Source organism: Carassius gibelio, chromosome A20 (assembly GCF_023724105.1).
Source record: "Carassius gibelio isolate Cgi1373 ecotype wild population from Czech Republic chromosome A20, carGib1.2-hapl.c, whole genome shotgun sequence".
Taxonomy (NCBI): domain Eukaryota; kingdom Metazoa; phylum Chordata; class Actinopteri; order Cypriniformes; family Cyprinidae; genus Carassius; species Carassius gibelio.
Window position 1 is genome coordinate 14,405,250 of NC_068390.1, and position 60,279 is coordinate 14,465,528.

General features: G+C 36.4%; 1 protein-coding gene across 3 annotated transcripts; it reads right to left on the reverse strand.

Moving 5' to 3' along the window:
* Window positions 1–15,001: 15,001 nt before the first annotated feature.
* Window positions 15,002–42,597, reverse strand: LOC127938097 (mast/stem cell growth factor receptor kita-like). Of its 3 annotated transcripts, none has more exons than XM_052534508.1 (21): window positions 42,453–42,597; window positions 38,321–38,578; window positions 37,333–37,617; window positions 35,807–35,946; window positions 34,379–34,547; window positions 34,062–34,248; window positions 33,524–33,639; window positions 32,912–33,026; window positions 31,256–31,440; window positions 26,106–26,212; window positions 25,438–25,564; window positions 24,878–24,982; window positions 24,429–24,539; window positions 24,203–24,341; window positions 24,048–24,130; window positions 23,132–23,262; window positions 19,927–20,049; window positions 18,631–18,742; window positions 18,448–18,547; window positions 18,199–18,304; window positions 15,002–17,996 (listed from the first exon to the last, which is right to left on the reverse strand). In XM_052534508.1, exons 1-21 carry the CDS (start codon window positions 42,505–42,507, stop codon window positions 17,823–17,825), a joined length of 2,928 nt encoding a protein of 975 aa, XP_052390468.1. In that variant the 5' UTR covers window positions 42,508–42,597; the 3' UTR covers window positions 15,002–17,822. The 3 variants fall into 3 exon arrangements, with proteins under 3 accessions (XP_052390468.1, XP_052390467.1, XP_052390466.1); XM_052534507.1 differs by having other exon boundaries at window positions 37,333–37,620; window positions 42,453–42,589; XM_052534506.1 differs by having other exon boundaries at window positions 37,333–37,632; window positions 42,453–42,589.
* Between the last annotated feature and the right edge of the window lie 17,682 nt (window positions 42,598–60,279).

Consider the following 60,279-nt stretch of genomic DNA (forward strand, 5'->3'; position numbering starts at 1 on the left):
TCATTCCTTTGAAAATACACTACACCATCATCCAAACCAAACAAAACCAAACCAGTCGACCTCCTTAATATTTGTGATCCTGATCCGTCAAGTAATCCGATTATCAAATTTTTCCATTTATAATGTATATTCACCAGCACATGCTTTGGAGCAATAAATCCATGCATCCCAGTTCTGAAAAAGGAGGAAATCAAATTAAGTTTTGCCCCCACCTAGTGGTGCATTTGGTGAGTAACATTTGATGATGTTGGCTGACGACAGGAAAAGTTTTAAAAATCTAAAATAATTATCTACTTAAATATCTGCTTAAAACTTTAATATGAAATATGGTCTACAAATAAATCATGTTCCTTTATTTTTAGGGAATTTTTTACATTTCTGCCTAGCAACATCTCAGCAAGGGTCTGGACAAGCCCTACTAGAGTTCGTTGATGAGCTGCAGATATAGTCTATAATTTTGAGCACTAAAAAGTTTATGAATATACGTCTGAAGATGAAGCGGACGACAATAAGTGACTGAAACACTGAGTAGTGAACGCGAGGAAAAGAAACACATTACATGAGCAAACCACCCACACAGAGGTATATAGACGAAACAACAACCCTAGCACGTTTTTGTATAATTTAAAAAGATTATAATCTTTATATGGGCCACAGCACAGGGCCAGTCATAATAACATCCCTGCTGAAAAACAAACAAACAGCTGGTCATCAGCATTGTCATAACTGCTCAGCAGGCTGGTTTTAGAGGGGTTTTGACCACTTCTTTAGCTGGTCCGGCTGGGAGAATGGCTTAAACCAGCTAAGACCAGCAAATCAGCTTTAGGCTGGTTTTATTTTTATTTATTTTTTTGCCAGCAGGGAATTCTCCCTAATGTTGTGAATCTAGGTGACAGGCCTGTGATGGTCTGTTTTGTTGTGACACATGGTATGCAGGCGCACGAGTTTGCATCTAGATCATCATGACAGTCTGTAGTACAACTGATTGTGCTTAAGATAAACTGAGCAGTGGGTTGAAAGGCACAATATGTAAAGCTTTTTTCAAAACAATAAAAAAGGCGAAGCTAGATGACTTTATGAAGAAGAGTGGAACGATGGGAGATGTCATTTTCACCATCCAGAGACGTCCGAATCTCTTACTTACATCATACCTACATTACTTACATCATACTATCTGCTCTTTGTTGTTTATGATGAGAGAAAACACTCAGTGAGCGCTGACTGAACAAATCTCCAGTGTTTCAGCGATGACTATGATCCAATGATCTAAACGCCTCTGATTGGATGCTGTGTTCATAAACTCAACAGACTTGTGTGTGATTGGTTATAACCTGCAACACTGTAAAAACAAAGATTCATGGTGCAACACCGAGCAGATGTAAATTTAATGCTACAGTCAACACTTTTCATTTTATTCACTTCTGCAGTAATATATTTAGTTTAACTGCAGCAGCATTTTTGTCCATGTGTGTTGCCGTAGTTAGTGCAGATATTATGTAATTGATAGGCAACAATGAACTGAGACAAGCCATTATTTAAAATGGGAATTTTGGCGACCATTGACTTTCATTGTAGAACAAGACACATTTCTCAAAATATCTTCTTTTATGTTCAACAGAACAAAGACAGTCTTACAGATTGGAAATGTCATGAGGGTGAGTAAATGATAACATAATTATTATTTTCAAACTATCCTTCAGGGCATACATGAAATATAAATGCTAAGATGGAGCTATAGCTGCCAAAATTTCTTTAGCCTTTAGGGGGAGTATGTATCTCACTTTCCAGCTTTCCAGCAGACTTCTTTGACATGACAGCCTATTAGGACTTTTAATAAATTGCTTTGCTATAAAGCTAGTCTGGCTGCTAAATTCCTAAAATATGAGAGCTACATTAGCACAGAAGACACTCCAACACCTTCAGGCAAATTTTGTAAGACGCTATCGAACATGTGAAAGAGTATGAGAATTATCCTTTAATGTTTTATAATCAGATTTGCTCTGGGATTGTTTTTAATGTCAATAACAGAACATTTTCTTATGCATTAAAATAAATCATGATTTTCCCCATGGCAATATTCTTTTTATCCTCTTTTGGTGACTGACAGCTGCCCTGAGGATCATCTGTAAAATGATCTGGGAAATATGTTGACATTAACCGAACAGTCAAACACAATTGAAAGCTTTAACCTTTTCAGTATGCCATGTCCAACAGTTGAAACTCTGAAAGGCTTGCAGATGATTATCTTAGTGAATTATTAGAGGCCTTCCTCCTTTGGCGGTATTAACATAAAAGCATGCAAATTAAGTTCAATTTTAAAGTAACTTTTGAACATCAAGGACTCAGATCTCTTTAAAATAGTTCTGAATGCTTCACTTAAGCCTTGAGGCAGCATTCACAGCTGAGTTGTGTTATGGTTTTTCATTTTGATGGTCTGTGTGAGTGCAATCCAGTGTAAAAAGGTAATGTTTTGAAGAGTTTGTGATGGTATCTCACTGTCGGCATCTTTATTGTCAAAACAATATTGTATTTTTAAAATGAGTTTAATGTATGCTCACATCAGATGAAGACTCCAGTTAATATAGTAGCTGTTATTTTTTTAATAGCACACCATTTTAAGATCACATAACCAGCCAAATGCTTTTCACTTTATCTATTAGTCTCCCTTTTACAGGGCTGGACTGGGACAAAAAATCAGCCCTGCCATTTTTTGATCCAGGCAGCCCACCACCACTTTGATATATATATATATATATATATATATATATATATATATATATATATATATATATATATATATATATATATATATATATATATATATATATATATTTATATATATATATATATATATATATATATATATATATATATATACACACTAAACCAGTCAACATTTTTTTGAACAGTAAGATTTTGAATGTTTATTTTTTTAAATAATTCTCTTCTGCTCACCAAGCATGCATTTATTTGATCCAAAATACAGCAAAAGCTGTAATATTGTGCAATATTTTTACCATATAAAATGTCTGTTTTCTATTTGAATATATTTTAAAATGTAATTTATTCCTGCGATTTTCATAGCTGAATTTTTTGCATTAGTCCATTCACATGATCCTTCAGAAATCATTCAAATATTCTGATTTGTTGCTCAAAAAACAAAACAAAAAAAACAAACAAAAAAAAAAAACAGCTGAGTAGTTTTTTTTCAGGTTTTTCAAGCATTTGTCTGATAATATATACAGTATATAAGAACACATTATAAATTAGTATAATAATAATATACATATTAACATTATAAACATTTACATTTTTCAATATCAATATCTGGCAATACTACATCAGATTGTTAAGTAATCAAAAAAGCCCATGGGCAGGTTATTGCCATAGAATGGTTACAGGATACAACATTCGCTAAGGGAAACACTAAAACTATCACGGTATTATCTGAGCATTTAACACTAGTAGCCTACACACAGATCGGTAGAACTTACAGAATAAAAATGAAATACGCAAAAACTAGCCAAAGTCTATGCTAAGTCATTAAGTATAGTGACATTTTTCACAAATAATGCTATAAACATTCATTACAGCATTATACAAAGTAATTGTAGGAATATATTGTTGCAATAAACAACTGATAAAATTCTCCAACCTTAAATGTGCATTGTGTCATTTTTAGCGGCATCTAGCGACTGGGTTGCGAATTGCAACCAACAGCTCAGTTCCCCGCTCACCCCTCCCTTTAGAGAAGCTACGGTGGCTGACACAGGTAAAGATGTCGTCTGTAAAGAACGCAATTATGCTCCACAAAACAACAGAAATCCCCAGGTTATAGTAAGTGCAGTGAATTGGACAGGATGTGTCCTTTCTCTTTGCATTGGGAGTGTGTTGCCACAGCTGTTTCGGGGAGGTCTGTAGGGAGTGAAAAGACTGGTCTGTGATAACTCACTTACAATCTCAAATCTTACGTATGATGTCATAGATCTGAATAAGGGTTTGGAGAGTTGCTGGTTTTCAGGATGTTTGTCTTTTGTTTATTGATATAAAGTCAGTCTGACATAGATAATAGATCCTATACCTGTGTGTGTGTGTGCGTGTGTGTGTGTGTGTGTGTGTGCACAGTCAGTGTCTCTCCAGCTGTGCAGGAAGTGGTAGCTCTTAGGTTGTCAATTCCACGAGTTTGAGTTTCCCATGTCACATTCCACTTATCCACACAGCTGTGTTTGAGAAAAACAATCTTGAACGGAAAAGACAAGCAGACTAATGAAGAGACAATAGTCCACCCTCCACAGTACCGCTTATACACCCCCCCTGTTGGTCTGTTCGCAGGGGGGCCCCCTTAAGCACGGGGCCCAGTGCGACCGCACCACTTGCACCCCCCAAAGAATGGCCCTGTGCACACTCTTTTGACATTGTGTGTGGAAAGTTCATTAAAACCCCTTGTTGTATTAAGGCCCAAAATTTTAGTAGGCATTAGGTAGTAAACAGACATAAGAACTTATTTCTGATTTGTGTATTTCAGCTGTTTTTGTAGTAGTCAGGGCCTGGCATTGTAAGAACATTTTTAGTGTGCGAAAGGTGTTGGCAAGATAATCGCTGCCGAGTACAGTTTGTCATTAAGACTAATTACATATGTGGGTTAACTGTTAGCGAACAAAAAAGAGCTTATTGTTTGAGAAAGTCATTTTTTTGATGTGTGCAAGTTTGAGTACACAAACCAGCTCTATTTGAGCATAAATGGGCTGGATAACAGTACGATTTGTTTTGTTCTGCATTCACAATGCAGGATGTGACAGCTAGGAATTTGAATATGAAGTGAGTGTGAGACTATTATACTAATTTCTTTGGATTAGCTTTGTTATGGATGAGCGAGTCGATTGTTTATGACAAGAAAAAAGAGCTAACAGAGATTTCCAGAAAAATTAGACATCCATAGACTGTAACCCTGCAATTTTTGTGAAAAGAAATGTCTTTTTACTGGCTGAAGCACTGGTAATGTGTGCGTGCATCCAAAGCGAGCATGTTTTTCATCCGATGTTTATTTGTGTGCTCGTGTGTGATGGTTTCGGGTTGTTAGCTTGTGAATAGATTGTGGAGGAAGGAAAGTTGATTTCCTTGTCCTGTGTGGATCCAGAGAAACAGGATGTTTGTATGATGTCCTCAAGAATGCTCAGTGATATGATAAAAGGTGACACTCTTCTTCTGAGTGTGTCTGATGAGTCTACAATCTACTGTATGTAGCCAGGAAGCCCCCCAGGATGTTTTTTGTTCTGTGTGTATGTTCTTTATCTCGCTTGAAGAATGTAACTTATGGTATAAACATACGTCATGAAGGCTTACCGCATTGTGTGCATTTGCATGAAAGGACTACTGTTGGCCCACCAGAATAAATAAATACATTTTAAAATAGTCCAAATGACCATGCATAAGTGAAGGAAATGTAAAATAACTGAAGGAAATTTAATGTTTAACCAAAAAAATATACTGGCTTTTGTGCTATTATCCAACTATATTTTCTCTTTCCTTAATTTATGCAAATATTCCTTAAACTACTGGCAACAATGAGACCTTTAAAACTTGATTACATTTTATTTCTCAGGTTTAACAGGAGCAATCCAACAAGAAACAACCTTGGTATATTTATCTGATCAATTGCAGACAAGGTCATGTTCTGGAAAGCTGTTCAAGTACTTTATTGTCATTGTGAGCACAACAAAATTTCTCTTGTGAATCCTCTCATTTAAACAAAGATGTGATGCAAATAAGAGATTAATTGCGCAGTATAGAGAGATTCATTGATTATAACAGAATTTTCTCAGATCCTGATGAACTGAAAGGAGTGAATGTCCTCTCAAAATAGCAATGATTGACATAGTGATAATCATAACATTGGACTGGAGAAAATATGATGTCAAAATCTATCTATCTATGTATGTTGACTTGTTGCATGTAAATGACTGTACAGTGTCGTGTCAATTTAAAGAGGGTTTTAAGGTTTTTAAGAGGGTTGCTCTTAAAAAGTTTGAAAAACTCTGCTATAGGTCATTATTTTTTAAATTGGCTTGCTTATACTACTGACACAAAAATTACAGTACATGCCCATCCCTTTAAGGAGAAAAACAATATTGTTTTAATTGAAAAAGCCAAATTTAGGCTGAATATTTGAGGCAAAGATCTAAAATCTCAAAACTGAAATCAACTATAATGTAAAAAAATATATATACAAACCATGAAATCAGTGCCTGTTGACACAGCTTACACATATACAGATATTTTCCCTCCGTTTTTAATTAGTGAATGCAAATGCCAAAAAGATGCCCATGCTGAATAGATCTTTTGCAGCACAGGTTAAGTTTCCGGATAAAGTGGCAAATCACGCTCTTTAGATCTTCTTAACTTACCTTGTTCATTATTTAATGGTGCAGTAACACCTGTTTCCCATCAAGCGCTTTATTTAGTAGAGCCTACGTTTGCCATTACTGGATCTGTCAGGTCAAGAAGTACAGAGAAAAAAGGCAAAATTTAGCCTTCATCTTCTGTAGTCTGTAAAAAATATCTCCCCCTACCCCTAGAACCACCCCTGACTAAAGCTTGTCTAGAGAAACATATTTTCTTGTTGAGGTCATTACTCAACATTGTGTACTCAAAAGATGAGCCAAATTCATGGCTCATTTAACCTGTTCTAAATAGGATCTTAACATGGAAACTTGTGAATAAATTACCTTGAATGAGAGGGCTGGATGTGAAGAAGCATGGCAGCACTTGTGCACGCTTTTGATGTCTGAAAGCTTCCCAAGTGGCCTCTGGAGTTTTAGAGAGCATTCCTGACTGAATCCTGTTTTAATAAATTGACCTCTCCTTTATATCCACAACTTATTATTGGAAATACTGTGAAGGTGGATGCCCTCAACAGAAAACTAATAAAGAGAGAGATCCCACGGACTCAACTAAAAGAAAAGAAAATATTTTTAAAGTTCATCTGTGGGGCAAATCTTAAAAGACACAGAAACAATTTCTGATGTGTATAATTAACTACAGCACAGATTCATGGAGTCACTTTGCAAAGAAAATTGTATTTGAGTAAAAAAAAAGGTAAGTTTATGGGGTTACTTTATAATGAGAGTGGGGGGAAAACTGCAAGTGAAGCAGACTGAACACACTGTGGCAAACTTATTGTTCAGTTGAATCCATGTCAACATTGAAACAATTGCCATATTGGGGCCTAGAAAAATACACAAAGACAGGAAATATAAACAGTTTGAATTCAAAAACGTTTTCATTTGAAAAAGTATGGCAGAGTATAAAATAATTCTGTAGCTCAGCATGTTTTTCTTCTTTTGTTTGCAGACATACTATTTGTCTGGAGGAATTATTTATTTTTAAAGGGGTACATGTTATAAAGAATCATATTTCCTTCCTTTTGAGTTCTTGATATACTGTACATACTGAATTGTTTGAAATTTTGAATTTGATCCCCAGTCCAAAAGGATAATTTATTGGAACCAAAGTGCAAAACGACTCATTCAGAACTTCTGCAACTATCTGTCCCATAGATATTAGATATATTTCAGCCTGAATTGTTTCATGAATCACTCACAGTGTGACACACTTGTTGTATGGGGCAGTGAAAAGTAGGCTGTGCATTTTAGCCTATGTAAAATGAGCACTGAAGATTTTAATTCTAACCTAGTAAAGAGAGAGAAATGGTCAGAGTTTTAGCTTAAAACTTGTAGGTATCACAGTTTAATGACATTTTAAATGTTTGTATGTCAATTAAATAATAAGCATATTGAAACATATTTTATAAAAGTATACAATTTATTTACACTTTTGTTTTTATGTCATAGCTTAATAAGACTGTTGAGATAGATAGATTCAAACTTGTGCCTCTGTCAACACAGTCTGACTTTTATAATAACATTTTTGAAAAACTGTCTGAAAATATGTCTGAAATCTGAAGTGTAAATATGTTACAGACAAACAAAGAATGACAAACTCAATGGCAGTTATAACCAGGAAGTCAGGTCAAGTGGAATGAGACTCTGGTCTCTAGGAATGTACTTGCTTACTTGATTAAAATTTACAGAAACTTCTGTAATCTCTAGAATGTGCTTTAGCATTTTAATGCTTGACAGATCTGGTGAAACTTCTCCAGTAAATATTATACTGAACAAGATCAGCTTGTAGAAACTGAAAGGACAAAACAAAGCATAAACACCGTTTATAAACACTGTTTTTAGTGAGCTTATGCTCTGCATGCCCCATTGCAGTAATGCAGAACCACAGGTGCACTAACACTTACCCTGTCAGTTCCACCCTTTGCATTTGCAGAGATCTTATAATAGCTTGTCTTTGAGCTATGTGACATCTTGTGTAAACCTGCATGCAATTTACCTTAATTTTGTGTTAAACAGCAAGAATGTGGCACCTGTGTGGATTTAACAAGGTGTTTAAGACTGCGTTGATTTTGAGGACATTCCTTCAGCATGGTAATAATTTTTCACTGACATGGCACAGAAGCTGCACGTCTTCATGCATGAATACTGTCTTACATGCTTTGCTTTGTTGTCAAGCTTGATTAAGATGTGTAGTGACATAATGCTTTTAGTGCTCTGTACTGTTTTTGACCTGCATGATGGAGGACTTTGGACATGCCTTTATCCTGACTGACACCATCTGTGGACAGTATGGGCTCCCAGATGGGAGAAAATGTTTGTGTTCATCACCCTGTAAAAACACATGCTGATTGCACATCCAGATCATCGTTAGACATTTTTTTTTTACCATAGTTTTATTTTATATTCATGGATCACTTTCATAATCAGATTGAACATTTGAGCAAGAGAAATGTTGTGCAAGAATAATTTGTCATACATGATGTTTGTTTATGAATGATGCGCGGATAGATTGATTCCGGAGGGGAATTTTTGACATGATAATTCTGTGCCAAAGACCTGGAATGAGCCTAGAAGATGTTGTAAGTGAGGTGAGCGTGATTATCCTTTTATATGTAGTGTTGAAAGCCTCCTCCTTCCTTTTAGTAAATGTAGTTTTCAGTGTTGTTGACTGAGGCACAGAATATTTAACTAGTGGAGTCTTGTACAAGTGACGCAAGTGTCAGTGGCTGGTCAAACACAAGACAACAGAACAAAGGAAACGGACGAGGACAACAAAAATGTAACGTAATACAGTGTCCTCTATGACCCCTCACACCTCCCCCTGCATTTTTAATGAGCAGATAGCTGATAGTCCCACACCCCGGAATGTTCCGGGACCGAGTGCTTGACTGTTGCACTAGGATTCCAGTGCGCTGAGTTTCCAGCCTTTTGTTTTGAATGGTGAAATATTCATGCAGGAGAATAAAGGAGTGATTAGACGCTGTATGAGCTCATAAAGTGGGGCCTTGTGGCTAAGCCTTTTTTATGTATGTTTATTTAGTGTATCTGGCTTATCCCTACAGTACGTTGTTTGATTGATGCCATTTGATGGTGTTGTGTGTTGTACGCAGTTCTCTGAAACAGGATCATTTTGTAACCAGTGCATCATTACAACACTAACGTTCAGAATCTGCCTGAGCTCTTGTGTAAAGCTTTCTGTACTTTAATAATAATATAACAGTACAGATTAAAAAAAGAAGAAAAAAAAATAAATCCCAAGTACATGATAAATGTTATCATTCAGCCACTTCCATAACATGGGAAAAATACTATGGAACTCAGTGGCTACCAACAGCTGTTTGGTTAGCAACATTCTTCAAAATTCTACTTTTGTGTTCAACAGAAAAAATACATTTCATACAGGTTTGGAACAAAAAGAGGGTGAGTAAATCTTGACAAAATAAACATTTTTGAACTATCCCTAAGCGTTAGATGACAATAAAGGTAGTCAAAATTAGGGCTGTCAAATGATTAATAACATTCAAAATAAAAGTTTGTGTTTACATAATATATGTGTGTGTTTATTTATATTTATTTACATAAAAAGATACACAGTACACACAGACATATATCAAACATTTATTTTGTTTTATTTTAATGCAACTAATCATGGTTAATCATTTGATAGCCCTAGTCTAAATGTAAAATAATATGAATAAAAAAAATAATAATACTAAACTGTGCAGGTCCACATCAATCATAATACAACCAGAAGTGTTGATGACTCATCCTGCACTACACAGATTTTTGTCCAATCAAAAGATTGACATGGGATTGACAAGGTGAAGGTTTGAGGTTATTGACATCACACCTTCACTTCCTCTCCATCATTCTGTCTACCCTTTATTGGTGTGAATGCCATAACTGAGTAGCCATGTGTTCTTAGTTTAGTTTAGTCAGTTTGGTGAGGTTAATTTGCCCTGAGTTATTATTGCACTATTAGGGTTTCTGAGCAAATAGATTCTTAGAAGAGGAATAAGAGAACGTGTGTGCACGTCTGTCCTTACCTCTGTTATTACCACACCACTGTGGCGATGTTAGAGGAAGTTAACTGTATCAGAGATAAACCCAGCACACATTTCCCCACTCCATTTCATCTATCCCTCCATCCTTCTTCACCTCTCTGCGGTGGTTTCTCTGCGAAGTATATATATGTGTGTGTGTTATTGCTTAAGGCTGTTTGTGTGTGTGTATGTGTGTGGTTGTCACTGGCCGTGTGTGGGTTGTGGTGTTGTCCTGGACTGGCTTGATGGTGGCTCTTGTGGTAAATAAGCCCTTCAGTATATATACACACACACTTCCTCAGCAGCTGGGACAAAACAGGAAGTGGTGTTTACCCTGCCATGGCCTCCCTTGCTTGTGACACACACAACATAAATTAGATAAACTTATGCATTAGATAAAAGTATGCATTCTCTGTCAACTAGCTGACTATTAAAAACATGATTTGAATGTGTGTGTGTTTTATGATATATAATAATATTTATTAATTTAAGTAATGTTTATGAATAAAACTAAATAAAATTAGTTTCATACTCTCATACTCATTTAAACTGATACATTTTTATGTCACATTTATACTAAGTAGTAAGGGTGTCAAAACATTCCGGTGTTGACAATAATCATGATATTTAAATATATATATATATATATATATATATATATATATATATATATATATATATATATATATATATAATTTTAATACTACCTATATGATAATATCAAAAATAATTCAACGCCAATAACAAGTCAGCATTCCAAAATAATTGTTGGCAGTTTTGCATCTTAAGGAGCTGTTCGTACAAAGACGTTTTTGCATTTTACTGTGCTGCTTTTCCATTGTTTTTCTTTGTAAACATGCATTACATGATGTGCTTGACCTTTTCATTTAAATCTTTTAGCATCTTGCTTTTTATTGCCAGTGTGAATTATTTTGGTCATTATAATCATGTTGTGCTTGGGTTCTCAACTCTGGCCCTCGAGGTCCACTTTCCTGCAGAGTTAAGCTCCAGCCCTAATCAGACACATCTGAACAAGCGCATCAGTGTACTCAGGATCACTAGAAAGTTACAGACTGGTGAGTTTGATCGAGGTTGGAGCTAAATTTGAGAAGCCCTGATATAGTGACAATCTGACATGTGACAATCGAACCGATGAACAAACTTATTTTGTTGTTTGTGAGTGAGAGAGAGTGTAGAGAGAGAGATCTGTTCTGACTGGCTGTGTTTTTTGATTATGTCACGTCACACAACATTTTTACATGAGTGTAGACAGATTAATTGCTCACATTAGTACTGCACTATAAAGTTACATAAAATGCCCATCCCTTATACACATGACCTCTCACTTACTTTCACATGTAGGATCGCTAACAACAACCAATCTTCCTTGAGCTTCCTGTATATGTTCACAGCACAGTAATTTGCCTGGGGCAGTCCTTCATCATTTAACCGCTCAAACACTGCCTGAGGCATCTCCTCCCTGTTTATTCACCCTTAGACGTTCATGTGGGCTTCTCCAGTGCAGTTAAACTGCTGGCAACCCACCGCCCAAGGAAATAACAGTCTGTAAATCTTATTAAAGCATGAAGAAATATTTTGGATTACCTGAGTAGTCTGGAAACCAATGTCTCGAAAACCACATAAACATCAGTATGTGGAAAACCAAGCTGATTGTTTGAATGCCAGAAACCAACAACTTGATTACATCAATTGTCAAGGTTCTAGATTAACCCAAGATTTTGTTGTTCCCACAACCCATGTTTCCATCACGTCAAAGATTTTGGACTGAAAGTAGCAGCAATGATGTCAATATCTCACCATATCTCATAGCCTACCTGTATGACAGCATGTGCCTTCAACCCAAACAACAGAGAGAAGACTCTTTATCTACATAAAGTCACGGTCCTATCTGGAATCATAGAGGTCTGTCTGTCGCTGTCTTGTATGTTTCATTGTTGATTTACTCTAAACATTTCATAAGCACAGACCCAAGGAATGTGATAGATGACTATTCCCTACCTTTAGAGTTAAAATGACTAGTTGAGGATTAAAACTTGCTGTAAATACACAAATAAAAATACAAAACAATATTTATAATTAAAATAAGCCCTGTCTTGCAGTCTGAGCAATCAATGTTTAATTAGTTAATTTCCAATTCTCAAACAACAAAATCAGAATATGTGGATATACTGTAATATGTCCAAGTCCAAGACCTCTAAACAAACAAAAGTCCCCGAGGCAAAATTATATTTGGTTATATTTTTGACATGTGACCTCAAAATGACTACCCCTTAAAGCTGCAGTACGTAACTTTTGTAAAAATATTTTTTTTACATATTTGTTAAACCTGTCATTATGTCCTGACAGTATAATATGAGACAGATAATCTGTGAAAAAATCAATCTCCTCTGGCTCCTCCCACTGGTCCTATTGTCATTTGCAGAAAGTCATGCGCTCCCGGTAAAAAACAACCAATCAGAGCTGCGGTCTGTAACTTTGTTTGTGTTCAAAATGTAGAAAAATTTATATAATAAGCGAGTACACCATGAATCCATTTTCCAAACCGTGTTTTTAGCTTGTCCTGAATCACTAGGGTGCACTTATAATAAGTGTTTATATTCTGACTATTTTAGTTTGCTTTGGGGGTACCGCGGCGGAGTAACCCAGTACCTTTGTGATTCTTCATAGACATAAACAGAGAGAAGTAGTTCCGGCTACGATGTTCTTCCGCAAGACGCAAGCAGTTCTGTTTATTAACCGCTAGAGCGTCAAAAGTTACCTACCGCAGCTTTAAGTAAAACAAAACCACTGTTTAGACCATTGTGATGACTGGAATCTTGATGTCTATAGACTACCATCATTTTCAGAATTTCATACTTTTCTGCAACTCCAGAGACAGGTCCCAACAAGATTACCTTTTTTTCCATAAAGAACAATAGTCAATTTTAATGCAGAAAAAAAAAAAAGATTCTGAGATATTATCATTGAAGTAATTGTCAACCAGTATCTTTTATTTGTGGATGCTGTGTGCATTTAATGGAGTATGAACTTCTCTTCATCTTCAGAATACAATTGGCAACATAAGACTCCCTTTCTTTCCTTCTCCACACTGTATTTCTTCATCACCCAGTATTTTATCTTTTTTCATCACTTCTTTCATAAACCCATCTAACCCTTTCACCCTCCTTGTCCTGTTCTGAGCACATTGAACAGGTCAAACTGTCAGCAACGCCGCAAAAACCACAGGAAGAGGACGTTCATTAGAAAAAAACACTGACTGAAAGGTCTGACTGAAAGTACTATTACGGCAACATAGAAAAACACAAAAGGATTATTTTGTTTATTTCAATATATATTTCTAGCTAGAATCAAAAAATGTAATTATTCAGATTTTAAGAAGTACAGTGTGTATGTCATAGCAATAACGGATTTAGGGGGTGTACTGTAAATAAGGATGATCTGCTTCTCTTGGAAACCAGTTTGAAACCAAACATTATTTTTGTGTTTCACTTTCAAAGTGCCAATGGAAATTAAAAAATCCGGCTTTAAGTAAATATCAGAGTTCACTGCAAATGTTTCTTGTCTTGCAACAAAACTATAGTGTGTTGTAAAACTTTATTCTTTTATTCCCTCACTGTCTTTTGATTAGGCAGTGAGTGAAGTTCTCAGGTGCTGCTGACTCACTGCATGTATTTTGGTCATCTTCAATAGTGGGAAATCCTTTGCTTCTTATCAGATATGTGAACAATAAACTCTGACTGTGCTTGAGAGATTCACATGCTCAGTGACCTGTAAGATGTCTGCAGGACCCCTCGGAGCACAAGTACCATCTAAGAGCTTCCAAAATATATACAAAACACTTCAACCTACTGTTAAGGACTCCAAATAAACAATTTAAATGTAGTACTCAAAGTAAAAAAAAAAACCTTGGAATGAGGGTTCATGCCTGTGGCCCATTGGAAACAGATGTCAAGAGTTGCATCAAAGCCAAAATCACAGTCCCTGTCTCAGCTGTCTCAAACACTATGGTTTTTGACTTTATTTACAGCCCATTGGGCACAATCGTAAATGAGACACAGCAGTTCTTCATAGACAGTTGCATTTGCTGCACTCTGCAAAAAGTGTACTGCATGCTCCAACAGATGGTTGACAATATGGCTCAAAATCATTTGGTTCATGTATTAGATACAGACTGATAGTATTTATTTCAAGAATATACTAAAATGGGACACACTGTTAACAGCATGAATTTGCTTAATTTTACTGAAAAATTGCTTTGTCATATATGATTCCCTCTTCAAAAAATAGGCAGCATTTATATAAAATAATATAATGTAAACCTTATTTTAATGATTACTTTATATTTTTTTGTATTTGTTTATTTCATTTCCATTTTCCTTTTTTTTTCCTTTTCTGAACATTCATTGTTTTCAAAGTGATGCCTCAAAGCACTCTTTAACTTTTCTTACTTTACTTTTTATTATTTTGTATTTATTTATTCGAAGATCATCGGTTATTTTGCTTATTTTGAAGCTAATAATCTTAATCATTCCAAGATTCATGGTTTCAGTTATTTATTTATTTACATACTGAAGTAACAAGAGCTACACACAGAATCTGCACGTCTTTAAAATAAAAACTGTAAAATAAATATACAATAAAATAGATTAAACAAACAATCTTTCCAGGGGCCAAAAAACCTTTTAATCATTTAAAAATGTGTATGAGACCTGTGTATTGACTATGCAGTCACAAATGGAATTCCTGGACCGTCTGTGTTTAGTTTTCACATATGTTCCTCCAGTTATCCGTCATACAATCACTGAAAATAGTGAAACGACAAATGACGTTTAATATAACATTAAATATATATCTGTCTGTACTGTCTGTGTCTCTGAAAACTGCACTTAAGAATAAATGAATCGAGGCAAAATAACCACAGAAGATGATCACGTCAAGTTACATAAACTGTAAATGACAAACTGTAACATACAAAAATCTTTTCAGCACATGAGAGAACGTACCGTGATAACAAAACAAGAAGCAACATTATGATTCACACACACACACACATATATATATATATAATTCACATATAAGAAAAGAACAAACAGTGATGGTAAGTAATTTGCGGCTGAACATCATTTGCTTCAGCACTATAATTCAAACAACTGAAGTTCGTTAACTAAAGTCATTCTACTAGAGGAACCCATCAGTGCTCTGGTATTTTAACAGCAAATGACCTGCATTTACACATTCATACACGCTCTCGCAGAAACGCAAAACACATTAGCGCAAATGGAAGTGAAAGCCAGTGCCATCAGGAACAATGTTCCAGTGTGGCGAGAAGAATGGGGTGAGCAGTAGAGATGGGAGACGGGCTGAGTTAGATCTCCCCGACTGAGACTTTGTGGAAGTGAGACATCCGCTGGAGGAAGCAGCTGGACACAAAGAACAGAGGGAGACCTGCGGAATGAGCTACTGACTGAGTGCCCGGACTACTGATGTATTGACGGCTCTGACTTCTGCTGTTGGTGTCGACTGAATCATTCAGTTTGTAGCTCATATTCAGACCAAATACTCTGCCCGTTTCCCTTTGGCAGTGGAATGAGAATCCTATTGGCTCATCTAAGTAACAGAAAGCCGCTCTTTTTGTCCTCCATCTGAAAGCCACCCTTCTACTGGCAGATCCTTAACTGGCTACTCCCACAGAGAACAAGAAGCCATTGGCACCCATTTCTACACAGCAGCGGCAGCTTTCAATTGGCTCAACCTTCAATAGCACGATTCTCATTGGCTAGAGAGCAGGGAGAACATTTCAGGCACAACAGTTGAAGTGGTAAGTAGAAATCAGACAAAACTGAGTCAAGTCTGCAGGAAACGAAAACCCGCAATTTCCACAAACATGAGAAAGCAGAGCGACGACATAATCTCAGAGCAGTCTCTACTTGAAACTACCAAACCCCACCTTAATTTTTATGCACAAAATATATATGGACATAACGGAAGCAGAACATTTACAAATGTACAAAAAGAACACTACTCGATATATCTTCCAGTTTCATGGAGCAAAAACTAAGTGGAATCACTCTGGAATAAAGAACAGAACCAATGCTACAGAAGCTACTGATCTTGTACAGTTCATCATCACGGAACCACATCATGAGTTAAACTGCTCAAAGGAGCATTTCAAATATGACGAAGAAAGCTATGCCTGTGCCATACAAATAAATATTCTTTCCCAAATATTTTCCTTAAAGCACATGGGAGAAGTGGAAGAAACGGTCTACTGTGGTCCCTAAAAGAAACACTGTCTAAAAGTTTGATGCCTCAAGCTTGAATTACTGCTTGCCTGGATCATTTTGCGCTCCTAAATTACACTTCCTGGATGAAAGGAAAAACACAACGAAAGCCAATAATATAATACTGCTATGTAACCAATATTTCACTGAGTGTTTAAAGTAAACCAAGAATTGTGATTGATGAATTGCCTCTATGTGTCTCAACACCTTTCCTGACAGTGAACTGAAATGCACCTTAATTTGGTCTATTTAAACAGAAACAGTTTCAGCTGCCAACTGACAAAATACTATCCTGAACACAACATGCAATAAGTAGCTTGTTTTTGGCTTGCGCCGCAACATGATCATGCAGTCAATGTTACAATGCTAAGTTATTGCTGCTTATACATAGAGTTTCCAAATAGTGTAGCCTTTTATGTGGTTGATATTTGAATTTATGAGTGGAATGACCTGCCAAATAGTTGATAAGAAAATAAAATAACTAGTTAATGCTCACGACAGACACTTTTGCTACTGACAGTCATGACAATCATGTCAAACAGAGATGTTTTGGGAAAGTCTCATTTCCATTGTTTATCGCTGTGATGATGTCATCGAGTCCCGGACTTGAATCAGCCTGATTGACTTCTGTCACTTGTAAAGACTTGACAGTTAGCAAAAGAAGCACTACTGTGTTTATATATATCCCATATAATAAAGCAAAATAATTGTATAGAAAATAAGTTCAGTCCTCCTGCAGACATATGTTGGAGATATAGTACCATGGAATGATACCAGCATTGATAATTAGCTCTCTCAAAAATTCTAAATATCCCACAATTCCAAAGAATACATGAAATGTTCATAGGAATGCACTCCATCACTGTCCTTTCTGCCAGCGGGGCTTATATACACAATCTGTGAGAAAGGTGAATGGAAAGAATATGACTGCTCTTGGATCCAAAAAGAGATTTATGATCAGTGTTTCCCACCAAAGTCCTCATTTATGTAAGACAGCTACAATGATGCTTAGCCAGGGCAAAGAGAAGTGAAAGGCATCTGCTAGAATGCCTGTTTTTTTGCTGAAAATTGGATCTTCAGACCAGAGGGTGACGTGGACTCGTCCCTTCCAAATAGACATCGTTGCTGGAGAGCAGGGGTTGAGTGGTGGTGCTGTGACTGCCGACTGAGTTTAGCCGCTGGACATGAGAACTTGACTCCTCACGGGACCCTGGTGCCACAGGCAACCTGGAGCTGAAGTTTAAGTAAATCTGAAGAGAAGAAAGATAAAAATACATTATTAACTCATAATATCTATGGTTTTAGAGAGTCACATCACATGACATTTTACAACCTCCTCTACGATATAATTTTTGGTTTATAATGTTTTTATGTATAAATTACTAAAGAATGGCAGTGACCCTTCCATGTTTACATTGATTTGAGAGCTAAAGAACATAAAGGAAGACATACATGTTTGGTGCTGTCTGAGATTTGCTGTTCAATCTTCTCCACTATCTTGCTAAATGAAGGTCTTTTAAAGGGGTCGGCATCCCAGCATGACTGCATGATCTCGTACCTGAATCACAAAAACACAGCAGCGCTGATATTATTAGGAACAGTGTTGTAGGGTGTGTACATGGTAAATTATGCCATTATCTTGACATGTTTTTTTTTTTTTCCCGCAGGAAGAAATTTTTACTAATTACATCTCAGACTTACATTTCACTCGGGGCAAACTCTGGTGACTCCATTCGATATCCTTCCTTGATCATCTTATAGAATTTACAGTCCACAGGCATACCCGGGTAAGGACTACTCCCTACAGAAGCAGAGTGTCAGTATTTAGATTAAAACAGTATATCATACCAAGTCAATATAATAGGTAAGATAGGTTTAACTCACCGAGAGAGAAGATCTCCCATAGAAGGATACCATATGACCAGACATCACTCTCAAAGGTGTACACACACTCAAAGATGCTCTCGGGGGACATCCACTTTACTGGGAGACGAGCCTGCACAGAGAAGATGAAAGCACATAGTACAAACAGCACATTTCTTGAACATTCAGTCTTTGGCTAGCATAAAAATTATTGTTTTATTTATTGGTTTATTATTTTGAGTCGTATGGGACACGGTAACACACGTTCCTCTCACAATATATTGCTTTACAGATCTTTCATTTTTGCCGCTCAGAAATATTCACGCAATAATGCAGCATGTATCAGAAGATCTGCACTCTGGTGTGCTCAGCGCTCACACTCATTGATCTATACATAACTGTATACATAACTAATCAAGTGTTGTCCTGCGCCACACTCTTCTGCAATGGGTCCCACGAGGCTACAGTAAATATTTGAACTGCTACTATATGTAAAGGGAAAACTGCTGTAAAAAGCACCTTATTTGTTTAAAGTGTTTACAAACCAAATGTTATTATACTTTTGTTCATATAGCAGTAGGTCTAGTTAAAAAAAAAAAAAAAAGCACAATACACTACTTTAGAATGCATTATTAGGTTTGTGCATAACAATTAGAATAATTGTGATTAATCACAGACAGTAATGTGATTAATCGCGATAAAAAATGTTATCATTATAAAATCTTTGCCCAGCACTAATAAATATACAAAAAGAATGCTGGCTCAAATAATATCAACACTATAGACCAAGTTTTTCATGACTGTTTGTTGCTTTGGGCTTCTTTTAGATAATTTAGATGCAAATGAAGTATCTGTAGTAGAAGCCAGAAACAGCATTCTTTTCATGCAAATTACATTATTATTATTTTTTTTTGGCCATTTTGACCTTTATTGAGATAGGATAGTATAAAACTGATACGAAGTGAAGTGGGAGAAAGAAAGGGAGGCAGGATCAGGAACTCAGGGTACAACCACAGTGTCAGAGTGCTGCCCACTCAGCTCTGACTGCTTTATGCAAATTCTTGAAAATAACCTCTTGCCAATGTGTGACATTTGGGTAGTTAATATCTGGTACATGTCTCAACATGGATAAAAGCTCTTGTTTTATAAAGTGATGATTTTCATTTTGTTTTGAATAAACCACATCCAACACACATAGTATGCATTAAAGAAGCATGTCCGCTTGTCTAATTACTTGTAAAACCAAGCAGAGAAAATCTACAAATAAAATAATTATTGAAGTTGTTTATGTCACATTTAATGACAGTTAATACTTACATTGCCCTTAACAACATAGTTTGAGTCAGTAGTGATGTCCCGGGCTAGTCCAAAATCACAGATCTTGGCCACTCGGCCTTGGGTAAGGAGAATGTTTCTGGCTGCCAGGTCTCTGTGAATACACTGCATAAACACACATGCAGAACTACAGGTCAGCATACATAATACGTAATATGTAATGTATTAAAGCAAACTGGCTATAGGAATGGACTACTTGTTTTTAGCATGGTGTGAGCTAAAGAAGCTCAGACTGTACTGCTGATTTTTTTTTTAAATGTACAGGTGCAACAAATTAGAATATCATGGAAAAGTTCATTTATTTTAGTAATTCAACTCAAATTGTGAAACTCATGTATTAAATAAATTTAATGCACACATACTGAAGTAGTTTAAGTCTTTGGTTCTTTTAATTGTGATGATTTTAGCTCACATTTAACAAAAACCCACCAATTCACTATCTCAACAAATTATAATATGGTAACATGCCAAACAGCCAATCAAGTCAAAACACCTGCAAAGGTTTCCTGAGCCTTGAAAATGGTCTCTCAGTTTGGTTCACTAGGCTATACAATCATGGGGAAGACTGCTGATCTGACAGTTGTCCAGAAGATCAGTGACACCCTTCACAAGGAGGGTAAGCCACAAACATTAATTGCCAAAGAGTTTGGCTGTTCACAGAGTGCTGTATCTAAGCATGTAAAAAGAAAGTTGAGTGGAAGGAAAAAGTGTGGAATAAAAACATGCACAACCAAACGAGAGAACTGCAGCCTTATGAGGATTGTCAAGCAACACCCAATCAAGAATTTGAGTGAACTTCACAAGGAATGGACTGAGGCTGGGATCAAGGCATACAGACGTGTCTATGAATTTGGCTACAGTTGTCATTTTCCTCTTGTAAAGCCACTCCTGAACCACAGACAACGTTAGAGGCATCTTACCTGGGCTAAGGAGAAGAAGAACTGGACTGTTGGCCAGTGGTCCAAAGTCATTTTTTCAAATGAGAGCAAGTATTGTATTACATTTGGAAACCAAGGTCCTAGCGTCTGGAAGAAGGGTGGAGAAGCTGATAGCCCATGATACTTGAAGTCCAGTGTTAAGTTTCCACAGTCTGTGATTATTTAGGGTGCAATGTCATCTACTGGTGTTGGTCCATTGTGTTTTTAGAAAACCAAAGTGACTGCACCCATTTACCAAGAAATTTTGTAGCACTTTATGCTTCCTTCTGCTGACCAGCTTTTTTCATTTTCCAGGAGGATTTGGTACCTACCCACACTGCCAAAAACACCAAAAGTTGGTTACAGTTTTTCTCAGTCGCTTTGGTACATTTCTCTAATCATTCTTGAGATTTGCAAAACAGTAAGTGCATTTCTCAAAACAACTCGTACAGATATCAAAACACAATGGATGACCTGCAAAAGCCAGTCTCTTGCTCAAAATCCTTAGTTCATCTCTCAAAAATAAATATCTGTGTCAATGAACATGTCAGTGCCATCAGAATGTCAAGTCCTTGTGTCATAGTTTACGGATAAGACAGTCAAATTGCTTAGTCATGTTGTCAATTTAACAGTGGAGGGATGTTCTGATGTAAACTACTGTATTGAACAGTATGCCATATGCTTATGTATGCCATATATCCATTTCAAAACTACACATTTACACATTACTGTTTGTGGGATGTTGATTGAAAGAGACTGGATAGAATTCCCAGTTACACTTTTACTAGTGGTCTGACCAAAAAAAAAAAAAAAAAAAAAAATACTTTTACAATGCCATTGTGATATAGAAAAGGAAATATGGGAACAAAGATGAAAATAATTCCATTTTCAGAATTTGTAACTCTTGTGTTGTCCTTTGTCTATACAGTATAAGCTTTCCTACTGAAGATTCATGAGATGAACCTTTGAGCTATTTCAGAGAAATGGTTTATCATTGGTTTATCATCTACATTCTCTTCATTAGTCAAGATTCACTTGCACAATTCATGCCAAATTGACAAAACATCTAATACTGTAATAGTGTGTAAAAATACAAATAAAAAGTGTGCTTGGCAGTTTATGACAACTAGATTAACCATTTTGCATTTAATGACTTATATGATGAACTAAAGACTAGATGTTTTGGGGGGTAAGACTATTGCACAGAAAACTGTATAATACATTTTGAGCAACATGACATTAGCAACTGATAATGTAGGAAACCGCAGATAAATGTGCGTAATCAATTGCATGAATGTACAAAAGCAATCGCAACTTGTTCAAAAGAATGAGAAACTGGTTTTATGATGTGTATTAATGACTAGATGATGTGGAGGTTGTACAAGTAGTTTTGAAAATTTCATTTCTGTTTTGAAAAATGCACCAAAGTGACTGAGAAAAACTGTAAATGACCATGGTGTTGGTGTGTTTGACTGGCCAGCAAAATCACCAGACCTGAACCCCAAAGAGAATATTTGGAGTATTGTCAAGAGGAAGATGAGACACAAGTGACCAAAAAAATGCAGATGAGCTGAAGGCCACTTGTAAAGTCACCTGGGTCTCCATAACACCTGGGCAGTGCCACAAACTGAGTTGAATTACTGAAATAAACTTTTCCATGACATTCAAATTTATTGAGATGCATCTGTAATTACATGTAATGATGACAGCTTTTGAGATTTTAGCCATTCGCAATTCAAGCAGATAAAAGCTGTACTTGTATGCATGTAACCTGCATAGGAATGAGTGGCCTAGAGGCATAACCACAATGACCACAGAGTGAACTGACTTGTCTTAAAAGTTTTGCTTAAAATTGCTCTTATGTGTCAGGACCGTCAAAACTCTCAGACATTTACAATACCCATGCCAATATTCAAAACCTCATTAGCAAAGAAGTGTCCTAAGTTAGCATAGAGGTGTTAAAATGAATTCACTGACAGAAAACTAATCTAGTGTTCTTTCCCTAAACTGAATACTGGACCTGCTGACCATGTGGGGAAATGTGATATTTCTCAGCATGATCCTCAATGAATGAGTGTACATGTGCTTGACAACATGTATGCGTTTGTGTGTGACCTTGTGTTACCCTATCTTTGACTAGACAGAGGTAATGAAATGTGAGCCTGTGGCATTGTAAAGGAAGAGTGGGTAGATCTGCAGTATGGGATTACTGCAAACACTCGGAATATAAACCTCAGTATCCGTCAGAGAGACAGAACGCAAACACTTACGTTCTTGGAGGCCAAGAAATCCATCCCTTTGGCTACTTGGTAGGAGAAGCTAAGAAGATCCTCAGTGTCCAGAGTCATGCCATCTTCATGCAGAATCTCACTAACGGCATCCGAATCACTGTATGAATCACCTAAAGGGTTGACAAATTAATTTAGGAAGATAATAAAGACAAAATGAGACATTCCAGCAGACAAGGAGAGACAACAAAAGAAAAGGGAAGGAGAAGAGATGAGACAACAGACAAGAAGGGACAAGACAAGATGAGACAGAAGAGACAAGATGAGAAAGGAGAAAGCGTGAGAAGAGATAAAATGTAGACAGGAAAGGCATAAGGAGACAAAAAGAGATGAGTTGAGACAGAAAAGACAAGGTGAGAAGAAAAGATAAGGAAAGAGAAGGCATGACGAGATGAGACAAGGTGAGAAGAGATGAGAACAGGAAAGACAATGGCAGACAAGACTAGAAGAGAAGACAAAATCAGTAGAGATGAGATGAAATGAGAAGAGATGAGCCGAGACGAGTTGATATGAGAAGACAACAGACAAGAAGAGAGAAAGGAAGGAGACAAGAAGAGACAAGACAATGTGAGACAAAAAGAGGTATACAAAGATGAAATAAAACAGATGAGAAGATTAAGAGAAGACAAGAAGAAATGAAAAAGAAAGACAAAATGAGACAAAAAAGAACAAGGTGAGACAGAAGAAGCCAGTTGAGAAGATAAAAGATAAAGCATGAGAAGAAATGAGACATGGTGAAATAAGAAGAGAAGACAAGAACAGGAAGAAATAAGGGCAGCCAAGACTAGAAGAGAAGACACAAGACAAAACAAAACAAAAAGACTTTGGGTAACACAAGATGACATGATAAGTAGTGACAAGAGAACAGACAAAAAAAGAGACAAGACACTGATCCAACCTTTATTAAGTGATCTTCGGTTTTCTGAGGACAGAATTCCCGTTACAGAGGGCTTCATGGTCATGTATCCGTTCCTGGTCTCACTGTAAGCAAATACAAACTTGTTTTAGTGAACCGACAAGCAAAACTTCACAAACTACATTGATTATACTTACTTTGGTTCTTGCTGCAGCATGACGTTTCTATAGTAAGAGTCTTCTCCCAGTGTAGTGTAGTAGAAGGATTCTCTCCTTCTGCGCAGGAAGTTCAACAGGTCACCAAAACAGCAGTACTCCGTTATAACTAGAGTTGGACCTGTGCAGCAGACCAGTCCAGCAGTGAAGAAAACACAATACACACAGACAAAACCTAGAAAAACTATATTTAGCTCTAGCCTCTTACCTCCAATAGTGCAGGCCCCTAGCAGGTTGACAATGTTAATATGGTTGCCAAGATAACTAAGCACCTTCAGCTCTGACATCAGAGCCTCTTTCTCAGTGGCATGGGCACTTGCTGCGGGACAAAACACCAAAACAAATAAAAGCATAAATAAAAGTGGAAAAAACTGAATGTTCTCCTAATGTTTAGTGTAGGTTCCCCTTTGGTTATTGCTTTGGAATTTTTTTTTAAACATTATACAGATGTTTTGGTTTGATTCTCATTATGTTTTGGGAACCAAAAATTGTGGGTTACTGGAAATGTTTAACCTCCTTTCTTCTCATCACACAGGTTTGTGTATGCGCACCGCCTTATTTGCTTAAATAAACATGCCAGTTAAACATGCCGTGGTGTTACTATGATACTCATATTTCATAAGATTATGAACATGTTTTCTGTTGCTTTTCACTCACGTTTGAGCATTTTCACAGCTACGGTCATCACAGTGTCTGCTTTGGACATCCCGTATGCAGTGGCCTCCACCACCTTCCCAAACGCTCCAGATCCAAGAGTTTTTCCTTGGAATGCAGGGAAGCAAAAGGGATTCAGAAAATTGACACAGCATCAATTTCACTTTTCCCTCATACAGTTGTTAACAGTCAAAGCGTCTGGAAACTATTACAAAACAAGCTTATAGCTTGAACATTGACTTGTTTTTGAATCAAGGAGGTGTGGCTTGTGGGGAAGCGGGATATGCAAGATCCTGTTAGATCCTGTTTGTTGACGGATATGGCTGCTCCTTTATGGGGAAGATATGATTTTATGTCACAAGGCACCAGCTATCATGTGTCACAAAATGTGTAACTACCAATGAAAAGAAGCAAGCGTTATAATTCAAAAGGCATTTCTGGCACATTAAACCTTGTAAACCTTTCCAAACCTAATGCTCAAACATAAGAAATGTGGAAAAAAATGGAATATGATTTATGAAGTTTGACAAGACAAAGCAGACAGATTCAGGAACTTAACTCACCAAAACGCAGCTTATCTCTGGGAAACTCCCACTGGTGGTCGTATGGAAGTTGGGTGGGATCAATATACACATAACTATTTCCATGGATACCTTCTATGACTTTCCACTGTATTTGGTATTTAGGTTTCTGTAGGAGACAGGAATAAGCAATGAGCGAAGTTTCCAGACAAACAAAACAACCTTTTACATTAGATCCAGTTACTGCAAGTGTAGGTGCTCTCATAGACAAAAGTAATAAGAGTCCACTAATAGCAATGACATGTAAACATTGTTGTTATTCAAACAACAATGTGAACAGTAATTTTATGTGTGTGCGTGTATATATCACTGATTGCTCCTGTGTCCAACAGTGCAAAATTGCATGGTGAAACATCAAGTCTTATGGCATGTTTAGTAAATAATTTCCTTGAGTGTGTTTTGTTCCAAAGTTCCCCTGAAGTGTGGGAGGGATTCCAGGTGTGACAGGTAAATTGCGTTGAGTATCACGTTTAATATCAAATAACCAAAAACAGGATGTACAAGAATAACAATACATGTTACAATATTTTATTGCTTTAATAGGGTGAGGAGTTAAACAGTTAAATTTTGTATATTTACTGAATTCGCTCAATGAGTCAGCATGCACTTTCTGTGCAGGAACACAAGTTATAAAATGAATGACACTTTACCTGCATGTACTTGTAGGACAGCACAATCAGCATGAGAACAAGGATAACAGCCGCAGCAACAAAACCGATGAGCAACGGAGTGAAAAGTTCGTGAGCAACAGTGTTCTCTGTAAAGATTAAATTAACATACAGCTGTCATCAGAAACATGCAGAACATGACATATGTACTCTATCAACAGCAAACAAGATATGTGTTCCTTCTGATCTAGGCATACTTCCATATTAAAGGGGTCATAAGATGCGATTTAAATTTTTCCTTTCTCTTTGGAGTTTTACAAGCTCTTGGTTCATAAAGAAGAACTGTAATAAAGATAAAAGTTAAGACTTGTCCACGCCCCCTAAAACGGCTCATGTTAACATGCCCCCACGTCTACGTCATTGTGTGGGAAGGTTTGCATAACACCACCCAAATATTCCTGCAAAGAAAGAAGGCGTATCTTTTAAATCTTGCTGTTGCCGCGTTTGTCATAAGCTGGTGATGCACAAGCACTGCATGTTTGACTCACATGGACTGTAGAGTAGAGAACAAAACACATTCAATGAAAACCGTAGCATTTTAAATCACGAGTAATCTCCTAAAACCCCATGCCACCCCTTTGCCACCCCAGTATAAATCTCTAGATCCACCACTGTTGCCGCCGCCACCATGTAGTTGCGATGCTGTGTGTTTCATTGTCAAAGCGAAACTACTTCATTTGGCCTCCCAGTAGAGGACAATATCCACTTCGTCATGCCTAGAGCTGATCTGTGCTAGTCGCTGAGGAAAACCCTCAACTTTGCACTGTGGCTTTCACCGTGGATGAAGCAGAGTCCAGACGTCAGATATGTTTGCTGCAATTTTACGCAATTGCATTTTATGGAGGACTGTTTCCTGGACCTGCAGACTTGCCTACAAGTAGCATGTAAGTACATTTTATTTTATTTTTTGCCACTGATCACTCAAACACACGTTTTGAGCAGTGTTGAGTAGGGCTTGTTGTTTGTCGTTTCTCCGATCACAAATGCAGACATGGTTTACGCAGCACGATACACAACACAATGTGTAAGTCATTATAATCAGGAATTATGTCCCCACTGGATGCAACAAATGCCTCGTTTGTAATGGGTTTTATTGTTTTTTTTTTTTTTCTGTTTGTGCCGGGAGAAGTCATGACAGTATGGTGAGAAGCGTAGCATTTCCGTCACATGCTTGAGGTATTCAGCCAATCACAACGCAGTGGATAGCTAGCCAATCAGAGCACACCTTGCTTTTTAGACTGATGAGCTTTATAAAAATAATCACGTTTCAGAAAGTTTTTTACCTTAAACCACATAAACACATTGCATTACACCAAATACACAAAATAATGTTATTTTTAGCAACATCATATGACCCCTTTCAAATTCTGTCCGATATGATTATTTTTCATGTCATGACCATTAAATAATAAATTCCAGACAATATAAATCAATAATGTTTTACTAACAGCAAAGCAAACAAAACAAAACACAAAATTATATCACACAAAAAATAATTTAATAAAAAACTGCTGAAAACTACAAAATGTGTCAATATATTGTGCATCTCTGTTTTTAAATACTAATGGATGTAATTTAGCATTAACCTTAATTGTATTATTATAATAAATAGTAGAACAATTATATTAATATTATTAATGGTATGGCTAAACGATATCCATTATGAGTTAAAAAAGGGAATGCACAATATATTAATTACTGATATTATGACATTTATAATTTACTTTTATTACTTTACCAATATGTTCCCTATATATTGTGCATTCTTTTAACTCACAGTATATATCATTTCATGTTACCATTAATACTTATATTACAATTAAAACAACTACATTAATAAATATTACATTTCATTATATATATATATATATATATATATATATATATATATATATATATATATATATATAAAATTCATTATTAATGTTTATTTTATTATTATAAATGATCATTTATTTTGATTACAGTAAAACCCTGAGATTGATTAAATTTAAACATTTATTGATGCTGGTTGAAAATCACTGCTATTTACAGTGTGCTTGTGTGAACAAGGTAATCTGCGACAGGCATCGATGGATAATCGATACCCATGGCTCATCCCTCAGGATCAATTCTGTTAACATAGAAAACCACAGCAGCTCTGATGATAGTCTTGGGACTTAAGGCAGAGTGCCAACTGAAATAAAAATGATTACTGCACTCCATATGGACATCGAAGTGAAACCCGTGTTTACACTGGTAGAATGTAATAATAAATAAGTGCCTCACAGTGGGTTTATGTCATAATTGCTTGTATTTCATGAGGTGTGAATAATCCTCACTGATGCATTGAGCTCAAACTCTGTAATTAAGATATTTGTAACTCGCTCTATTCACATTTTCAAAGTCTAGTTGTGTTGTTTTAGTAAGGTGTGTGTATGTGTTCATGCGTGGTGTGTTATTGTTTTTCTGCGTTGTTCTAAACGGTGTAGTAAGCTCTTAAGCTATAAGAAGCTTTCTCTCCATTTCAAATCAAAGAATGCAGACTCTGCAGGAAGTAATCCCTTATAAACCTGCCACTGGCTTTCACAGTCCTCTTCTGTTCCCCCCTCTGTCTCCCTCTCTCTCTCGCCCTCCATCCTTCCTCGTCCATCCATCTATCATCGCACTGCATCCAAGCATACCATCAAGTCCCTCACAAATCAACATCAACATCTTAACAACTGACATTTTTTTGCATCTCGCTCAGCTGAGGAAGAACAGCTTTAACAGTCTAGCCTAAGGCTCATCGTCCCACTGGTTTTCCTGGACCTACTGGAGTCAACCTTGAGAGTCTAAACAAATTCCCAGCTAACATGCTTTCCTGAGGCAGCAGATTCAGTCCATACTCTCAAAACCTCCAGTCTAACTCCTGATGGACTCTACAAAAAGGTCAACGTGCAGCTAGGGTTTCTTTTACTTAAGGCTAATTTAGTTGAGAAAATGCAGGGAAACAGACAATGTAGCCAACAACTTGCACCAAAACCCAATGAAGATAAAAATGAATGTACCAGAAACAAACTAAACTGGATGTGGATGACCTTTTGTTAACCATTCTGTGCTTAAAAATAATACCAGTACTAACTGGGATATGTTTGCCGCACACCAAATGGTACCCCCCTAAACCGAGGAGATAATCCTCAACAGTTGGTAATGTTAGATTTACAAAAGAAACAAGATTAGGGCTAAAACTCAGCACCTCTGTTTATATAATAGTCTGCTGTTATCTCGTCTTATCCAAAAAGTCTGAGCTGAAGCAGGACTGGCGACCTGCGAGTTGGCAGCTGGTTTAGATTTCCTCATGCAGCCAGTAGAAAAAACACAGTTGGATTGAATGTGAGGAGATGTGATTCCTCTTGTTTGGTTGTTTAACTATTCCTGGGAAACTTGAAGCACCTGGGTCGAGGTCTCTTCTGGGTTTTCTAGGATGTGCATAAGATGAACTGACAGATTTTGACTCAAGGTCAAAATTCTTCATCTTCGTTGTAGCTGTACAGTGCCAAGTATCTTTTTTTATTTTTTTGTCTAACCAAGGCAGCACTAATCGTTCAAAATATAGTAAAAAAAAAAAAAAAAACTGTACAATTTCATTACAATTTGAAAAATAACAGTTTGTTTTAATATATTTTATATGCAGTTTATTCCTGTGATGCAAAGCTAAATCATTACTCCAGTCTTCAGTGTCACATGATCCTTCAGAAATCCTACTGACCCTACACTTTTAAATGGTATTCTACATATATAATGGAAGATATTATTGCATTTGTTCTAATAATTTAAATTAAATGCCTAATGTAAATATTAGCATGTAAATGCAAAACTCACTGCTAAACTGTTGCTCCGCTTTGATTAGAAATAAAAAAATAAATCTTTTAAAAACAGAAAACAGGACTGTGAAGCAGTTTGTAGTCATGGGAAGAAGGAGGTGGGAATCGGCGAACATTCGTACATAAAACTTTACTTATAAAATAAATGAACAAAACGGAAAGTAAAGGTGGCAGCCCCTCATGGACGACTGCCACACAAACATAAACAAAGTCCAGGCCCTGTCCTCTCTCTTCCTTCACTGTCGTCACTCCTCCTATTATCCTTCCCGAGCTCCTCCGTGGGACTTGAGTCCAGTGTGTTGCACAGGTGATGCTCATTATTACTCGCATCACCGGCCTCACTCCATTCCCATGGCTCTCGGCCCCACCTCACTCATAACAAGAACTTTTTATTTATTACTTTGAGCATTGAAAGAACATTTCCAGTAAGTGCATATATTAAGCAGCTGAAGTTATTTGATTTTATTATGTTTTCTGTGAGTGTTTCAGTGCAAAGCTACGTCTGTTTGACGTCCCTAGAAATGGCTGATTCTCTGGCCAATGCACTGACTACTTGAACTAGGGAGCGGATTGAGACACACCTTCAAGAGTCAACAATGGAAGAAAAAAACAAAGACATACAGGCCAACAAAATTGACATAATATTTTACTATTAGCCAGGACAAATGAACTAAGATACACAACCAGACCTGTGGCAAATGAGCACAGCCTGGACACTGGGTCAGTATTGATTTGATGGCCATGTGTATGCAAATGGACAACAAAGAAATAGTGTCCGAATTCATAAACCTGTCAACTAAACCAAATCTCAGACATATTCAAGCAAAAAACAAGCTGCTTGCCCTTACTTTCAGAAGTTGCATAAAGTCAGCCAATCAAACACTTTAAAAAACTCTAGACCTCTCCAACTCAAATGTTTCTATTGACTGATCACTTCTAAATTTTTCTATTGGCCTAACTGAATTTGTGTGAAAAAGTGATCAAATCTAAATGTTTCAATTGGCCAAATTAAATTAGTGTGAATTTAATTTCATAAATTCAATCAGACCAATTAAAAAAATGTTGATGTAGCCAGTCACTAGGTTTTTAGGTTTTACCCAGTGTATTATAGCCTCCAGAGTGCCTTCCAGTTGAGAAATATGGATCACAGGGTCAGCAAACAGACTGTTGGCAGTTTGTGGGCGGAGTTTTCTGAGGCTGAGACTTAATAATTACTAACTTAAGTCTTCAGTCATTGTCTGAAGGGGTGTGTGTGTGCGTGTGTGATTTGGGAGGTTATTTGCTCACCGCTGATAGAGAAGAGAGTGTAAACAATTTCTCCATTGGCAGATGCCACGCATTCAAGGGTGGAGTAACTGTTCTTGGTGATGTTTATACGACTTTCTACTGTGCCTTTCCCAAAGGGAGGATTTGTCATGGTTACAGTGACAACATCCTCCTCCTCCTGAGTAGCATTCAGCAAATTGGAGCACCTGAGGAGGCATGCAACAAACTCATCATTTCTGAGTCTCGCACTTCTCATGAACATATACGTTGAACCATTCTAGAAACACTGCATAAAAGGATTTATGTAAAAAATGTATAAATAAATAATAAAAAAAATACAACAATGTGCAGGACAAAGGCAAAGTGTATATATATATATATATATATATATATATATATATATATATATATATATATATATATATATATATATATATATATATATATATATATATATATTTAATTAATAGCCATAAAACCAGTGTTATTTTCATATTATTTATATAGTATTAACATTTTTATTATATTATACATTACCTTTTATCTCCTATAATCCATTTTACATTACAGGAACAGCCGGTTACTACATTTTGATGAAAGATTATGAAGCCTAACATTTTTTCTTTGGAATAAAATGCACCAATTAGCTGATAAGGCTGGAATGTGTGAAGATATTTTTGGATTTCATTTAGATCAAATGTGAAGGGACAGTGCAAATCAAGACATATAATACGATAAGGATGTGATAAGCATCTCTCACTGCATTGAGTGGCTATGGCAGGTTTTTACTGTGTGAAAATAGCTTATTGCTTAAGAAAGCAAAATAACAGGCAGCAAAGTGACAGACCTCAAGGGCTCTTTTATTTAAAACATCAGAGTGGAACGTACTGCCATCAAGTGCTTTGATTTATTTGTTTCTCCGATATTTTTTTCCCTCTCTCTTTTCGCTTTAAATTAAGTATGAGTGCAACTGAGTTAAAAGTTAGCTTTGGATATAAAGCCAGAACAAATAATCTCAACTGGTTTACATTCCTTGTTCCGTCACATTGTTACTGAGCTTTATCGTTAATGACATTATTTAGCATGGTTAAAACTTCTCAACAGTTTCTCAACAAAGGAATGTCTGTTCGGTGAGAAAACCATCAAGCTGATGACAGACACCAAGGCACAAACAAGATCAAAAAAACACATTGCACTACATGTTTATGCGCTCTAATTGAAGCAGGGCATGCTATCCTGATCGGATTTGATCATCATGAAGAATTGATTGGAAAGCTTGTGACTAAGACCATGCTAAGGTGTCCTGTCAACACTGTTATTCAAGAATAAACAGCCCCATGGAAGCCACTTATTCCCTTTTGTTAGGTGCTGTCACATGACTGATGGCAGCCAATCGCTTATGTGATGTCACAGTCATGACAGAGTCAAATTGCTTATCCCTTGCTTAACCCTTGCTTATCAATAATAGGCTAAAGCCTTGTTGTCCAGTCATCAAACATCAAGTTAGCAGTTAGTAGCTAATCCATGCTATGTCACAACTTATCCTCAGAGAGGCTAATTCATTAACGCTGCTGAAGAGAGGTGCCGCTCATTTTTGAAAGCAACTTTTAGAGCCCATTGTATGTACCCGTGGGTGTATTTAAAAATTACAAAACTGCAGAAAGACAGTACACGTACCTTGAATGGGGTTGGTCACAGTAATACCACTTGATCTGAGGAGTGGGGTAACCTTCAGCCACACAGCGCACCTGTCCATCAATCGGCCCTTCATGGTACACAATCTGTGGTTTACCTAACAGGCAAAGATCGGTTCAGGGTCAGTTTTACCATCTTGGTTAGTGGGATGGAGGCTTGTACAGCTGTCTTATTTGGGATTACTTTGCATACTTATTATGCAAATTGATGTTACTTATTCAATAAGAGTATACTTATTATGTAATTATTTTAAAATATGGCTTAAGTGGCATTGATTAGCCATAAAGCAATACGATTTTGGCCGTTTATCAGTAAATCTCACAGACAAGAAAATGGCTTGACAAATGTCTTATTTTCAGTCTTAAAAAAGCCAGGCTTTTCTTATCTGTTTTAACACAGCCTCTACTATTGTTAGTGGACTTTAAGCCAGGGTCTTACATAGACAATCAAGTTCTTTCATCCAGCACAATGCTCAAGAAATATGACTGATCACTTCTGAACCAGAATACACACAAAACTCATAGATCACATAGATTATATTCTGGAGAGTGGAAAATCCAAATATTTGCCATTTGCATTAAAAGTTTCACTCACTTATGACATGGACTTTGAATGTTTGATGAACTGTTGCATCTCGGTTTGAGCATGAAAAGGTGTAAACGCCGCTTTCTAACACCTTGAGACGCACTAGCCTCAGCTCGCTGGTGTACCTGTTGAAAGAAGAGAAAGAAACATTTCAGCTCAGTAAATAAATGGAGATGGCACTGATATAAAATTTCTGAAAACTGAAAATTCTATAGTAGTTTCTCTAAAAAAAATGGGGGGAAAATTCCACAGTTTAAATGCCACAAATTAAATTTAGACTTCAAAACATTATTTTTTTAATAATGTATAGTATAAAAAAACATATTGAGAGATTTGCTGAAGATTCCATTTAACAATGCTTTTAAATTATTAGTGTTTTTAAATATTAACTTTAAGTGAGCATTACATGACAGTAAAGGTAGTCTTAAATGGTAAAGGTAGATATAAGCAATAACCAATAAGATACCAAAATATTGTGCATTCCTAACAATTAATATGCAGAAAAAAAACTAAAAATGTTTGTAATCAGAATGTCACAAAATAATACCTATTCCCATGTGAGTGCCTGGTAATGACATGATCAGTAGTGTTGGTAAGTTTTACACCACTGTAGCTCCAGGAAAATGCATGAGGTTTCGGGTAAGCATCCATTGCCACATGCAGGGACAGACTTTCTCCAGCACGCACTCTCTTAGTGCTGTTATTCACACTTGTAAGGTTAATGAAGCCTTTCTCTACACACACAAACACATAAAAAAAATGTTTTTAATTTTCCTAAACGGCATAGCCATTGAGACGTATTAATAAACAGTCATATAATTATTTTTTCAATTGAAAATGTTTTTTGAAACAATAGAGACCTACCATAGATTTCAACCCAGACGGTCTTTGCACTGGTCCCTTTTTCGTTCCTGGCCTCGCAGTTGTAACTCCCTGCATCCTGCATGGTCACAGACCCCAGGTTCAGGGTGGTGTTCCTCAGGTAAGAACTGGGCTTGGTCAGGATGCTTGAGAACTGCTGCACTGACGGTTGCTTGGCACATGCAAAAGGAAAAAAGACACCAAGCTGATTGTTCAACTATGAAGAGATGAAGCATAGACACTGTCTTGGGTAAGGTGCTTGTGGTTGTGTGTATGTGTAAGTGAGGCTGTTTTAATCTTTATATGAAACGAAGTGAGTCGATCATCTCTCAAATAACAGTCTTTGATGCCAGTGGAGTCTTGATACAATACTGAAGATATGTTTATGTATGTTGTGTTCTCACAGCACACGTTTGACATTAATACAGTTGTGAGTGCTGAAAATTTAAGGGAGTAAGTTTAGTTATAAAATTCGGTTCGCGTTAAAATGAACCGTGTTTGAACACAACATATATAGCGCTCTAAAACAGAGATGACAATCAATATTGATATAAATACAGGATTGCGAGTAAAAAAAAAAAAATAAATATTGAAACTGAATTGTAATGACAGGAAGTTAAAAAAATATAAATGTAATGCATTTTATGGGAATTTATTATCTACCTACAGTAGTTATCTAGTGTAGCTAGCTGTCTAGCCATCTATCTAGCAATCCATCTGTCTATATGACTCTCTATCTGTTTGTCTTTCTATATATCTGTCTATTTCCATCTCTTTCCATCTGTCTGTCTGTATCTATCCATCCATCCATATCCCTTTCAATCTGTATGTCTATCTGATTCTCTAGCTCTATCTGTTTCTTTCTTTCCTTCTTAAATTACTGTTGAATTTTAATTTATTTTTATTATATTTTAAATGAAATATACTACTTACTTTGCATTTCTGCATCGTATTTGCTTCCAAAACGTTAAGCTTAATTTAAAATTCAAAACTTGAACTGGAATTTAAAAGGCTTTCTCAATTCAAATCCGAATGACACACAACCCTGCTGACAACCGTATTCTTCTGCTGTGTAAATATATGATCATATAGAATTTGAGGAGCACCTTAAACCACACAAGATCCAATTTGCCTCTGGGCCTAATATCAAGTTCAAACAACATTTAAATTCTCAGTCTCAGTCTACAAACACTAAATTGATCATGGGTACACATTATCACATAAAGTAGGATAACTGAGATGTGCACTAACTCTGTAGTCTGCTTTTGTAAACATTGGATTTACTCGACTGAAACTGTTGTAGTGTTTAATAAAGTCTGCAGTTTGAACATTATATATGTGTGTGTTGTGGTCAGGAAGAATGTCATGCAGTACCACAGATGTGCTCAGGTAAACAGGTGAGATCTGGTTAGGCTGTGAGAGTGTTCTTACCACTCCTTGTGGAGCCTTCCACCTGATTGTGATGTCACTGTTGACATTTGAGGTGTTGCAGGATAGAGAGAGTTTTTCCCCCACGATGAGCAGCACTTTCAGAGGCTGACCCAGTGTGATCACAGGAGGCACGTCTGGAACTAAAAGCAAAGAAGCATGATGCATTATATCAACACAGCTGGAAGGTTTAGGGAAAGAAAGAGCAAGCTACATTGGAGTAACATGCACATGCCTGTGCCTAGAGTCTGTATGTGTCCTTTAGCTATATTTAGGGGTGGCAACTGATGACATTTTTTAATAAAAATAAATGACATGATATGGTGATTATTTAATCGGTTTTATCTCAATGAATTGCAAACTTCAATGTTTGAAATACCTATTTGATCAAAAATACAGTAAAAAGAATAATATTATAAAATATTATTGCAATTTAAAATAACTGTTTTCTATTTATCCTCAAGCCATCCTAAGTGTACATGACTTTCCTCTTTCAGACGAATCTAATCGCAGTTGTATTAAAAAAACGTCCTGGCTCTTCCAAGCTTTGTAATGGCAGCGAATAGATGTTATTTTTCAATAGTCCAAAAGACGTCAAATAAAATGCATCCATCCACCATAAAAAGTAATCTCTAGCTTCCTCTAACTGTTGTACATGCCTACAATGCTGTTCCTGAGGATGACATAGGATGCAGTGTAAGGTCCGGTGAGAAGTGATGAATGTGGAAGCGCAGCAGAGAGAGCAAAACAAAACACTGTTTACGAATTAGAAGTACAAAACGAAGATTTGTAAAGAAAAATCTGTTTGATATAAGCCAAGAGGAGACTGGTTTTCCTTTGCTAAAGTAAGGAAACTTTGCTTCCTTTGCAACTGTAAACAAACGCTGATTCTCACGAGACTTGCATATTCTCACCTGACCTTACATTACGCCTACATCATCTACCAGAACAGTAATCTATTGTGAATGCACGTTCAACAGTTAGAAGCTATATATAACTGTTTATAAAGTTTAAAATATGGATATTTTATGCAACAAAAATGCATTGATTTGCTTCAGGAGGCATTTATTCAGCCCGTGTGGGACACTTTTTTTTTTATAATGGATGGGTGCGCTTTATTGGACTTCTTTTGGACTATTGAAAAATAACACCCACTCACTGCCATTACAAAGCTTTGAAGAGTCAGGTCATTTTTTAAATATAACTTTGATTGGATTTGTCTGAAAAAGAAAGTCACATACACCTAGGAGGGCTTGAGGGTAAGTAAATCATGGGGTAATTTTCATTTTTAGAGAACTTTCTCTTTAATATATTTAAAAATGTAATTCAATTATTTGATGGCAAAGCTGAATTTTTTAGCAATCATTACTCCAGTCTTCAGTGTCACATGATCCTTCAGAAATCATTCTTATATGCAGATTTGCTGCTCAAGAAACACTTCGTATTATTATCAATATTGAAAACAGTTGTATTGATTTTTTTTTAAGTTTGACAGCCCTAATATTCATGTCTCTGCTTTTCTTTCTCACCGAGGCGAACATTGAGTTGATATTGTCCAGATTTTACTGTGTTTCCTTCCAGAGTCCCGACGCAGACGTAACATCCCTCAAAGTCCTTCCTGACATCTTCCAGTGTAATGCCTGTCTCAATACTGGATGAATATCGTAGGCTGTTGGGCAGGGACTGTCCGTCACATTTCTGCAGGTGCAAGTCTGTCATATGTGGGTCTGTGGCCAAGCATGGGATCGTGGTTGTTTCTCCTTCTCCCGCAACAAAGTCAAACATGATGTTCCTCCTGAAGGGATTTTCAGGATCTGCTGAGAGGAATGCTAAATCAAAAACCAATGAAACACAACCAAGGGAGCTTAGATCATGACATTAAAGCTCAGAGAAAGAGAGTGAGTGTCATAAAAAGGTTGAAAGTGAAAAACTACCCTCCATCATACCTAATAAACAAATACAAATAACCCACACTTGCAGTGTTCAAATTAGTAAAATTAGTGTCAACTGCCAAAATTGCCAAGGATCAATTTAATTAGTTTATTATTTGGGATTACAATCATGTATAAATAAAGGTCATGCAGGTGACTAGTGAATATAGAGAGCTGTTTGTAGGTATTTTGGGCATCTGTTGGCACCCAAAGTATCTTTTTGGCAAAAAAAAGGAAACCACACAGGAAGATGAGAGATGCTGGAGATTGTGTTCAAAGACAGAGGGAGAGCGTGAGAGAAAGACATAAACAAAGCATGAAAAGTGTTAGAAAGTGCACATGTAATGGTGCAGACATACTTTCTATCTAGTTCTACTATTATACTGTTGGTTGCTACCGAGCTTGTACAAAACTAGCACATATATAATATACTAAAGCTGCACTCACATGCATAATAGATAGACACTAAGACACAAAGGAGGGTTAAAGATTTTTTAAATACTGCCCTACAGACATATAATTCAACCCAGACAATTTATTACATGCTTTTAAAATCCCGACTCACGAATGCAAAAGGCTCACTTACCTTTTACATACACATAGATGGAGCTCTTTTCACCAGATGCCTCTTCACGGCATGAATATTTGCCCATGTGTTGTGGGCCTGCTTTGTTCACTTTAAGAACTGTCACTTGACCCTGTCTTTGTTCCTTAAGGATCCGTGTGGGACGGTCTTCTCGCAACCAGCGCACTGAACCGTCACTCTGGCAGTGCAAGCTGAAGTCGCTGTTCAGTGGTACTGTGAGCTGGGGTCCTTCTGGGGTGATAGTGGGCCTGGACCTGGCTGAGAGGAAACAAGTAAGTGAACATGGTGCACAAGTGGAAGATAACAATTTTTAACATTGAGAGCAGATTATTAAGGGTAAATGGGACCTGTTTTATATAAAATGTAAATGTGAGCGTTGCAGCAAAGAGTCAATGTAAAGATGGTACTGTACATCTGCAGTCTGCACTGCATTATGTCAAATGCATTTGACTTGATATACAGAATATATCAAGCATATTTTTAAACACACAAACAAATCAAAGCCCTCTCAGGTTGCATAAATGACAGTTAAGACTGTGAAATAGTTTCACAACTCAACAAATCCAAAGAAATAAGTCTTCCAAGTTCCTCTAATAGCAGTTTTTCTAGAAATGGCAAAAGCTCAGACAAAGCTCTTAAGATTTATTGACCCTCCTCGGTTGTGTTAGATTCTAGATTTAATTATATCGTCATTCTCCATGCAAAGTTCTGCATTGCCTTATACAGCTACAACCCTTAAAGGCAACGGATGGGAGTTTTAATCTAACAAAAGAGCATTCATTGTCCCCCTCCCCACATGACTGGAAGAATGGTGAAAATAAGGAATAAAAAGTGAAAAAGTATCCAACTGACAAAATGTATGTAGCATGATAGTAAAACTTCAGCTGATTATATAAATTATTTTATCTACAATTTATAGGCAATTTATTCAATTTATTTATGTGTGTGTTAAGTCTGGATATTAAATATTATTTTAAAAATAAAAGGAGGGAGAGCAAACAGTGAGTAAAGGGCAAAAGGACAAGTAAACACTTGTTTGGCAGGTAAAGAATTGCATGGATATTTAAAGATTATGTAGTGGCAATCATGTCCCCTCCTGGTTTCTGGTGACTGGTAAATACAGTTTTTAGATGTCATTGCTTTCTGCAGCTGGTTTTGATGGATTGAGGCAATCATGGCCCTTAAAGTGCCCCTATTATGGGTTATGAAAGGTTCATATTTTGGCTTTGGGAATCCCCAACAACAGGCTAACATGCATGCAAGTTTAAAAAACACTTTCATCGTCTTATAGTATGCATTTATTTTTTTACCTTTCACCTTTACCTTAACTCCCAAGCGATTTGTTTAACGATTCATTTTTCCAAACCCCTCTTTTGCATTACGCTAATCTGCGGTAATTGGTCCGATTAGTATCATTTTCATTTCAACATGCTTGTAATGCCTCATAAAAAGCAGTGTTAGTGAGCACAGTGCTGATTTGTGTTCAGCGGTTACCGGACCATGGCGAAAAAAATAAATGTAAAAATTACTCTTTCAATGATTCAGGACTCTTTTTTTTTTGAGAGACAATCACTGTATAGACACAGTGCACTCTCAAATGTAAAACTTTTCAATATGTTTTCATTCACTTAGAGCTGTGTTACACACTGCATGAAAGCTAATTTTCAAAAATCCATAATAGGGGCATTTTAAGTTAAAACAGAGTTGGGAACAACAAAAATGTAAAAGAAAATATTTTAAAAAGGGATAATTTGTGAATGGTAATGTCTTGAAAATGTGTTCAATAAAACAAATATGACATTTTCATCTATTACTACTGAGATTAGAAGATTAGAAGTGTTTTTTTTTTTTTTTTATTAGGTTCTGAAAATGTGATAGAAAGCGGTTGGGGGCACTGGCTTCCATTCCACCTCATGGTTTCTTTTTGTAAATATTTAAACCACATAGAGGGAGCTTTTATCTAAATTGCACCATTATGACAACATTATGAGCTGTTGAACAGAGGTGATGTAAGTGCTCACTATAAGCAAATGATAAGATGATAGGACGCAACCTGTTTTCCCAAAATTACTTTTTCTCCAGTTTATATAGATAGATAGATAGATAGATAGATAGATAGATAGATAGATAGATAGATAGATAGATAGATAGATAGATAGATAGATAGATAGATAGATACTCTCATACACCAACAGAAAATTGACTTCTGGGCATAATTACGATAATTCTGCCTGTGCATATCAAAGCTATTGAATATTAACTATGTAAACGAATTTCTCACGGCTGATATTTGAAAGCCCGAAGCATTATGTGTTAAAAGGAACCCGATGCAAAATAGTCACTCGAGCTCTGAAGCCCTCTGGCGTTGCAAAGTCAGATTCACGCCGAAAACACCAAAGATGCATGTTTTCAGGATTGCCCTCGCTAAGCCTTAACCTGATCTTTGAAAAGTTTCTTCAAAAGTCCTGGATTATCAAATTTCTTCAGGCTAACCCCATATTCCCCAAACACAATGACATGCGTGGAATTTAAATGATGGAAGACAACTGATTTTTTTTTTTGCCCCCCAAAAAAGGGAAAGCTATGATCCTTTTGGGAAATTTAAATTTACCATATAATAAACATCTTTATTTTGGCAAATGAAAGACAAGTGATATATTTGTTTCCAAGGACGAGTTACAAAAGGATAAATATCTGAGCACATGGTAATGGTTAGTTAACAGATGCAGTCCAGCTAAAGACTCGCCCCGCATCTTTCAGAACATCCATAATCTGAGCACTACAAAAGACCATCTAAAAGGGTACGTCCATGAGGTGCCAACAAGTGCAAAAAAAATAAAAAAATAAAAATAAAAAAAAACACCAAGGTCAGGTTGCAGCATGCAAACCAACTTCCCTGGCTTTTAGGAAATTACATGGAATTGCCGATCGTTTACATAAACCCTAACTGTCCATGCTGATAGGATAATTATAATAATAAAAAAACTGCCTGTTCCAACAAAGTTTAACCTTACAGATAATCTCAATACACTTATATCTCTGAGAAATTTTATATGATGTTCCATGGAGCTCAATTTGTTTATCGCGCAAAACCCACAGACTTCTAAAACATTTTCGTAGCTAATATATATATGCGTGACGTGCTTAATCAAGCGTAGACAATACATAGCCTAGCACTTCTTTCACTTATGTTCACTTATGTTACTGGTCCTAAACAAAAATGCCCATGTTTATATGGCTTATATCTTCTCAATGAACGCGCTGCGGCTGAAAATGTGATACTTTTCTGGATACTTAAACAAGTTGCTTTAGCAGTAATATATGTTTCGAAACATTTTGGGGGGAGGTTCAACCGGAGGGGTCGAACCCCGACTCCCCCTTATATCCGAACAGTAGCCTAGCCTATAAATTAAATCAGCGTGATTATTAACCACCCACCTTCACGTCTCTTACTAAAAATAGCTAAAACAATAATATATATATATTTTTTTAAACAGACTTTCTCCTATTCCTACACTTGTTGCCGAGACAGTCACGCGCGTTCCCGAGTGATAAATAATTGAGTGCAGCGCGCGAGGATCGGCTTTACTTCACATTCTCACCTGCACCTCTCCGGATCGATATCTTGTTTCAATGATCGGTTCCTGTAACCCCTTAAATTGCCGGTGTGAGTCTCCACATGGTAAGGGAAGAGGATATGATTCACTGGGACTATCAGTGGAAATGTTGGTGTATTAGGATGCTTAATTTTCAAAAACTTGTGGAGTTCTGAACTGACAGAACGCGCCCCGAGGTGCTAAAGCTCCTTATGGAGAGCTTCATTATGTGGAAAAATAAGAGAACACGCATGGAGCAGTCCAGTGTTACCAGGCAAAATCGTGCTTCTATAAAGAGCCTACATTTATCTAAATTCGTTCAAAGTAAGAAGCAACAGGTAGCCTACATTATTCTCTGAAGGCAATCCGTCTCGTTTTGAGTAGCCTAATATTCTAATAGCCTAATAATCATTAAACAGCCCCAGTACTTGTCATCTATAGAGCAAGTGCAGTACATCCCTACTCCTTAATGAACAACTTTCTTTCTTCTAAGCAAAGTGAGACCAGAAAATGACCGATGATAATAGTCGCCCTACCTGGTTGAACGATTAACTGCAACAGAACAGTAAACAGAACGCAATGATATTCCATTGTTATAATTCCATCTAGCTCATGTGTGTTGGTAGTCTTGGAGGTCTAATACCGCGGAACGTTCGCCAGCGGAGAGAGCTCTCCTATCTTAAAGGGCCAGTGTTGTTTTCTACCTTGTACTCTGCGCGCGGGTCATGCGGAAAGATGGGCGGGGACAGGGAGGCAACATCAACAGTGATAGCGCTAGTCATACCTGAGACGCACAAAGGAGGTTAAGGGTGCCACAGGGTGACACGTGGCTTGTCAGAAGAAACTATATTATGATAAATATGGCTATATGGAAAGCGGTTATCTAACAGAGTTATCAGCGGCCTTCAAATTCAATAAAAGCTGCTTCTTACAAGGCTGATCTTGCAATGGTAAAAACATTTCAGATGTCACAGACTTGCATGGAATGTTATTAGAGCCGAAAAATCCCAGTTGTGTTTTCCAGCTGGATAGAAAAAGAGATTCTAACAAGCAATTTACAAAAAAAAAAAAAATTAAGCATTATCTTATCTGAGAAAAGCAGTAATGTTTATAGCATGAGGTGATGACTCAGTTAGAGAGGCTGCATGTCTGTTGTTAATTTCTTTTTCTAAAACACATTGATTTATTTCACTGTTATCATACACGTGACAAACATATTGGGGTGTTTATTAGTTTTGGAAACAGCAAGACTTTGCCTGAGAACGAAAGAAATGAGACACAACTGAACGCGTGGATATGATCATTCTTTTATGCATTTGTTTGATCATTAATATCCGTGAGTTGCTTTATATCTCTACTAATCTACTAACCTTCATTGTGAACAATATTTGTATTGGCTTTCTAAAATAACAGAATTGTTCTTGTATGCTTTCAGCTCATCTCGTCTTAGATGCTTTAATAAAGCCAACATGAGCTTTCTTGTCATTCTAACATATGACCCAAGACTTAATGATCGCTGTGACACATCTGACCCCCTTTTCACCCATCATTTCATCCTATTTCTCAATGATCTAGTTATCTTTTCTTTATTCCCGTTTGTTCTAATCATCTTGTGATTTGTCAGCATTCCAGGCTCGGAGATGAACACATTCATTGTTTTCTTTGAATTGTCAAATTTGAAATAAAACTGCTGAACAAGTTCAATAAGGTCAGTAAAAGTGTTAGCTAATTAAAATATATTGACTTTGAATTATTTTCGAAAGAGGATTGCACCAATAACAGAAGAAAAAACATAAAAACTGGTCATATTTGGGGAAGTTGTGGCCTAGTGGTTAGAGAGTTTGACTCCTAACCCTAGGGTTGTGGGTTTGATTCTTGGGCTGGCAATACCACGACTTAGGTGCCCTTGAGCAAGGCATTGAACCCCCAACTGCTCCACGGGTGCCGCAGCATAAATGTCTGCCCACTGCTCCAGGTGAGTGTTCACAGTGTGTGTGTGTGTTCACTGCTCTGTGTGTGTTTTGGATGGGTTAAATGCAGAGCACGAATTCTTAGTATGGGTCACCATACTTAGCTGAATGTCACATCACTTTCAAGACAAAATGTTTTAAACTAAGGATTAACAGGAAATATGCTAAACATTGAAATCAATAAATTATATGACAAACAAATAGATTAGCAAAATGGAAAGAAGAAAGTTAAAAGAAGTTAGTTTCAGCTGTAATGCAAGAACAAGTGTGCAATCAAAAATATTGCACTTTGATAGCGATATTATATAATACTTTATATAGTTCAGAGATCCTGTGTAGGACATACTGGCAAAGGCCAGACTTTGTGAGAGAAAAAAATACACTAATTACTTATAGCAATAAGGAACTAACCTAGTAACCAGAATCCCTTACACATTCTGTGACTGCAAAGACCCAATAAAACTCGCTTATAACACAACTTAAATCCCATTATAATTTAAAATATTTCCATTGTTGGTGGACTAAATCCCTTTACATTTAAATTTGGTTGACCGTTGGAATAGATACCACAACACTATGTTCTCCAACATTTTCATTATGAACAACCCAAGTTAAGGTAACAACCCCAGGCTGTTTGCACATGGGTATAGTTATAAACTACAGTCACCCAGCTTTATCGAAACCATAATATTTACCTTTCCTCCTCTTATAGAAAAACCACATGAATCCAAGGCCATGTGCAAAGGCAAATAAATGTTTCCTTGAACTCCCTTTGCCTTTCCCTACATTTGTTTATTTATCTTTTATTAAACTGCTAATCACTTTCCTCTTTTATTTGTCATTTAAAATGAACTTTAGTGAGTGGTAGAGTAGAAAAGTTAAAGCTCTGGATTGTAAAATGAACCAATAATATCTCTCTGAAGTTTCTTTATGTTCATCCTTCATGAACATGAAGGATGAATAATGGCAGTTCAAATTAAGGTGTATTGTGCTGTGTCAAACAAAGCAAACATTAAGCAAAGCAATCATTTTGGAGAATTCACATGGTCATTCCCAGGTTGCAGTTACTTGTTTTAAAGTTTTGACTGAATACACAATAAAGAAAAGCGGGTTAGATGCTGCAGGCATTCTTAATACAACATATCTTTCAGGATCTTCTGGCATCCAAGAGGCCCTTGGCTTCTGCCTGGTCATGGTTGTCAAACCTCATGAGATGACTTTAAGCTCCTGGGCTCCCTGATTAATATACTTCCCATGAACACAGTGACTGTATTTTCTTGTTGAATGACTGCTGTGTTGAACTATAAGACAAATGACAGGAAAACCATCCTGGGGCTTGAGGGGGAAAGGTAAACATGATGGGAGAATGAATTTGCCTGTGTCCATAATGTTATCATATTTTGTGAAATGCTTTGCATTCGAACAGATGTCTGCTACAGTAGCTATAAGAAATACAAAATTAGATATTTAATTACATAAAAATAAAAAAACTATTTTCTATATGAAAGAAAACGGCAGGACAAAAAAGCATCATAAAGATTTCAAGAGTGCACCATATAACTTGTATACTACATTTCAAGTCATACAAGTATTTTGTGTGAAGAACAGACTAAAAGTTAAGTTGTTATTTTCTGAAAATTGACAGCAGTGGTCACCAAACACTTACGGAATAGAGTGGCATTCACTCTTACAAATATAAGTCTTGCACATTTTGAAGCAAATGAGGGTGAATATATGATAACAGAGTGTCTGGATTAAATATCCTTTTGACATTTTTCAGTTTTTTTTTTTTTTTGGTTCTAATTGTTTGCCAATACTACTTTTATCAAAGCAGTAAACATGATTTCCTAATAAAAGAAATAGTTCTAGAAAGTTCTTCAAATCATTGCCTCAAAGGCAATTGATCAGCTTCATCTCAGCTGTGAAAAAATAATCTGAACCTCAGTCGATGATCTGCGGCTTTGCTTTCTCTGGCTGTTTTTGGAAAACTCCAAAAACACTTCTTTTTGAAGGGAACTATCATAGCCTACAGCAAGGTTAAAGAGCACCTTTTTCAAAAGTCAGATCAGTATCTGTATTTGTTGCAAAAACAGTTCTTTTTGACCTGCAAGATGTATTATGTGAAAAGTCTACAGAGAGGTGCACTTAAAAAGTGAATACAGTGTTTATCTTACTCTCCATCTCTCTCAGCAATTTCAAGGGTCTTAGTAGCTCTACAAGTATGCTTTCAATGTCAAAGCAACCGTAATTGATTATCAATATTATTAGACAAATATTATGCACATCAAAATACGAATTGATAGTTGAATAAAATTCAATGGTGCCCATAAAGAGACATCTGCAGAAAAACAACACCTATGATTTGCGGGTTGGCACAAGCAATTGAATAAGATTATTTTAGTATTAATAAAATAAATAAAGCTTTGCATACTTGCAAGAATATTCCTATGTGAGCACAAGAAACAAACAAAAAACAAAAAACGAGTTGGATGTATGACAAGTATTTCTGTGCCAAACAGGCTTCCTATCCACCTTTTTCTTGCCATAAAAAATAGGCAATTTGTAAATTCTATGGGTCTAGCTTCTGGTCTCATCCATGTCCAGCTAAAAACAGTACATTTTCCTGCTTGATATTAAAAACTGGAGTGTTTTACCATATTATTTTAATGTATTATATTAATTATGAACACAACGCTGTTCCATTTCGCAAAGTGGACGAGAGAAGTTTATATGGACAGAACCTCAACCCCTCGATTTTGACAGAGGGAACGAGTCAGCTTCATATGGACACTTCAGGCAGCTGCATAGACCACAATGCAACAGGATTATGACGTCATCGCAGATCTCGTTATTTTTTGTATGTTCAATCATGCATTTTGTGCATGTCTTTCCTGTAATTGTCCTGCTATGCAAAATTCCAAGTGGACGAGCCGTGCCCAAAACCAGTGTAAAACCAGTAGGCTACTTGAGATCTTAGTCAGGGTAGAGCCATATTTCATTTTTGACCGTAATGATAACAAGGCTGTGAAGGTTTGTTCAGCTGATGAAATGTCTTTCAAATAATTTCATAGGCAAAAACTCAATAAAACAGTTTTATCAAAATTAGTGTGCCATTTTAAATGCAAAGTCTTTAAGATAATTTAAATATGGCAACTAACCTGACTATAAGGTCTGTAGTACTTTACTTGGCAGAAGCATACTAATAAATTAACTTTATAATATGAAGATTGGTTCGTTTAATTATGGTGTTGTTGCCACAGTTGTATAAAAGAAGCCACTCTTGTCTGTTATTTTCCTTTTAATCAATGTATTATTGCTGTATTAACACACTAACTGATCAGAATGTTACATTCATAGCTTTCTAAAGATTTTTTTGTTTTCATAATATTTATTCCAGTTGTATGTAGGCATATTATTAACCATATTTAATTAATTAAAGGATAACCATCCACCTCTAATCAGTTCCAACAGCGTAGGTCTCACTTCATGTCTCTCTCTCACACGCATAGCCAATAAATGTGTCAGGCGGTTAGCCTCAAGTGGAACATGATCTCCATCTAAATTAAATCAGATCACTTCAAACTATTAACCTCCCCAGAAAGTCCCATAAACATTCACTCATATCACCATCTTTCATTGATCCACCACCCAAACGCTCCTCAAATCACTTACAATAATCACACTCAGTACAACATGTACAACCCAGGGGAAGTATTTCTTCTGTATAGGTAACAGTGATCTTTCATATCAATATTAGGCCTTCAGGTGCACTCGCATACATTGCAGATAATGTTTCATGATATACGACGCCATCCTTTAAGATCCATTTAACACAACATTTAAGTGGCATCACAAGAGAGTGCAATAAAACATTTAATAGACAGCTTCCTTGTCCGATGTGACCAAATTTAAAACGAAAAATTTTAAGCGACAATTCGTCTCATACATTCACACACTCCAGCAGTCTCAGACAGAGGCCCCTCTGTATGTGTTTACGGAGCCACCTCACACCATGCGTGTCCGCAGGCAAAGTACAGAAAGAAAACTATTTTTATATTAGCTAATAGCTCTCTATCAAATGACACATGACTAAGAAGCAGATGTGTTTGTGAACTAAAGTAAGGAGAGTGTGTGTGTGTTGCCTCTTTGTGCTATCTTTCCAGTTGATGGAATGCAGATAAGATCTTTGGTAGACTGTCACATTCACATACAGTATCCCTCATACTGTATAGAAATAGATTCCATCACATACCCTGTGCCTTAACAAACAGTTTTTTTAAGGACAGTGAAGAAAGATTAGGAGGAGATAAAGAGGTCATGACAACCCCGTATATAAGCTCAATATTTAGTTTCAGTGCTATCACCATTTCCAAGCCAGTCCAAAATGAAGGACCAGACTTCCAGAGCTTGTTAGGGTTCAGCCCGGCACATGTGATACATTGAAGATTTTCCTCGGGGCAAGCTTCCTGCCCGCTCCTGTCCACAAGGCAGAAGGCATGAAGACTCCTCATTGTTCACACCCTCTGCCCAAATATGGGTGTTAAGATATTTTTGCTTCCCTCTCTTTTCTCATCATACAAAATAAATGGCAAATGAGAAAAGAAAATCAAACAGGGTAAGCCAGGGGTGGTGCTGACATGTATTTTTAGTTGCTGTTACTTACGTAGAAGAATTTTGTGTGACATTTTCAAATTTTCTTTGAGAAAAAAAAGAAACCACTTGCTGTGGTTTACACATCTATTTAAACAAGCTTAAGAATTAGAAGACTACTGTAAAGAAAAACTAACAAGATTTTAATGATTATAACCAACAAAACAAAATGTGAATTTCTACACATTTCATTTTCAATGTTGTGACTATGCTTCTCTTTCTGTAACCATAAAATGCATTTCAATGTCATGCATGTAGGTTAAAGATTACACACCGTATTACAAGATTCAAGATTTTTTATTCGTCACATACACATTTATATAGAGAATGTACAGTATAACAAGCAAATAAAAGTGAGTCGGGTCCGCTCCATGGACAGTGCTAATATTAAAGATTACAACACAGATGAAAATATAAATAAATATATCTATGAAAGAATGAAAGAAAAGTAAACAATAAAAAAATATAAGAATAAAATATAAAAAATATGTGTACTGTAGAATTAAATATATAATAGAAAATAATGTGCATGAAAGTACACTCTAGTCTTAAATATTAAGATACACAGGAATGTACAAGAGGCAAACGTGTAAACAGGTCGACACTGTCAGTATGTCAGTGTGACGTAGAGAATGATGAATATCTTACTGATTAAGTGAATATTAAGTGGAGACATGTAGATGTTAAGAGGCTGGTTTTAAGTTTAGAAGCCTGATGGCCTGGGTGAAAAACTCCTCCTAAGTCTCCCGGTTTTTGCCATCAGGCTACGGAAGCGCTTACCAGATGACAGCAAATTAAAAAGATGGTTACTGGGGTGGATGGAGTCCTTGATGATTTTAACAGCTCTGCTATTGCAGCGTTTGAGGTAGATGTGCTTTGCAGTCTTGACTGGAGCTGTTCCTATACCACACTGAGATACGTCTGAGTCAATACACTTTCTATGGCCCCTGAATAAATTTAAAATTACATTAAATTAAAAATTTAATTTATGCATTTAGCAGGGCCTTTTATCCAAAGTGACTTACAGTGCATTCAGGCTATCAATTTTTACCTATCATGAATATAAAGTTTTCAGTATTGCTGGTAAGACCCTGAATTTCCACAGCTGTCGCAGATGGTACAATCTTTGCCTGGCTTTATTAACATGTGTTTGAATGTGGGTAGTCCAAGTCAGGTCCTCTGAGATGTTTACACCAAGGTACTTGGTGGAAGTCTTGAATCCAGTTGCAGAATGAAGAATTCAAGCTTTATGGGGACTATAGTATTGAAAGCTGAGCTATAGTCGATAAATAGCAGCCTTACATAATTCCTGTTATTGCTGTCAATGTGCGTGAGAGAAGAGTGCATGATGTGAGAGATGGCATCATCAGTGGATCTGTTGGGGCGATAAGCAAACTGAGGAGGGTCCAAAGTATCCAGGATGGAGGAGCAAATGTAGTTTTTAACCAGTCCCTCAAAGACCAAAAATTTAATTTACCAAATATTATATAATTTAGTATAAGTTTGCATATGACAACCCATAAGTGTCCTAACCGAAAATCAATTACTGCAAAAAGTGATGTTCTTACTCAGTATTTTTTGTCGTTTTCCAGTACAAACATTTAAGCGTTCTTAAATCAATAAACATTTACCTGAAAAGCAAAATGTCATAATATAGGCTCTACCCTGACTAATATAATTTAGTTTGGGGTAAGAAAAATAAACATTTCATTTTTCTGACTTAAAGGTCAACACTTCTCTGTGCACAGCACGACAGAAACTTTACAGAGTTTCCACTTACTGTTTTTATAATCTAATCTGAAATTGGCAAGTGTTTACTGTAAGAATATTATACAGTACCTGTATGCAAGTGGTTTATACAAAAGTTTAAAAAGATGAGGAATCACAACAATAACAGAGACATCTGATTCCAAGAATGCTCACTGGTAATGTGAAGCATAATTTGTTTGGAGCTCGCACTTCCTTCAATTTTATATCTTTTGCTAGCCTGTACGATACACTTTTGTGTTTATTTTGGTGATTGTAAAGCTGTCACCATGTCCCTGATGAGGGCAGTTAACATGTCAGGCCTGCCGTGAGAGAGAGGAAGTTTAATTTCACATGCACATACCTCTGTATTGGAAAAGGTGTCAATAGCATTCACTAAAGTCCCATTATTAGGTCACTTGTGTTGAGATCAAACTTCACAACCTTTAAGTGTGAACACAGAATGCTGCTGTGAAATATCAATAAAGAACAAGAAGTCATACTAAGAAATCAGTCTGAGATATTATTTTCTTTTTCAGAGGTGTGAAAAGCTGCTGCAGATATTACATTTACAATTTTAACACCTTTCTTGAGTTGTGTTTGATAGGGAACCTGCCTTTAAATAAAGTCAACATAGAATTGTTTTTCAGAGCTATTCTTTAGGTTCAGAATCTTGTTCTTCTTCTGAAACTTTTTCCACAGAGCTATGAACATTATATCAATTCCCTGGGTTTCAAACCCACTACCAAAGCAACATGCACTAACAATAAATCTACAAAAAACACTATTGAGCTTTTGCGTAATGTTAACCAGTAGCCAAACTTCAACTTTTTATATATGTATTTGAATTATTATTTTTTTTAGCAAACTTACATTCAGGCTCCATTCTGGAATGTAATGCCCACTTTTCCCACAGACCCTTCTCACTTTTCATGATCCAATAAAATCCCAATGGAAAAATCAAGACCCTCCCTATATTCTCAAGCTTAATATTATGTTTCGCTCTAAAATATGTTTAATTATTTAAGTAAAATAGGTTGCTTATATAATCCATATGATATTTTATTTTATTTATTTTAAGTCTGTAACACTTTACATTGAAGTTTAATTTGCAGTTAATGCATTAGGTAATCTAGGTTATTCAAAATGGTTAGTTGATAGTCTATATTTGTTCAATTTTATTTAATAAAACTTGTTAAAAATATATATTACCATTCATTTATTATTATTTAATAATGCCTAATGCAATCAACTAATCAATGCTAAACTGAATCGTGTTAAGTATTGCAGCCTAAAAGAAAAGAACATTTCCCTTTTTTGTAGTCCGCAGAATGTTAGAGTGAACAGAATCTAACCTCTACAGTGTTTTAAAGGCTACAAAGACGACCAGATCTGAATTTAATGCAGTGATTTGGTGGTTTTATCACAAGCCCAACTTTGATGAATAATGCCATTATACGTCTCCAACAATAAGGGAGTCTAAATGTGAAAAGAGCTGCTGGGGGTCAATCGGTTAAGAGCTTCTAGCTCATCAGTGCATCGATTTACCATCCTCTCTCACAGTCGTATTTAAATGAATATCAGCAGGGGTGTTGATGACAGTCTTTCATGATTGCTCGTGCATCATATCATGATGACAGAACAGCGAGTGCTGTATCTTCTACCACCCCCACCCCCCCCCATTAGCTTTGTATCTTTCAGTCACCAAAGAACTTTTGAAAGAGCTTTGTTTTATACACATGAAGAAATGCAAAGAAGGATGATACTTAGGAACAATTAATCAGGTTGGGGAGATAGTTGTTCAATTATTCAACCTTTTTCTTTCTGTTTACCTCATCTCATACTTTTTCTTTTTATTCCTCCTTCTCTCACCCCCCCCCCCCCTCTCTCTGTCTCTCTCTCTTTCACACACACACACACACACACACAGTAGACAAAATGCAAAAGAGGAAGTACTCTATTTCAAATCTACCACTTTATTAGGGTTAAACATTTACTCAAACCCCATACACATGCATGGCCACATAAGATATAATAGGACCTTTTGAAAGTCAAAGTCTCACCAAATGGAAAACAAAAATAATGATTGTTTTTTTAATTATTATTCCATGGCAGAAACAAAACAAAACATAACAACTATAAACTGAATTGTGAGAATGCAAGAAAGAATTCTGAATATATAACTTGAAATTCTGAGTTTATATCTCTGATATATATATATAGTTTTTTTTATTCCGTGGTGGAAATGGGCTTCCAAAACAAACAGATCTTTGTTATTTTTGTAGTTATTAAAAAAATATATATATTTATTAATTTATATATTTTTGCCTACTGTTTTAGGAATACTGTGTATTTTGACATACTACTTATTTGTCATATATTTTACACACATAAAGTTGGGAAGCAAAGATAATAGGATGCAAGGAAAGTGCCACCCCAAACTCACACCATAGATTGAGCTATAATGCTGCTGTGTCAGGCTAGTCGGGATGCTTAAACTAAATGAATAATGTGCTGAAAGAGCCTCATTGTAAGCCTTTTCAGGCAAATCAACCTACTAATGGCTTACTTATGGCAGTATTTGAATATTGAGCCATGAAAGTAGAAAGTAATTTATCATAAAAAAAAAAAAATATGAGACTTCTGTGGTACTCCACTTTCAGATTACCAGGGGAACAGATGGACAGAGCTCATGTTTATTCAATAAATTAAAGAGAAGAAAATGGATTTTCTTTAAAATCCAGCCTTGCTGTCACAGCAGTTCTACAGATTGCATGGTTTTCAGTGAGGATTATGGTTAAAACACACTGAAAACAATGGAAAAACTGTTATTCAGATAATCATGAATAAAAACCAAAGCCACTATGTGAGCTGTGCATCAATCATTTATTCACACACATTCTGGCTGATGAGCCCAATAATTTTCAACACGCTCAGTGATTCATGAATTTAGCAAAACTAGCTCAACATGGTCCAGCACAGATTTAAACATGATTATCTGATAGCACAATTCTTGCTTCCTTTGATTGTGTTTCTTTTCCAATGTGACTAAACTCTGCTATTTTCACAATCGTCATTCCCGTCAGTTCCCATATGTGGGGGTGCAGAAAACAATTTCTCTGTTGTAAAACTGTCATGGTGATCTTTATGAGAAATGGCGTTCTCTCAACACCATACTGAGTTTCTTTATCTGGCTTCAGTCAGATAGGGATGTCATTTCAAAACATGTCTGCAAGCTACATATGCACAAGATGTTTAAATCTCACGTTTCCTCATTACAAAATGTCTACGCCAAATGTTTTGACATTGAGCTGGCCAATGCTAAAATGAATTAGCAAATCAGATTTCCTTCTTATATAATTATGGATATGAAAAGAGTATAAAAAACACTTTCCTCCATAAAGCATAAGAAATATTGTTTGGCAGGGCCGAGATTCTTTCTGCAACTGCAGAAGTGACCAATTTTGAGCATATCTGGCTAGTGAAGGTAGGCATGTTTATTAAAGCCAGACTGGAAATTGGAATATGAAGCGAAGCAGTTTTCTTAAGAAAACAACATCTCAAAGAAGTTGAAATATCTCTACATATTTTACACAGCAGTTAAAAGGCCTCAAAAAGAGGTAAAAATGTAAGTGCTCCTATTATGGATTTTTGAAAGATTACCTTTCATGCAGTGTGTAACAAGTCAATGAAAGTGTGTGTAAGAGAATGAAAACATACTGCAAAGTTTTAAATCTGAAAGTACACCGTGTATAAAGTTATTGTCTCTCTCTCTCACAAAAAAAAGAGTCAACTCTGAATCATTGAAATAAGTCATTTTTAAAATAAATCCCATGCCATTTCATGTTAACGTCAACATGAAACATTAGCATATTGCCCGTCCACTTTTTTTGAGTCTTTTTGCGTTGGTCTGAATAAAAATGCAAATTCATTCTTTGTCACTAGGTGCTCTTTTTGAAGCAGTAAAAATAGCGGTTTCCCTGGTAACCACTGTACACAAAGCAGCACCGCTCACAAACACTGCTTTTTATCAGGTATTACAAGCATGATGAAATGAAATGAGACTAATCGGACCAATCACCGCAGATTAGCCTCAGACAAAGGAGGGGTCTGGAAAAATTAAGCATTAAACAAAATGGTTCCGAGTTCTTGAACAAATAAGGTAAAAATGAATGCATATTATAAGACGGAGAAAGTGTTTTTTGACCTTGCATGCATGTCAATCAGTTTTTGGGGACTCTTAAAGCCAAAATATTAACCTTTAATAACCCATTATAGGGGCACTTTAAAGTGGTATACATTAAAAAATTTAACATAGAGGTTCACCTGATTAGATCCCAGTTTTGTTGGAAAGACTGAACAGATGATGATCTCACAGTAAGAACTTTGTTTCTTGTCTGAGATGGATGAGAGAAAAGAGGAAGTGGAGGATCAGAGGAAACCTCAGAGCCAAACTGCAAACTCATCTCAGCATTGGCAGATGCTAAAGCACTAGCATTGCATAAAAAAAAACATTAAAAAGTAACGACGTTTTAGATGCCACTCTGCCTGTCTAATGCTAAGCAGTTTAAACAGCTGCAACTCTAGCATGCAGTATCATTTGTTTCTGTCTGTAGTGAATGTGAGCAACTTCCACCAGAGCAGAGAATTTTAAGCTTGCTCTCAAAAGGACAGTTTTGATCCATTTGTTCATAAAATTTTGCTGAAATGCATATAATGTTGAAGACTGTGCATCAAATTATTAGGGTTAAAAAGCCTTAGATTTAGAGAACATATTCAGACATTTTAGAAGCTTTTGGGATATGATAGTGAAGGAGAGACCATAAATAACAAGAAAGGAGAGATGGGATCAGAAAAGGACCTTGAGCTAGGAATCCAACACTATACGCAGCAGCAAAATAAACATAAATAGCAAACCTCTACTGCTTGTTTATTTATGCAAAATATTAACTATATTTTTTTGTTACATACATTTTTTTCAGTGTAGTATAGCTCTCAATATAAAGTGGTATATATAGGTAAATTCAACTTTATCATGCATCCAGTACACTCACATAAAGCGATATAACAAATTTCAAAAGTATATAGCAAATATCAACTGTTTGAAAAGTATATTATTGTCCAGCTCTAATCTGCTGTATTTGACTATAATTCATAAAGAAATTACAATTATTCTTGATCAGGTCACCCTTACTGCTACCATACCACATGATTCACTAGATACTGTATATCAAATGAGAACTGAAGATTCACTGACTTTGTAAAATGGCTAATATACTGAAGAAATGCAGATTGCAGACCACAAAAGACTTTAAAGTGGCTGATGCACAACACACACACACACCACAGCATACACACGCACATGCATACAAACAGTCCTACAGTATAGTCCCCACTGCCTTCAGCTTCAGTCTGTGAGAACTCACATGATATTCATGCACACATACGCACACATAAAACCAGAAATGGGAGGAGCCTCAGGTCAATGTCCCAGAATGCAACAATAAGGAGCAGTGTTTGAGCAGTTACTGTACAGCAGGGCTTGTGAAGCCACAGGCCTGACTTCAGTGGTGTACTGAGAATACTTGCAAGCTCTCAGAATTAAACGCCTTCCTCCTTTCCCTGAAACCACGCAAATGAGACTTGCATGTGAAAGGATTATTTGTTATTGTTTTCTATGATTACTCTATTATGTTTAATGAATACAGTGGATTTGCACGACACATTTTTATGCCCATCTTCTGCTTGTCTGAGAAACCCCTAAGGCCACTGTCACTGATACTTCATGACTTTTCTGGGTCTTCTGAGAACTGATTATGAACAAAATGGCAATTTGATAACATATTTAAAAAATATATATTTTTAAAGTCTCTCAAGGCTGCATTTATTTAAACAAAATACAGTAAAACCACAATAGTGAGGATATTATTACTAGGTAAAATCATTATTTTCTATTTTAATATATTTTAAATTGTGATTGATTAATGTGATTCATTTTCAGCAACCCTTTAGTTACTGAGCCCAAACTTTTGAACTGTATTATTAATCAGGATAAGAGGCTGAATGACCATCTGCTAACCTACAGTACTTCTGATCTTTGACCTCGGTATGTAAAGTGCAGCAGAAGGGAAGGGAAGAAGGCAGAAACTGAAGCAGAAAAGGGCTGTGTAGTCTGTTCCAAGCTGAGTATTTAAATTGCAAGCCAGGTTAACTGCTATGTGCCCATTTATAATTGCTATAATTGTAAAAAGGGAGGCTTGTGACTGTCCCATAGACTGCCTAGTAACTTACACTGTCAAGGTCCAGAAAAGAAAGACATCGTCAGAATAGTCCATCTGCCATCAGTGGTTCAACCATCATGTTATGGAGCGACGAGAATACTTTTTGTATGCAAAGAAAAACAAAAATAATTACTTATTCAACAATTAGTCTTCTCTGAGTCTCTCCGCATCAACCGTAGCGCCATTTTGGAGAATCTGCTGAAAGCACAATGCATCCCTAAAGAATCATATCAAAATGGATATCTGATGGCCCCTTTAAAAATATTTTACCCCTAAAGAAATCCAAAATAGTTTGAAGTAAATATTTTTAAACCAATTATACTCTCTTAAGGAAAAAATACTGTAGACATATTTTCAAGACACTGATAATTATGTGATAAAACTTTTTCTTTTAACTCTTCTATTACAGTTTTTCACATTTGCTAAAACAAAAAATCCCACTCTCTGAACCAAATTCTCAATAGCCTAAAACCATTTGTCAAATAAATCACTCTTTCTGCAAAACCTTAAATAAGTTCATGCAGTCTAGACATTGTTTGCAGATCTCATGCACTTTTTCTGCAAAACTTTAGTCTAAACACATTCTTACTCACTAAAATGCAATTTGCACCGTGATAAACTTGTGATGCAAAACCCTAAACACAAGAAAGCAAAAGTTAAGTACAACTGCAACATGGTTGTCTTTTCTTCATTGCTTAAACACATTTCTTGAAACTATGCCTCACATTCTCAAAACAGTAAACACAAATCTGTCTCACCAAATTCCCCAAACATCCTATTTTCATGTCAAAATGAAGCTCTACACTCATAACCACTCACTCTTGATGTAAAACCAAACTTTGCCCTCAGACATCACACAAGCCCTCAAACACACACACACACACACACTGCAAAATTGACTTACACAATGTTGTGAAAATTCAAAACAATACTACAAAAACCAAAACCAAAAAAACAGTAATAAGTTGTGTTGCTTGTGGTTCTCCCCCTCAAGGAACTTTTCACATGATGAACACGTGTATACATTTGCACATTCCTTAATGAACTGTACAGTACAATACACCAAACAACAACAACAAAAATGTTCTGCCCCAGCATCACATCTTTGGTCTGGGACAGACCAGAGAATCTGGTAAACGTCACAGGCTATACTGGCCCTAGCCGGGCAGCAGGGGTAAAATACTCTTGCATGACTGATCCACCCTGGTAACACATCAACTGTAATGTCTAGTCAGGCTCCTTCCATTCCATCGTTTCTGTGTTCTACAAAAATAGATGTACTGATTACTACAACTGTAACACATGCTTTTTACAAAATGGAAGCAGACAGAAACTCTATTTGTATGTAAGGCAATTTGATGCATGTGTTGTAACAGAGTACAGCTCTCAGGTTACAGTAGAGTACACTGAGGTACACCTACCTGTTTTCCTCCCTGAAGGTTCTTACGGTCGAGGCCACTGTGAAGCAACTTAAGTTCGGCTGAATTCATTGCTTAACCTCCCTCATAGTCATACCATGGACAAGGACATGGTCAATTAGTGGCACGAATTTCATCTGAGACTCCTTTTCTCCTTGCCCGTCATCCTCTTCCTCCTCCTCTCTTGACCTTTTCAATCACATCTCTCTGGAGCCATTGTTCCAAAACTGAAGGAACTCACTGGGGCTCTTTTACCTATCTACTGAAGGTTCTTATTGGTGTGAGATAAATTTTGACTCTTAGTGTTTCCACGTGGGTTACTGTGTGCTAATTGAGCTCAAGCTGTGCTGACTTGAGTGAACAATATTGAATACTAGTGCTTTCTAAACGACAACATGGTGTAGGCAATGAGAAATGAAGGGATTTGTATGTAGAGCTTTGCAGGGACAGTTCAACAAATATGATTCATGTGTCGAAAAGGGGAATAGTGTGGGAATAGTGGGGAATAAACGGCGTTATGGTCTTGAAATTTTAGTTCAAAAGCCTCGTTATAGTGTTTACTCTGTAATTGTAATTCAAAACTGTTCAAACTTGTTTCTAAATATGTGAATGTTCAAAATACAAGCCAGTTCAAAGTGCACAGATGACACGGGCGCATCCATCCGTCTCTGAGGCATGGAAGAGTGTAAAGGAGGTGGAGGACGAGGAGGGCTAGGAAGAGCAAGACCAAGAACAGTCATTTCAAATGAAAAGCAGAGCTACTATGATAGATCATGTTCTTGTGTGTGGAATGACAGAGGCAGGACAAAGAGTTCAACCTAATTTGAGCAGATTCTCATAGGTGTGATTTCTTGTGTGTGTGTGTGTGTGTGTGTGTTATACAGTAGTTTTGTAACAACATGCACTGGACACTGTGTTTTCCGTTTATTTATGTAGTGTCTCAATAATGTTATGTAGTGTGTATATTATTGACTAATATTGTTTGTGATTTAGAAAGTTTTGTGTGAATTTGAGTACGGGTGAAATGGTTTTGAAGTAATTTGATTGATTTTGCCAGAAGAGTCAGGGGTTCTGTCATTTTAGTTTGAAGGTTTGGATTTGTGTTTGAGGTTTTGAGAAAATGAGTGATGAAATGTGTTTTAGCAATTCAGAAAAACTGTATTATATAAAACAATAATAATAATGATAATACATCTTTAGTGATCAAATCCAAAGGAAAAACGGACCTGAGTGAACTTGACTGTTCACTGCTGTCAAACTGTAACATGTCCAAATGTTGTAATTTTGCTGGCTGTCAGAGTGTCTTGTATCACTGAATATTAAAAATACCTTTGTAAGTTTATAAGTTTCAAAAGTGAATTATTGTACTGTCTCCATGCATGTATATCTGTGTGTGAAAGAGAAAGAGGGTTTGTTTCTCAGCTTATGCTTTGCCTGTAGCACATATTCACATGATAGAGAAAAGCTTGATCTTAGATCATAAGACCCAATAGTCCCTTTATTAGTCTCTCTACCTACTTTTTAGCTAAATTGCAGCACAAAAAGAGAAAACACCATTGTATTTGTGTGTGGATAAATGTTTTGTACTCATTGCATGTGTACATAATGTCTGCCTCCCAGTTGTTTTACTTGTACTTAAGGCATTTGATTTGTTCACTTACAGTTTTTTTTACCAATTGCTAACATCCCTTTGTCAAATCTGTAGTCACTCTTTTAAAAATCGATACACAGTTAGCACAATATCGGTCTGTTGTGACCATACCATTAACACAATTCATGTAGTTTTCACACAATATTCACTCAATTAACCAGTTTCTAAAATGCTCACATTTTCTTTTCACACAAGCTTACCCCATACCAAAATCATTACCCCTTCAGATCATAGAAATAGCTGATTCCAGTCTCAGTTGGAAGAATAGGCATCAGCTACCATGGGGGCACCATCCACATCCAACCCGCACCCAGTGGAAAGCAATTTCAATCAAGATTCCAGATAAATTTTTGCATAGGGGACCCTATTTTTCTACATTCTAAAAAGCAATGAAACATGACTATTTGAGTTTTTGTAAAGCAATCAACTGTTAGTATTTTGTCAGCCACTGTGCTATGATTGAATATATGTTCCTATTGGATAGAAAAGTACTGCTAATATTTTGACCGAATTACTCAATTTTGAATCGGGTTTGCTGTGAATTATTACAGAAAAAGCTATTCAGCATTTTGAAACGTATTGTTTGTATTTATTTAAAAAACTGTGGTTTTGGCCAGAAAAGTAACTTTTTGTCTAATTGTGTGATG

Excerpts from the sequence above, each read along its gene's own strand:
- LOC127938097 (XM_052534506.1), bottom strand. The coding sequence starts at position 42,507 with ATGGAATATCATTGCGTTCTGTTTACTGTTCTGTTGCAGTTAATCGTT. Across the intron at positions 34,249-34,378 it reads CGTCTGGGTTGAAATCTATG|AGAAAGGCTTCATTAACCTT; the intron begins GTAGGTCTCTAT and ends TTGTGTGTGTAG. Across the intron at positions 18,548-18,630 it reads ATGGGAGATCTTCTCTCTCG|GGAGTAGTCCTTACCCGGGT; the intron begins GTGAGTTAAACC and ends CTGCTTCTGTAG.